The 70,612-nt window shown below is 49.6% G+C and overlaps 1 protein-coding gene across 4 annotated transcripts; it reads left to right on the plus strand.

Annotated features, from left to right (window-relative positions):
• Positions 1-879: 879 nt before the first annotated feature.
• On the plus strand, positions 880-43,962 carry SLC25A37 (solute carrier family 25 member 37). Of its 4 annotated transcripts, XM_070416599.1 has the most exons (4): positions 880-1,177; positions 32,591-32,819; positions 40,702-40,758; positions 42,784-43,962. In XM_070416599.1, the coding sequence occupies exons 1-4, from the start codon at positions 968-970 to the stop codon at positions 43,302-43,304; spliced, it is 1,017 nt and encodes a 338-aa protein (XP_070272700.1). In that variant the 5' UTR covers positions 880-967; the 3' UTR covers positions 43,305-43,962. The 4 variants fall into 4 exon arrangements, with proteins under 4 accessions (XP_070272700.1, XP_070272703.1, XP_070272701.1 ...); XM_070416602.1 differs by lacking the exon at positions 32,591-32,819 and having other exon boundaries at positions 1,097-1,177; XM_070416600.1 differs by lacking the exon at positions 880-1,177 and having other exon boundaries at positions 32,727-33,992.
• The last annotated feature ends 26,650 nt before the right edge of the window (positions 43,963-70,612 follow it).

Consider the following 70,612-nt stretch of genomic DNA (forward strand, 5'->3'; position numbering starts at 1 on the left):
AAGACAGGCAGGTAGATGCAAGGCTGCAAGATGTTACCCTCAGTCACTTTGCAGCCCTCCAATGGGAGCAAGCCTCTAACCACCTTCTAGGCAGGTCAGCTCCAGGGAAAATGGGCTGGGGGTGCCTGCCCAGAAGGGATCCATCTTGGTTACTCCTTATTGTCTTGGTTAGTCCAGGGCAGGATGGATTTAGCCTCTGTGTGAGAATAAGGGGAGGAATAAACTTAGTTCTATTATGATGTGTTTGCAGTGAGAGAAAACATTTAGAATAAATGGGTAATCTCCCCTACCAAGCAGCCTATCACAGGACCTTGAGTTTCAATTCAGTCCCCTCCGGTATATGCCCTTCTGTTGCACAAAAGTAGGTGTATCCCTGCTATGACGCAGCATGTCCTCAATTCTCCAACGCCACTCCCTTCCCCATCCAGCCACCATAATTGCTCCATAAGCGACATTTGCAGTCACCTCCAGGCCTGAGGAATGCCAAAGCTTGCTGAGCAGTACTGTTTGCAAAACCCTGGGCTCTGGGGGCCATTTCCCCTGAGCCTCTGTTCCTGTTCCCCCTGCAACCCTATGCATAGCGCCTCTGTGGCCAGGCGGACCCTCTCCAGGGACCGCCCCCACTGCCTGCCCCTAGGGAGGCAGCACCAGCCTTGAGGTGGTACAACTTCCCGGGACTCCCCAACGTCTCTTCTCGCCCCCCTCCGGTTGCTTGGAAATTTGCACTGGACAGTGACGTCACACAGGGAGGCGGGTCCTCACTGGCCCGCACACCAATGGCGCGGCCGCCGCGGGCCTCTTCTTTTCCAGTGATTGGTGTGTCGGGCCCCTCCGCTCCACCCCAGCCCGCCATGGCGTCAGGCGCCGTAGCACCCGGGAGGTGGTTCCCACTTTAAGAAGTGAAGTTTTCCCCCCCTCCCCCTCCCTGCCCACCTCCTGCAGCCTCCCGCGGCGGTGGAGCTGGCGGATGGAGCTGCGCTGCGGCGGCATGGGGAGCCAGGCTGTGGGGCGCAGGATGGATGGGGACTGCCGAGATGGCGGCGGCGGCAGCAAGGACGCCGGGTCGGAGGACTATGAGAACCTGCCGACCAGCGCCTCCTTATCCACCCACATGACAGCCGGAGCGATGGCCGGGATCATGGAGCACATGGTCATGTACCCGGTAGACTCAGTGAAGGTGAGGCGCGAGGAGACTTGAGGGACGAGCGAGCAGAGGAGAGCGCGCGCGTGCGTGCGGGGCCCCCAGAGGGAGGCGATCGGTGCAGCTTTGCACAGTCTCCACGCCTGCCCTGCCCACGCGACCCGAGGGTGTGAGAGTCCTGGCTCCTCGCGGCTCCCGCTGGCGCGCCGGGTGTCCGAGGCGCAGCGAGAGGAGCGCGCCGCCCGCGCTCGCCCGGGGCCGCCCACACGTGCGCCGTTTCCGAGGGAGCTGCCCGCCCGGGAGCGCTCACCACGCTCGCGCTGAGAAACGTGTCTCCCGACGGGCCGCGTGCCTTCCCGTCCCGGCGTGTGGACACCCGCCGTCTCCGGCGTGTGGTTTCTGCTCCCCCGGTGTTTTGGGGGTCTTGGGAGTGGCAGGGGTTCTCTTGGGTCTTGGCGGCTCTCTTGGGGGTGCCGGTTCGGCGGTGCCCTGTTGATCCCCTTCCCTAAGTGTTTCTGCTCCCTTTCCCCTGGAGTTTGGGCAGCGGAGCAGCAGGGAAGCAGTGAGACCTGCAGTGACATTTGCCTTCTCTTTTTGTATCAGGGAGGCCGGCAGGTGGGGAGAGGGTGTGCTACGCAGCCCTTGACTGTGGGTTGTGTAATAGGCGCTCAGTTTGCCCGACACTTCGCCAGGTAGTTTCTAATGCGTTCCTGTAAGGAGGCAGCTTTAGCCAGGCAGGTACTGTCTGTCTGACAGAGAGCTGCTGTCACTTTGTTCAGGACACTTCATGCCTAGGGGATAGATGAGTGCAGGGAAGTAATGCTACTACTGACACATTGCATTTGTGCAGGCATAACTCATCTAATTCATACAGCAACCCTGGCGATAAACAGATGGAGAAACCGAGGCACAGAGGTGAACTGATTGATTAACTTGCCCACTTTCATCCTCTGATTCCAGCCCCACTGTGCTTTGGAAGATTGGGGGCCTCTCTAGGTGGCAGTTACCTTGAATGGCAGGCCTACAGAGGTCCCCCACCCCCCCTTCCCGGTAGCTGTATCTTATTGCTGATGCTGGCCCCACGTGAGCCGTGTGAAGGCCAGACTGTCTAACTCAGAGGGTTTCCCTGCCCTGGGCGGCTCTCAGAGCTGGCAGTCCGTGGCTGGAGAGGCACAGGTCCAGTGAGAGATGGCATGGGTTTTCATGGTAAGGTGAGAGTCTGTGCCATTGGGCCTGAGCCATCACCCTTTCTGTCCCTTCAGTGTCCCCGCGGGGAATGAGAGGAATGGTCCTCGCCTGCCAGGGTTACTGAGCGGGTGGGGAAGGTCTTGTCTCTTAGGTTGACAGAGCTCCTCCAGCAAACACCCTGGACAGATACCAGGTGGCATTTGTATAGGAAAGAATCCCTCCCATGTAATAAAATTCCCCATATTTGAAGCTGTTGTCTCAAGTGCCTTGGACAGAGTGTAGGGAAAGTTAGGAGCAGGAGGATGTCATCTGAGCAGGCACCAGACCCACTGGGGCGGGGAGATGAATGTTGCCGCAAGGAACCGTACCACTTCGAGGCCTTGGCCTCTGTGCTCCGAGTTTGGTTCAGAGCATCATTTCAGCTTACCTTTAGGATCAGTGAAAATCAGTCATGCCTTTTGAGCTCCCTTGGACACTGTAAAGAGACATTTGTCTCATGTATTAAAATTGTGTGATCTGTGTTTAGTTTCCTCCCTGCCCCTCCTCCTGCCCCTTAGAGGCCGGTATTTTGTGTAACTTTCTGTGGCAGTTTTCACCAGTGGACGGGTTAATATAGTGTGTGAAGAAGGAACTGGTTTGGCTGTTACCTTATGGGGCTTGACTGTAAAATGAAGGCTTGGGTCAGCTAATGAGTAAGGTCTTCTGGGTCCTGGGATTCTAACTCTGACCCTGAATAAATGCCCCATAGGGGTTCTTCTGTCCTAAGCATGCAGGTTTGGTTTTAAAGCACCTCTCATTTTTTTACTACATTTTTGGAAGGGGTAGCAAGGCTTATTCTTCTCTGAGAAGAGGCACAGAGAGAGTTAAGTGTGTGAGCCCCTTGCAGGACCCCAGCGAGGCTGCGCAGAGCGCCAAGGTCTGCCAAGATCAGCTCGGTTGTCTGCGCCGACCATGAGTTATCAGGGCCTCTCCACGCTTCAGTCATGGCAGAGCTTCACTTGGAGAGACCTTGACTGTGTTTTTAAATATTTTGGATAATGGAGACTGTGAGTAATTGAGTCAGGAGCCCGGGGTTGGATTTCAAGCCCTGCCCCTAACTTGCTTCATGCCTTAGGCGCTGTTCTGTCTCTTAGTTTTGTCACTCGTAAATAAAATGGGGGCTGGGGACCAGTTCAGTATTTTTTCCCATTTTTAACCTTATCCCCCACACCCCTTTCTGTAAACACAGAACACCCATTGTCCTCTTTTATGTTACTTGAAATTTCAGATAACTATGTCGATTGAAGCCACATCAACGTAAATTGCATCTTGGAAGAAAAGTTTTGTTTTTTCGAAGGCATGTTCTTTGATTTTTCTCTTTAATGTTGTGAAGTTAAATGAGTGGTGGGTGGGCCTGCTTTTTTCAATGTTTCTGTCCTAGATAGTGTGGACTACAGAGCTTAAGCAAACTGTTTGGTTTTATGGTTATAGGTCCAGAAGTCTAGCCTCGCTGATGCTTACAATTGTAATATTCAATACTATTTCCCATCCCCGCACCCCCCCCCCCCCCCCGTGTTTTTTAAACTTTGGGAGGTGACCCATTAGCAGGATCAACATTTTAAAAATGACAGATGAGTGAGAACAGGGTATAAGCGTGCATGGCATGCAGTAAGGAAGTGTTGCTCCATGAAACTCTGTGTGTGTGTGTGTGTGTGTGTGTGTGTGTGTGTTCCTGAGTGGCTGTGTAAAGTGCTCTTTTGGCTGGGGGTTATGGCCAAAATATGAGTGACCCTGAACCCGATGATTGCTAATCCCTCGAGCTCCCACTGGCATCAGCCTGCGATTACTAAATGGGTGTCAGAAGACCTTCGGCAACTTTTCTGCCCCTTCCGTGTCCTCTCCTCGTTTCATGGTGGTGGGATGTGAGTGTTCACTAATCTGCGAAGGGCCAGGCTCCCGGGACTCTGGGCTGCCTGTTTTCTCCCTTCTCCAGTCAGCTCTGAGTCCCCACAGTGGCGGCACGAGGGAGAGAGCACGGCCACTCCACTCCCTCGGGCTTTGGGCTTCTCCAAATGGTTAGCAGCTACTTGCTCCTCCCCACCTGGGGTTTGCAGCAGGGTTTCCATGACCTTCTTCCTGGTGCTCCGAAGTGGCAAGTGCCAAAGTGCCAAGTAGTGGGGTGGCTTAGCCCAGCACTTGGGGTGGATGTGAGAACCCCTGGTCGGGAGTGCTCATGACTGTGGGGAGAATGCCAGGTGGGTGGAGGAGGAAATTCCAACCAGATTAGGCACACCACTTGTAGACCATGCTGCGTCCAGTGGTGGGGAAAGCAGGGGTGAGAGGAAACAGGAAAGATTTGAAGTGAGGGAACTTCCGCTGACCCTTTCACAGCCCTTCTCTTGCTTTGCTTGTCAGGGAAACTGCTTCCCTGAACTCTGCTAGGAAGAGCCTTCCTTCCAAGCCAGGGCGCGGATGGGTGGTTGACAGTGTTCTTTTCAGGGGCTGTGGGTGCTGAACCATTTGGAAGCCGTGGGTTGGCCTTGGGGGGTGGGGGGTGGGATGTTGGGGGGCGCGTGGAGGAGGGGCTGTAGCCGGCCCTTCTCAGCTCTGAGCAGCTCTGAGCCAGTCAGGTGCCAGGACAGCCCAGCATCCCTCAGCTTGAGGTCGGCTGGTAGGAAGGTGCTCAGGATGGTGAAGGCAGCTGCCAGAGTCCCTGCCCACCCATTTCATTGCTTTCCAAACAAAGTACAGTGTGGTGGATGCCCTTGAACTTCAAAAGGGTGTGAGATCCCAAATTGCTCTAGTTCTTGCAGTAAAATTATAGTGATTTTTCTGTCTCTCTTTCCCAGCCTTGTCTTCTTCAGATTCCTCCCCTCCCCTCCTGTCCTTCAGTGGGAGGTGCTTTTCTAAAAGGTGGATGTAGGAGGGGCAGGGAGTCAGGAAAGGAGTGTTCTTGAGCTTTTGTCTTAGTCTTTGTGTCATGAACTCCCAGGCGGCAGGCTGGGACCCAGTGTGGCACCTAAGCCCTAAGGCCGGCTGCTGAGGTCCTGGGGGTGGGGATCTTACCCAGTCCCAGCGTCAGCACTTGGCCCCAGGCGGCCCTTTCCTGCCTGCTGCTGGCTCCCTCTTCCTGGAAATGGGGGAGGGGGTGGCTGGGGCAGAGGGCTTGGAGGGAAGCCCCTAGCATTTCAGTGGGCAGCGAACGTGGTCTCCGGTGACTTCAGCTCATCTGTAGGGAGAGGCACTTGGGCTTAATGGGGGGGATTTAAGTGACTGCGACCAGGCAGGGGTGTGCATGTGGATGTTGGGGATCGTCACGTGGAAGGGAGTGTGGTGCTCTGTGCGTACACTTCCCATCCCTTTCCTGGTTTCCACTTGGCCACATTTTAGCCACCTGGAGCCCTCTCATCCACTCAGTGCTCTTTGGAGCAGTGACCGGTCTCAGGACTTCAGTCCCACTTCCCCTTTCGGACAGGCGGGGGCTCTTGGCCCCCTCCCTACTTTAGGAGGGCTGCCTTTCCCTGACCCACCCGGTGAAGGGCTTGCTTGTGCTGAATGAAGCCTGTGAACGTCTTTTGAGCCCTAGAATGTCCCGGGTCTTTTCCTAGTACCCAGCCTTTCCCTCTCAAAGAATTTTCTGTGTGTGTGTTCTGCATCTTCCGCCAGTTGTCTGGTCCCGTGGGTGCTGACCACAGACATGTTTGCTGGAGCACTCCAGGCGCCTGGGGAGCCCTGCTTCTCCCACAGCCTGCCTGCCCGCCCCTCACCACCTCCACCTTGAGTGCTCACTGGGGACATTTTTCATAGGAGGGGTGTGGCTAATCGCTTTCTCTTTGTTTAACTGTAATCCTTCCCTCTCGCCTTCGGAGCTGAGATTTCTCACCCTCAGAGAACTATCTTGGGCACCTCAGAACCCAGTCTTTGACTTCCTGGTCGGGCAGGACATTTAGCTTTGCTGAGATCTAATTCCCTTACCTGTGAAATGCAGGTACTCATTTTCTTCCTGCTTTCTCTCCCCGGATCCAAGGTTTCCTTGCTTCCTTCTTCCTTTGTTTTCCACTGTACCTGTGGGAGTTCTTGTAACCAACTCCCTCACCTCTACGCTGAGTGGTCCTTCCGTCTCCCTGTCCTGATAGAAATCCAAGTAAAGGTGGTTCCCATCAACTCAAACCCAGGTACCTTCGGGTCTCAGACAAGGTTGGGGGTGGGGTCACTTCCTTCTCTCCTATGCACCTCTCCTTCCCCTTTGAGGCTCCTGCCAGCCACTTTCACCAGCATCAGCCACTCTTCTCTCCCTTGTCATCTACTCCCCTGAGACTGCAGCCGGATTTCTCATGCTGAGGGGCAGGATAGTAGAATGATTAGAGCGTGGACCTGAGTCAGACTGCTTGGACCGGGGCCCCGTTCCCACTTAGGTTTCTTCACCTCTCTGTGCCCAGTTTTCCCATCTGTGAAAAGGGGAAAAGGTGGTACTGCTGTCCCAGGGTGGCTGTGAGGGTTACGTCCTTACAGCACTTAGAACAGGGCCTGCTGGTAGTGACTGCTCTCCAGGTGTCATCGTCATCTTCGTCATCCGCATTGTCATCTTCATCATCATCAGCGTGCAGTCACTCTTCCTCATTCTCTGCGCACTTTGGTGTTGGCTCACAGACTGCTTCTCCACAAATCCCGTCCTCACCCTGAGAACATGTCCTCTTGTTCCCCACCGTTCAAATCCCTCTGTTCTTGACACCCCTCAGGTTGATGGTCTTACCTCCTGGGGCCTGGCCCTAATTCAGAACCTTCTGCCTCTGGAATCCTAAACTGGGACATCTCATAGGCTGGCCACAGCTTTCTCACGGTCATGCTAGGTCTTCCCCTCCCATCCTGTCCTGTCTTCCTCATCTCGCCTGGACCCTGGCCCATCACGGCTGCCACTGGGCCTTCAGTTTCTTTGTCTCTGGTTCTTCTAACACTGGCCGGCCCAGACTGGCCGGTTCGGGACAGACTGTCTGGGTACAGGAGAAAGCCATGGCCACAAGTGACTCCCCGTGTGTCCATGCCTCTGGGCCCACAGCCTGTCCTTCCAAGTGTGTGGTCAGGCCACTTCCGTCCTCCCCGGCAGCTGCTTCAGACCAGGCTCTGCTCGGTAAGCGGCCCCCACCCCTCCACTTTTTCAGCCTCTGCGTGGCATCTTGCTTCCTAGTTCACAGAGGAACCAGGACCGCAATCAAAGTCATCTTCTGTCACTGCCTTCCAGCTCTCCCTCTGTCCCCTGCCCCTCCTCCGAAAGGTAAAGAGGGTCCTTTCTTCCTCTTGGTGACTCAGAGGGGGCAGGAAAGCGCGCTGTGTGGGAACCACCCTCACGCTGGAATTGAATCCTGGCCACACACCCGGGGCACACTGTGTGACCTCTCTAGGCTCAGTTTTCTTGTGTGCAGAGCGGGACATGAACACCAACACCTGCCTTCCGGGCTGTCAGAAGTTGCACGCGGCAGCATGCAGAGCTCTCGCTGCAGTGTCTGGAGCCTGCTTTCTCGGGGAAGGGCCACAGCTGTAGTTATTTTGGTCATCTCTCTCTTGAGTAACCCAGTTCCAGTATCTTTAGCTTCCCCCGCATTGGTTCCTTCTTGAAATCATTTATCCAGGTCCAGGCCTGTTCCTTGTAAAATTCACAAACCATAGACATCTTACCTTAAGCCCGTGGGCCCCAAGTACCAACCTCTTTCTTCCTGGAAACAGACAAACTCTTGTTGCTCTTTTTTTTTTCTCTCCTTAAAATAATAGATGTTATAAAAGGATCATTGATACTTGGTCTCTACTCCCTTACTTTGTCACCCCCTTCCAGGCCACTGGCTTTTGTGCCCCCCCCCCCCACCCCCCAACTCCACTGAAACCTCAGGAGGCTGCTAGCGATCCCCAGGATTGCTGCCAGCCCCTCCTGCAGCCATCTTTCCATGAGGGGTGGCTTGTGACCCTGTGACCCTGAGCTCTTGGTATCCCCTTTGGGTCTGTCTATTGCTGGCCCCTGTGCAGCCGCTGGCCTTCTGCAGAATGCTGCCCTCCACGCTCTTTTTTCCCCCCAGGACACGTCTCAGTTTTCGCCTGGGTCCTGATAACTTGCAGATCCGTGTCTGTGGTCCAGTGTCTCCAGGAGCTGGGTATCCAGTTGCCTCGCAGACATGTCCACTTGGCAGCCTCCTGGCCTCCTCGGCCTCGGTGTGTCCAGTGTGGACACCCTGACCGCCTCTCGGCCCAGGCCCGTCTCAGAAACTTGCTTCCTCTTCATTTTTTCTCTGCCCCGGCCCCCTCCCTTCTCCCCACCACATGCTTCCTAGACCTGGCCATCCCTGCATCCTGTAACACCTCTTCAGTTCGTTGTTGTCTCCCTGTCCCCACTGCTATGACCTTGGTTCAGGGGACACTGTGGTCTCCTTTTCATTGACAACTTCCCTGACCACCCGGGTCACAGCTGAGTCCACCTGCCCCTCACCCACACTTCCCTAGGGTCTGGCCCTGCTTTTATCTTCTCCACAGCATTTATTACCTTCTAAAATATGGTGCCATTTACTTATATTTATTATTTATATTGCTCATGTACTAGTATTTCGTTGATATTTATGTTATTTACATTATTTACATGTTTTATTTATATCTGTCATATTATTTGTATTGTTTATGGTCCGTCTCCCCTCATTCACATGTAAGCTCTCCGTGGGCAGGAATTTTGTGCTCTCTCGTTCTCATTGCCAGAAACAGGAGCGGGCACATAGTACGTTGCTCAGTGAAGTGTTTGTGTACTGAGTTACCGCAGATCCTCCGCAGCCAGCCCTGCTCACTCGCACCTCGCAGCCCTCCAGCTTCCCGGACCTGCAGTCTTCTCTTCTTAAATAGGGTAGAACAGTGATTTTCAATCGGTGCGCCGCAGGAATTTTTAAAACATGCGCTACCTGACTATTTAGTCAGGGGCACTGACCTCTTTTCCCTTAGATTGTCAGATTAAAAAAAACGACAACAGCCAACACAACAATAGCTGTCTGGTATGAATGAATCGAAATTATACCTATCATTTTGTCAGATTGGCAAGAAATATATTTTTTGATGTGCTGCAGAATTTCAGTAATTAGTTTATATGTGCCAGAGATGAAAAAGGTTAAAAATTTCTGGAGTAGATTAACAATGCCCCTCCTGCCCACTTACTGCATCTGGGAAAAAATGCAGCCTGGTTTGCAATGAACACACCTTTCTTCTGTTTGAAAAGTATAAAGGACTGGCCCGTGTGGCTCAGTGGTTGAGCGTCGACCTATGAACCGGGAGGTTACAGTTTGATTCCTCATCAGGGCACATGCCCGGGTTGTAGGCTCCATCCCCAGTAGAGGGCGTGCAGGAGGCGGCCGATCATTGATTCTTTCTCATCATTGATGTTTCCATCTCTCTCTCCTGCCTTCCTCGCTGAAATCAATAAAAATATATATTAAAAAAAAAGTATAAGGCTCTGTGTAGGTGCCAGTTCCATTGGTGTTTATTACCAAACTGGGATCCTGCTCAAGGAAAATCCAGGCCCTTCCTCAAGGGGTAGCAGAGGCTGGGACAGGGGGCCAAGGAGCAGCCCCATGTCTGCAGTTCACAGCAGGTGGGGTCCCCCCTAATATTCCCCTAGCTGTTCCTGTTGCTTTCATAATAAATCCTGAACTACCTCACGTGGCACTCACAGAGACCCAGACACACCCCTACACACACATACACAGCTTGTCCACCAGAGTGAGACACAGGTACCTGTGGGTGGTGGGTGAATGAGTGAAGACACTGTTGTTTTCAAGGGATGTGAAGAAGAGAGCTCTTAAAACTGCTACTAAACAAATGCTCCCTTTTATTTTGTGTTGTTTTTGTTGATTTCATTCATGTGTCTTGGCCACAAAGAGACTTTCTCTGCTCTTTCGTTTGTCCTGCAAGTCACAGTTACATCTCAGTGAGACTGTGGGTTCACCTGGCCACCCACTTCATTCATCCCCACGTGCCGGCCCCTCCCTGCAGGCTCTGTGCTGGACGCCAGGCAACAAAGATAAGCCCCTGTTCCCAGAGCGTGTTCCCTATAATTAGATCCTTTAAAGAGAAGATTGGCCCAACTTGATCTTAACTTTCAAATGGGCACAAGGTCTGGGGTGCCTGGACTTGGGGATGCTCAGGCTGCCTTCTTGGAGGCCTGGAGTCTGTCGGGAGCATCACTCCGGGCTTCTCTGCCGGCCACTCTTGAGCTGGCTCCTTGCCCTGTAACAAACAGTGGCCCTCAGTTGTACACCCTCCCTCCCCCCACCGTCCCTCACTCGTGAGGTTGTTAGTCATTCTGGAAGCCACAATTGGCTCATAGAAGACAGCTTTGAAAACATTTCCTATCCTACCAGTAACCCCAGACAAGTGGGGAGGGCCGCTGTCTGGTTACTGCAAGGTGTTATGGTCTCACATTCATGCTTTCTCTTCGAAGAGAAAATAGAATATGTTGAAATTTAGAGAAATCCCAGAAAATGGTTGCATAATAGGTTTAGGGAAAGTCTGGCCATCATGGGTCCATTTGGGGCTGCAGCTTCGTGTCACTGAGAGGACTTCCTCTGGGGCCGCCAACCTCTGGATCCATTGGACACATCCATTGGGAGACTCAGAAGCTGTGGTGCCCTGCGGTCTGGCTGGCTAAAGCCCCTGACCTGATCTCTCATTGTAGTCACAGCTTTTGTACCCTGGCATGGCCGCAGAGCTACATTGGAGATGCTTCGTGGGCAGGGGCAGGGTGTGTGAGTATCGGGCTGGTGCTGGTCTGGAGGTCTGTAGAAAGGGCTCCAAAGTGGGGGGACGGGGGGAAAGCCCATGAATTTAAGTCCAAGTTCCACCATTAACCGGTTTTGAATCCTTGGACGAGTTAGTTCTCTGGGCTGCTGTGTCCTAGAATAACATCATTTGTTTACCTACTTGTTGAGAAGCTCAGGTGGGTTCACATACATGGGTGGCTTCTGTAAACCTTAACATGCCCAGCTAATGACCCATCGAATCAGAGGCCTTATGCTTATCCTATATAATAAAAGCCTAATATGCTAAGTGTCCGGTCGGCCATTCAACCAATCAAAGCATAATATGCTAATGATATGCTAAGACCCCTCAACTGCTCGCTATGATGTGCACTGACCACCAGGGGGCAGACAGTCGACTGGTCAACCAGTTGCTATGACATGCACTGACTACCAAGGGGCAGATGCTCCGACCAGTAGGTTAGCTTGCTGCTGGGGTCTGGCCGATTGGGACTGAACGAGATGGGCCAGACATTCCTTGGAGTCCTCCTGCGGTCCCTCCCTGGCTGGCCAACATCCCGCGTCCCTCCCTGGTCCCTCCCTTGGCCTGGCCTGTGCCCTCTCGCAATCTGGGCTGAGAGACACCCCCTCCCCCAGTGCATGAATTCGTGCACCGGGCCTCTAGTCTATATATATAAAAGCCTAAGTGACTGACCGTTCGACTGGTAGCTATGATGTGCACTGACCACCAGGGGGCAGATGCTCAGCGCACAGGCATGGAAACATGATGAATCTCAGAGGGAAGGGGGTAGTGGGCAGGGTAAGAAGAGATTAACCAAAGATCTTATATGCATATTGGAGGCCTGGTGCACAAATTTGTGCATCGATGGGGTCCCTCAGCCTGGCCTGCGGGGATTGGGCCCAAACCGGCAGTCTGACATTCCCTGTGGGATCCTGGATTTCGAGAGGGCACAGGCCTGGCAGAGAGACCCCACCGGTGCACAAATCCATGTATCGGGCCTCTAATTAATTAGAAAAAGGACAGTTCAGGTTAGCAGTTCAGGTTAGCAGCCCCGCCACGTGTACTGGGGCCAGACTGCCTGGAGTGGCACCGGGTCAAGTTATGAAACCTCTCTGTGCCTTATTTTTCTCTTCTGTGAAATGGGGATAATAACACTACCCACCTGTTGCTATGGGAATTATTTATGACACTCCTAGGATGTTAAGAATAGTGTCAGTTACATGGTAAGCACTCAAATAATATTAGCTTCTATCATTTCTAAAAGTCATATTACTTGAATGCCTGGGTTTGCTTCTATGTTGCTGTTGCAATTGTATATTGCAATATTTTTGTATTGTTTCAACCTATACTGTCATTTGATCCTCTTAGTTCTCCTTTGCAGGTGGGAAAAGGCATGTACTGTGCCTCATTTCATAGGTGAGAAAACTGAGCTTCAGCATAATAACATGTGTTGGAATTCAGGCCTCTTTCTGCTATACCCGTGCTGAAGGGGGAGAATCGATCGAGGAAGGGAATTAGGTGGGAGCAAGCGAGTGAGGAGCTGGGGTGCCAAGTTAGATGTTAATGATGGTAGAGCCTTTGATCTGAGTTCTGAGAGAGAAGATAATGGGGCCCCCCAGCTGCATTTTTGAGAAGGAGGATCTGGAGTGGAGGGAGTGCCAGCAGGAAATTAGAGTTGGGCATGGAACTTGGGGCTCTCACATATAGGTAGGAGTTTCTTGGTCAAATACTCCACTATTGAGGTCAAAGGGATGGTGACAAACAGTTATTGCCACAGTTGTTTTTAAGTCTTGTCTGGCTTCTTTCCTATTGCACCTTCTCAATTTGTTAGGGGTCAAAATTGGACTCAATATAGTGATTTGAGTTTGGACTGGCCTGAGGATTCCTTTCCAGATCACAGCATAAAGATGACCTTTTGGGAAGAGCACTACTAAATCAAGTTCCTTGGACTGTTAGGGCTGCAATTTTCTCTTCTTAAATAGGGAAGAGTCACAGTGCCTGTCTTGCCCACCTTTCAGGTCCACTTACTGAATCCAGGAAGAAATTGCAACCAGGTTTGTGGTGAACACAGTTTAAAAATTATAAAGCTCCCTGTAGGTGCCAGGTCATGGTATTTATTATCAAAGTGGATCCTGTTAAAGGGGTGAGGTTAACTCATTGGAATGGAAAATACAGGCTCCCGCCCCAGGATTGCAGTAGGATTCACTGCAGCTGCGTGGCCTCGGGCACTTAACCTCTCTCCTTACACAGCGGCTCCCATCTGTTGGGTAAAGACCAGGGTGGCCGTCTGCTGCTGCCTCTTTAGCTGGGTAACGAGGGAGAGCCAATTATACTGCGGGCATGCTCAGAAATGCATTTAAAATTGATCATGTTGGCCTGGCGGTGGGAGGAGCTGCATACAGCCACCGCGATGAAGGCTAGTGAGGGACCAGGCTGCCCTCACGGAGGACAGCAGCGTGCCCAGGGCAGTTAGGGCCCAGTCATCTCCGTAGGGTTATGATCTCAGAGATGCACTTTTACTTTATAAAGGAGTCTGCCCTTTTGAGTACCAGGCAGATGAGGCTGGGGACGTTCCCACCAGGGTCCCTCCCATCTCTGTTTTCCTTGTTTGCTCATGATGCTGACACAGTGAAGTAAGAGGGGAAGGAGGAAGGACACAGATGCCTTTGTCTTGGGGTCCCTGGTCCCCTTTCCTTATGCTGCCCACATGGAGGGTTTTTTTGCTGGCCTCTGGCCTTGGCCCGGGCCTGGCAGCGGGCAGGGAAGGTGCAGGGTGGGTGTGGCAGCCTGCAGGGCCAGCCAGACTCACTGGGGCGGGGCACACACTGGCACTGCCTGTGACTCCCTCCCAGTGCTCCCTCCCCTGCAATAGAGGATGTCCCACGGGTGACCCGGGGCTGGCGAGAGCCGGATTCAAGGAGCCGTGGCTGTCTGATGATCAGATCTGAGAAGTCAGGCTGGAGAGGAGGGGAAGGTGCCCATGTTTGTGCAAGTGTGTGAGCAGGGAGGCGGGCTCAGGGTGCGTGACTCAAGAACCAAGACGGTCTTTCCTTAGCCACGGTCTCCACGGCTTGTTTGCTAGATCTTGGCTTGTGTTAGCCTGGTTCACAGACATGTCTCTACTGAGGCCGAGAGGAAAGGTATTTGCAAAAATGCAACCTGAGCCCTGGTCTCCATTGAATAACTCAGTTACTCAGGGAGTGGGGTTCAGTGGGGATGTGACCACGTGTACTGGGCATGAGGGAGCCAGGAGGTCGACGCCTCTGAGGTCTCGCCTGTCCGCAGGGAACTGAACCGCGTAGGAAGGCGTCCAGAAAGGGCCCACCCACTGTCCAGATCCAGACTGAAGGAGACGTCGATGTTCGTACAAAGCCGTATGACTCTCTCTATTCTCCAGAATGCCACAGCCTGTCCCCAAGGTGCCTGGCTGTCGTTAGGGTAACTGCACTGCCCCTGACAGTCTGAATTTTGGGGTTCTGCTGTGAGCCTCCTGACCACAGAGTCAGCTGAGAAAGATTTTGTGGTTTGGGGTCACCACATCGGGGCCTCCAGGTGGGACCTGCCCTCCTTTTCTGAAATTTCTTCTTCCACCTGTTCTGAAATCTTCATTTCCTGTTTGGCCACCAAACGACTATCTGGTGGCATCCAGGGAAGCCCGCCCCCTCCCTGGGTGGGAACTTTCACTGGCAGCCGAAGGCCAGAGGAGGGTGGGAGGAAAGCTGTGATGTCAGAGGCCTTTCTGCTCATAAATCATTCTTAATTAATGGGTGACATCAGTGGCACATGCCAGCTGGAGCAGCTGCCAGGTAAGTGGTTAAAAAAGTTAAATGCAGCCTCGTGATCTGTGGAGGGTTAGGTATTGCCTAGTGACCTTCACCAGCCCACGTCACAGGTTACAGGTTGAGGAGAGAGACTTGACGGGAAGTGTAGGTGACAAAGCTGGCTCTGGAGCCCACGGCACTGTTCTAGACACTCGGGTTTGTGTGTCATTCCTTGTCACCTTTTAAAGGAATGTGCACTGGAGTGGTTTCCCCGCCCTCTCTTTCCTTTCCCCCTCTCTCTCTGGTGGCGCCTCCTATAAGATGCAGAGCTTCAGGGCCCTTGGCTTGGCCATCAGTCTCCGCTGATTCTGATAAAGGCCTGAAACTGGGCCCTAAGATTTTTCTCCCGGTGTCTGTATCCATCCAGGTTTGGACAGATGCTCCTGGATCTTGCAGCTTCTGGGAGCTGAGTCCTGTTTCTCCAAACAGCCAGTCTGGTGACCTGGGCAAGAGCCGGTGACCCCAAGGCCAGCCCTCGGCTTCTGGTCGGTGGATTCCCTGGCACAGGCGGTCTTTGTTGCTAAGTCTGTTTGCTGGGTGTTTCCAGGAGGACATGTGTGGGCCTTTTTCAGTGTCTTAGACAATGCTGAGCTGTTACCCAGACAAAACAGAACACAAACAAAGATTTGATCTGGTTTAAGTTCCGCCACAGAAAACGCCCTGCAGCGGAGAGGGGCCCAGTGAAAGGGTGAAGAACCTAACGTGTATGTGAGACTAGTGAGCTCTCTTGTAGTGTAATTGCGTTTGCATTTTCACCCCCTTGTGTTTTGGCTTCTCAGTCACTGAATTAACTGTACATTATTTACTACACAGGCCAGGAAGGGTGACGCGTTAAATGAACTTACTTTGAAAATGACTGAAGATTTCTATTTAGCCATTAGAGCTTCGAGAATATCGGCTTCAGAAATGACTTTTTATTGTAAAAACAATATAATAACAACTGGGAATATATCGACAAGTTGAAATGACTCTTAGCTCCTTCTTTGCTTCCAAAAAAAACAAAAACAAAAAACTTTCAAGTTTTGAAAGAAGGCAGAGAAGCAGCTGACACGGCAGTTTGTCGTGATGGGGTACCGGTTGGCTCAGTTTTCGGTGGCCGCCGGCCCATTTATCCTGGAAATTAGTGTCCTTCCTGCCACGGCTTCTGAGAGCGGCTGGCCAGGTGCTTTCCCTGAGCCAGGGGCAGAGTTGTTTTAATAAGCTTCCTAGTATTCCTTCCGAGGGTCTTTCGTGTTTCCCGGTCATCCAGTTGTAAGAAGCTTCTGAAATTCTCCTGCAGATCCTAAAACCTCAGAGTTGCCACAGACCTGGGCCTTCATTACCAGAAGCTGCTTGAGACGAAGCAGACCTGTGCTCTCTGAGCAGCCGGAGTTTAGGGACGGAAGAAGCTTTGTCAGCCCAGAAATGGGTGTCCCGGGTGAGGGGAGGGCAGCGAGCGAAACTGGGAGAAGCAAGGCCAATGCAGGTCCTTTCTGTGTGTGCCCACACGTAACATTTATATTTGCATTTAAGGGCGAATTATAATTAGGTTAAGATAACCAGAGGCCTGCCAGCTGAGTGCCCCAGGAGACATGTCATTCGTCTGAGTCTCAGTTTCTTCATCTGTGGAATGGCAAGAGTGAATGGTCTCCTTGGAAGTTCCCAGTTCCAAAATTCCCACTCCTTATATTCCCACGGGTCAGTATGACCTTGGTTCAGGAGACATAATGGAGCCCTTCCAGACATAAGTATGATGACTTTGAATGTATAGTATATACTTACAAGCACGTGTTTTTTTTTTGTTGTTTTTTTTTGTTTGTTTTTTTTGAGGAGGAAGCTAGGAAGGTCCCTAGAATTCTGCCCAGGGCAGAGGAGCAGGGAGAGGACCCAGCTGCCGATACACCATCTGGGGACCCTACATCCTATGTGCCTGACTAGAAGTTACCGTGTGTTTAGTTTTTTGAAACCTCCAACTACAACACTTAAGGACTGCAAACCATTCATTCAGGCAATTCCAGAAATGCTGACTGGCCACAGCCCCGCCCTGGAATCGAGGGGAGCCGTGGAGCTGATGCTTCTAGAAGGCCGTTTATAGCTCCCTGACTCCTTCCTGACGGGACCTTTTATAAGTTCACTACCAGGAAGCTGAGTCATGGAGGGGGTTGGCGCATGGCTGAGGTCACCAGTGTTGCCAGCAGCACAGATGGGGTTAGCCCACAGGCCTGAGCGTTTTGGGGTGGTGTTGGTGGGAGTGGAAGGTGGGGAAGGCTTGCAGCAGCCTCTTCCCCATAGTGACAGGAATGCTACTGCTCCCCACGGTTTAGATTTCACAGTGAGAACCCTCCTGTTTCATCCGCCTCATTCCTTCCCTGCTTCCTTCTCCTCCATTCATGAACCCACGGCAGGAGGTCAGGACCAGGCAGATGGCACACAGCTCGAAGGACCAAAATGACCCTCCTGTGCCATGGTGTTCAGTGCTCAGCGTGGGCGCTCATCTCCTGATACTCAGCAGGCTGCCAGTGACGCCAGCCTTCTCAGGCCCTCTGTCCCGTCTCACCTGCCACTACCTGTGCCCTAGGCAGCCCTTTTCTCCGTGCTTCACCTGCCTGGCTTCCCCAGCTCGCAGGTCTCCATTCCAGAGTCACCCACCTCTCGGACCCCTCCCCAGATTTAACCGGTCTGGGTCCCCTGCCTTCGCTCCCATAACACCTTCACCTTCCACTTTGCTTCAGGACGCAAGTGTGTATTTATTTGTGTGATTTTTAGCTCACTCTTTCCACCCCCTGGTCTAGACACTCCTTGAAGGCAAGGACCCCATGCCTGCTCTGCTCATCTGACATTTATGGAGCAGGGAGAACGTTCTGGTAGCATGACCCTGTTGTGCCAACTTGAGGCTGCTGCAGCCCGGCCACTCACGCTCATCCCTGGCCTTCCTTCTGGAAACCCTTCCTCAGGCGGCCGCGCATTAAATCGTGCATCCGAGCTCTTGTTTCCAGGGTGAGGGTTTGAGTCAGCACGAAATCTCACCCAGGATTGAGGGTTCCTGCCATTCCTTTGGCATCCAGTAAAACTTAAAAGTGACTCCCCACAAAGCTCATGAAATAATTTGTACCTGCAAATATTTGTGCGGGCAAGTGGATTCCAGAGGCTGAAAGGTAAGTCTCCAAGGTGCTTTCTTTTGAGTCTTTCCTTCACAGACCCTGAGAACATCAGGCCTGGTGTTTCTGGTACTTTATCGTCTTTCTGGTTATTGTCTGGTATGAAAGGTGTGTGAGGAAAGTGGGAGAATGTCCCCTCCAGCTGTGACCTGGCCCCGCCTACATGTAAATTGTCCAGCACTATGGAGAGAAGTGAGTAGTTGTGTTTGTGGGAAGTCTGGCTTCGGTAATGTCTGGGAAATTTACCCCGACACCTACTTAGACCTCCAGTGTTCCCTGAACCCTGGAGCTGGCTTTGAGGGGACTTATGCCCTTGGCTGTACCCTGGGTGGTAGACCTGGAAAATGGGGAGGTGCATCAACTTTGGAACACAGATCTGCATCAGGTTGGTAGCTGTTTGGAGAAGGGACTTGAAGTGCTTGCTTTGTGTTGCCTGTGGGTGAAATCTAGTGCATGTCTTAGTCTTTGACAATTGGAGGGATTCCTGACTTAGTCAAGGCACAGTGCTGGGGCTCGGAGACCACAAATGGAGGCGGCTGTCCTTCCTTTGTGTGTCTCAGACTTTCATGGGAGACAGGCCTGCAGACACGTCACCTGATATAATTATAAGTAGAGGAATGAGCAATAGAAGGCTGGCGACAGGGCTGCTCTGAGAAGTCTTTTTTCCCTGTGGCTAATAGGCTAATAGTGGAGCATGCTTTAGAAGGTGCGGCTTCGGTGAAGGGCGTGGAAGCCGGTCTTGCAGAAGCTGCAGGACCACACTTGAGAACCAGTGGCGCTTAGGGCTTCTGAGGTGCCCAGCTCCCTGGGCCTGTCCAGGGCGGATGCCAGGGGTGCTGTCGTCCCTAGCACCCAGCTACTTGGCTCTGGCAGTAAAGTGGTACCTTGGAGCCACCGCATCAGCCCCAAGTCTCTCCCATTTGGCTGGTTTTCGGCAGCTACCTCCACGCCTGAGCAGCTGGAGTACTGATTCTGGGAAAATACCTTTTGGGGTGGTTCAGGCCAGTGTGTATCATTGGGGCCAGGGGTCAGTGTGTGGGAAAGGGCAAGGATTCAAAGTGCCTCTTAAGCGTTTCTGCTTTCCGTTAAAGCTCTGCCTTCCGACCAAGAGCCCCTGGGCTGACCTCCCAGGTGCTTCCTTCCGAGGAAGGCTCTGGAGCCAGGAATACTGCTGCGTCCGGGGTCACACTGCACATCTGGGGCCCCTGGCTGCCTTCACCAAAACAGACAAACAAAAGCCGAGGAGATAAGGAAACCTGAGGGAGTTATGCGATTGTGGCAGGATTTCAGACTATGCAATGCATGTGGAATAAGCTGTTGATTAGATTTAGGGTTAAAAAATTAGGATGAAATACACTGAACATAAATTTACTGTCTTAACCTTTTCTAAGCATACAGATCAGTAGTGTTAAGTACATTTATGTTGTCATGCAACCAATCTCCAGAACTTTTTTTATCTTCTCAAACTGAAACTCTGTGCCCATTAAACAATAATTCCCTATTGCCCCCTGCCCCCAGTCCCTGGCAACCATCATTCTAACTTGCTATGAATTTGACTGTGTATGTACCTTATGTAAGTGGAATCATACAATTCTTGGCTTTTGGGATAGCGTCTGCCTTATTACGTAATGTTCTTAAGGCTTATCCGTATTGTAGCATGTGTCAGAATTTCCCTCCTTTTTGAGGCTGAATAATAGTCCATTCTACATATATAACGCATTTTATCCACTCACCCATGGATGAACACTTGGGTTGCTTTCACCTTTGACTTTTGTGAATAATGCTGCTATGATCATGGGTGTACAAGTATCTCTTTGAGTCCTTACTTTCAATTCTTTTGGCTATATACCTAGCAGTGGGATTGCTGGATCATATACTAATTCTGTATTTAATTGTTTTAGGAACCTCCATACTGTTTTCCATAGCGTTGCACCATTTTACATTTCCTCCGTACAAGGGTTCCAATTTCTCCTGGAAGTTTTTTTTTATACAGGCGTTTTAAAATTGTAGTCATGTAGGCCTACCTCCCCCCAAATAAAACTGTTTTTCAAAGGATTCTTTTCCGGTTTCATAGGTTGAGAATGCTAGAGGTCAACTGAGACAGTCTATGAACTCCATTTATTTATTCGACAAGTATTTACCATTGTTGGAGTTGGGTAAACAAAACAGAAGTCCCTGCCCTCTTGGGTTTACCTGCTGGTGGGAATCGTGTTGATGCCCTGCCAGGTGATAGGCTTGCTCCAGGCTCCGTAGGGATCTGGAGGCAGAGCTGACGGGAGTTTGGGTCTTCTGACTCTTAGAACAGGGCTCTCTGTCTGTCATGCTCACATACATGTAGGTGCATGCTTGGGGGGATCGTCCTGTTGGGAAAGTGATGCACACTTGGCGGGAACATCTGTGTTGTGCAGGGCCACATGGACCTGCCGGGGTGACTGAAGCAAGGGGAGGGAGCAGAACGCACAGAGGGCTCCCCGTGCCTGGTCCTGTAGGTCAGCTTGGCCCCATCTGGCTGTTTTCTGCAGTTTAGAGGCCAGTGAGTCCTTGAACAGCGGGGAGGGCCTTCTACACGGCGGTGACCTCGTGGGAATGGGTGCCAGTCAGCAGTGTCAGGGAACCTTGGTATTTAAGGTCCCGGCTGCAGCCTCAGACTTAGCACCAGTTCAAGGTCCGCAGAGCTGCCCTTGGCGCTGAGCAGTCTGACCAGGTGAGCCAGCTTCTGTAGCCCGGTCGTCTTGGACGCTTTGTGCCTAGGTAAACTTGACACTGGTGGTTTCCCTACCTCTCTTGCTCTCTAAGTTACCTTGTTACATAACCAGGATTAGTGTAAGCACCGGGTCCTTTCATATGGAAATGGCGAGGGAAGAAAGGTGCCCTTGGGTGTGGGGGAGTGGGACAAAGTCCCTTCACAAATCCCCTCTCTTCTCTGGGCCTCGGTTTCTCTTCTGTCAAAGGGGGCAGCGAACTAAGGGGCTGCGCAGGCAGTCCTGACAGCGACTCAGGTGGCCAGTCTGTGAGCAATGATTGCTGGTGGGTTTGCTCCCAACCAGGGCTGATCCTCAGGGGAGGAGAGTTTTGTGAAGGAATTAGAGTAAATGTGACATCGTCCTAGGAATTCACTGTTTATTAAAAAAAAAAGCTTAAAGAAAAGCAACAGCAGCTGTATGCCAGCCCTCAGGCAAAGGGCCTTCCATTCATTATTGCCTTTAATCCTCACTGAGACTTGGGGAGATAGGTGCAATTATGGCCCAGAGAGATCGAATAACCTGGGTAAGGTGATGGTGGGAGGAGGAAGCAGCAGAGCTGGGTTGAAGCTGAAGGTGGGGCCCCAGGGCCTGTTCTCTGTCACTGTGAAGACTGGAGGCCTCCTGGCCTCTGAGGCCCAGCCTTGTTCTGGTCAGAGGGAGTGGGGGTTCGGTCTCATTCCTGTCCCTTCCTTGTGGGGTTATAGGAACTGCGGCCCGGGGTCCCAAACAGCAGCGGTCTGTGGCGGGTAGCTTCCTTCTGGAACCCTGGGGTCTGTTGTGTGGGTTGTGGCCTGTCCTCTTCTGTACTCTAACGATTCAGAGCAAATCTGACAGGAGATCCTTTGTGTCGAATGGCCATGTATCAGCAGGCAGGGGAGAGCACCCACACTTTCTAGGCAACATCAAGCTAGTTTCCATGGTGGTTCTTAAGATTTCACAGCCATTCGAGTTACATAGGTGGTGGTTTAGGGGACATACTCAGTCCACCTAGAAAGAATCACAATGATGACGAATGTGTATTGAGCACCTACTGTACTGCACTATGTGATTGATGTGCTTACGTTTTCTAATTCATCTATTGCAGTTGGCGTGTGAGGGAGGAGTTTTTACAGGTGAGGGAGCGGAAGTTCGGAGTTCAGTTACTTCCCCAAGTGCATCCAGTTAAAAAATATAATAGGATTTTTATTGTGAGGCGGTTGAGGACAGGGGCCATGTTTGTGTCCTCAGGTCCTAAACCGGCCTCGGGCATGGACCAGAAACTCAGTATGTAATTGTCGAGCAAATGGATGAACTGCAAAGCCCAGGGACTGTGTCAGCATTGGGTGGATGGGTGGTTGAATGTGGTTTCTTCGAGATTCCGTGATGGGGATTTTCAGCAAAATATGGTTGATGGTCAGATGAGCGGGGTCTGGGAGATGGAGTGCTCTAGGATCCTGGCTCTGTGACCAGCTCTGGGAGCTTGGACAAGTTACATAAAGGTTTCCTCACTAGCAGAGCCAAGTTGGGGTGAAGAGACTAGGAGGTGGCAGAACTCTGAGATCGAACAAAAGCCCGTAGGGAGCCCTATCATGCAAGACAGATGGTGGCAGAGCTGCTGGTTGAAGTAGGGAGCAGGGACCATAGCTGTTGTGTAGAGAGTCTTGGAACATTCCTGGATTCTGTTTTGCATGCGGTAGGTTCCTGGTGCTCGGGGCTGCACATGCTTCTAGGGCACTTCTGGGTGGCTTCTTGTGTTAAAAGTTTGTTTTTCTATGTGGTGTTATGGTGCTTTAGCGAGTTTACCTATCTACCAGGAAAATAAACTGTTTTTGAGAATGAGTTGTTTCTTCAGGTCTGCCTCTGACATCTCGTGCTTACTGGTAGGTGAGGTGTTCATGAGCCAATGATATGGACAAGGGAGCCAAGCCAGGGGAGGCCCTGGGAGGCCAGGTGACTAGCAGTGAGTTAAAGCAGCTTGGCTGTTGAAATATTCCGTCTTGGCCTTTGAATACCGATGGAGTGCCAGGCTTTCATCGATGGGCAAAAGGTTTCCGTCTGGGTGGGCCAATGGCTCAAGCACCTTTGAAGGAGAGAGAATGGGTTTGTGTTGAACCAGCCAGTTCCATTTGGGGCCAATGGCCAGGCCCAGGACCGGGATTGGGAAACAGTGAAGCTGAGTGTCCTCCATGGGACTGTGCTTGTGACTGCCTGTGAGTACACCTGTTTGCAGGGTGCACACAGACAGACCCCGCCGGAAGCTGCACACACTGCACCGGTGAGGATGGGTGACTGACACAGTCAGGCCTACTCCCTCTTCCACCAGGGAGTGGGGTATACATGCCTTGGTGGCTTAGAGGAAGTTCCAGTTCACCTTGAGCCCTTCCAGTCCACCCTGTGGTGAGAGGTTGTTGCCTTGTGGTTAAGGGCATGCCCCTGGAGCCAGCCGCCTGGCTTCCAGTTCTGTCTGCATCTGTGACCTGGGGGGCAATTCGCTCAGTGCCTCTGTGCTTCAGTTTCCTAGTTTGTAAATGGGGATAGTTAGCTGCTAACATGGCTGTTTTCATTCGAACTGTTTTGTGAATAGAGGCATTGGGTCTCCGAAAAGCAAGTTGGTTTGCCTAGGACAGTGATGGCGAACCTATGACACCTCTGACACGCGAACTCATTTTTTTGGTTGATTTTTCTTTGTTAAATGTCATTTAAATATATAAAATAAATATCAAAAATATAAGTCTTTGTTTTACTATGGTTGCAAATATCAAAAAATTTCTATATCTGACACGGCACCAGAGTTAAGTTAGGGCAGTGAGTCCCAAAGTGGGCGCTACCGCCCCCTGGTGGGCGTGCAGCGATGGGGGGGGGGGGGGCGGTGATGGCCACAGGTGCATTTGTTTTAACTTTTTTTGTATTACCTTTCTATTCTGAGTTCAATAAATAGTTTCATAATTTCAAACTTCAATGTTTCTAATTTACACCTTTCTTTACTATATTTTATGAAAAAGGTAGAAACATTAATACATATATCTTTCTGTTTAATTGCTATTAAAATTTTAAAAAAATTAATTTCCAGGGGGCGCTGAGTAATATTTTTTCTGGAAAGGGGGCGGTAGGCCAAATAAATTTGGGAACCACTGAGTTAGGGTTTTTCAAAATGCTGACACGCCGAGCTCAAAAGGTTCGCCATCACTGGCCTAGGACCACACCATTTTGAGTTGCCAGATGAGGGGCTAGAACCTGGGACCCCAGCCCCTGCTCGTCTTGCTAGAGCCAGGCAAGGTGGGAAGGAGTGCCGGCCGCTGGTTCTGGCTTCCCCTCCAGCCCAGTCCTCTGCGTCCTCTGGCTCCCAGTGAGGTCACCAATCCCACCCATGAAACACGAGCCTGTTGCCTGGGATCTTGGGCATTTGCCCACCTGCAGAGCAGAAATAATTTAATCCTTTGGGCGGGCCGCAAACTGAGTGTGTCCTGGGTACATTGGGCCCGAGCCAGGCACAGATTCTTTTATCCTTCCTTCCTCCTGCTGTAGAATTTTTTAGAGAAGGGGAGAGTAGCAGGGTGGGGAGCTGCTGGTGTCCCCGGTGGGGATGCAGCCTGCAGTGGCCTGTACCGTTACCGTGGCCGTGCAGGCAGCCACGGCTTCGAAGAGAGTGGGCTGCCTGAAAGGAGACCCCTGGGGAGGGCTTCTGGTGCAGAGGCAGCTCCCTCCTCCCAGGTGCAGGGGAGCCCTTCAGTCTTGCTTCCTGTGCCGCTCTCTATGGCTCCCAATGTCCTTTGCAATACGTAATGTGGAAAACACTTGACTCTACAATAAATTCCAAACGCCCTAGCAAGTTATGCAGGGCCTCCCATAGTCCAGCCACAACCTGCCTTTCTCCTAGCAAATATGTATTGACCATCTCATGCTCAGCCACCGTCCTGAGTCTGGGGCTCCCTGTGCATCCGTACCTCACCTCTGCGTCCCGTGCACATCCCTCCCTCAACCCTGTCCCGTTTCCCAGGCCCCCAGCACCTTCACATCCCCCCTCAGCCAGTTGTTCTCTTCCTCTCCCTGCTCTCTCAGCCTTTTCTGGGCTCTAAAGTAACACATACACATAGTCCAAAAGTCCAGTAGTATTTGATGACAGCTCCGTTCCACATCTGTTGCTGTCTTCCCTCTGTAGGTGCAGCTCAAATGGCCCCTCTGCTGCCCGCCTCCTGGAATGGGGTCTGACTCCTCCCACTGTGGCCTGGTCCCAGGAGGAGTGGTGGTTGGTACTGCGCTGGGCTTCTTCCCTGGGGGGATCAAGGAACTTGGTTTTGGTTGTCTTGATGGAATTTGTATTTTTTACCAAATTTGTGACGAAGGCTCTTCACTTTGTCATTTTGTCCCTAGAGACAGCAGGGCCCCTAATGAGCCCTGAAGGTTTCAGGATTGTGCGTGGAGAGTGTTCATGACAGGTGTGACCCCTTGCAGTCCAGGCCCGCACCTCGGGGGCAGCAGGTGACAGGACGTTGGAGTGGCTGGTCTGCTCAGAGGGCGAATGTGACTTCTGACGTCGGGCCCCGTGGGACACAAGTGAAAAGGCTGCACAGCCTTGGTGGTTTGTTCTCACGTGTTGTGCCACTTCCTCCCACCCTCCCGACATCAGTGTGACGTGGAAACTGAGGGGTGTCTGGGATTCCTAGAGGAGACAGGAAACTTGGTGCTGATAGGATTTAGCTGCCACCTGTCATCTTTCTCTCTTCCGGTCTTCTGCCCAATTTTCTCAGGAGCTCGCCCATTGCTCGCTCTAAAATGATGGTTCTCAACAGGGGCTTTGGGAAGGGCTAGGCCTGGAACTCCGTGCACACCTGCCACCTGCTTCCGAAATGTAATCACTCCGCCCCCCTTTTATTGGGGGGGAGGCAAGGACTGCTTTCGAGGAGTCATTTTTTTCTCTCGCTGATTCCTGAACTTCAAGAGGATCAAGTTTTCATTTTGATTAAAGAAAAAAGACAAAGTATGTTTTCTTTGTGCACACTTTTGCCCGTTTGGGAGATGTAAAGAGACGTGATTGGAAATTTGAACTTGGGAATACACTTTGATGAGCCTCAGCGCGCTGTGAGGGCCCGGCTCCCTCAGAGGGTTCCGCATGGCTCTGTTGCTGGAGTGTGTGTGTGTGTGTGTGTGTGTGTGTGTGCGCGCGCGCGCGCGCGCGCGCGCGCGCGCGCGCGGTGGGGGGTGGGGGGGGTGATGCTGATGGTGTGCTGATGCCTCCTCGTTTTAGATGCTTCTGCATGTGTTTCCAAAGGGCTGGGCGTGAAGTCTCGCTGGCAGATTTGGACTCGGGGTGCTGAGAGTTTTACTGTGCCTGGTTCTCCCCGGTGTGGTCTGTGTGCCTCCAAGGCTTCTGGAATGTGAGACAAGGCTTTCCAAGCCCTCAGTGAGGTCTGTGGCTTTGTTCTGGAAGGCGGTCCTCTCCCCACAGATCACTGTGCCCCAGATGCTCTTCCTCCCAGCTAAGCTGTGATCCATGGTGGCATCTCGGCCAGTGAGGCCTGCGTGGGAATGGACTCTCAGGCCCAACACTCTCTGTCGGTGGTGGTTGTGGGTGGGAGCTGGGGTGTCATCAGCAGACCACAGAGCAGCGAGCACACAGTGCCATGGTGAACGGGCCACGGGAGAGCTGCCAGCCACGGAGTTATGGGTGAGGCCTGCGACCGTGGGAAGGAGGCTGGGGTTGGGCCTGCCCTTGGCTTAGACATTTTACTATGGTTCAACTTAGTGATAGTGCTACTTGGCGACAGCTGGCAGATGGGATAGACTTCAACTTAGCAATTTGATTTCTCATTCTGAAGCAGACACTGGGTGGCAGATGCTAACATTAGTTGGCGTTTCTCTAGCTCTTTCTAGGTACCTGAACTTGCATTCCTTTCTCTGGGAGAAAGTCTGGAACGGAAATTCCTGGCTGGCCTCTGGGGTGCAGCCCTGGTCCCTGGGTGGGAGCTGTGTCCCTCGCTGAGCTGTGATGTTTGTTCACTCGCTTGCACCAGGAACCGGGAGCCCCCACCCCTGCCTGTCTCCTCATTCACCTCCTCAGAGTAGGATCTCAGCAGGTGCTTTGGGATGGATCAGTGGGCAGATACTGTATTATCTTCTCCTGGCCCTTTAAGGGGCGCATGTACTTCTGACATGGGAAGTTTCTTATGTTATTACTTCTTTCTTATTTTCAGAGGTTGAGGAAGGAGGGGTGGGAATCCCCAGCCGTGTCCAGGTGAGGAGTGGGCAGTGGCCCGGGGAGGCTGCAGGGGCTGGGGTGGGCGGGGCTGTTCTCGGCCGGGATGCTCAGGGAGGTGAGGTCTCCCTGCCAGGCTCTGGTCCTGGCCCAGATCCCAGATGATCCCAAATCTGTGCCTCCTTGTTCATATGATCTTGGGCAGGGGCTTTCCCGCTCGGGTCCCAGTGTCGCATCTGAAAAGGCAGGTGCTGAGCTAGATGTACTCTGTGCCCAGGGCCCTCGCAGCTCCCGTCACCTGATCCTGCCAGCTCACCTGGGACAGCAGCGTATTTTCCACTCTCCCTGTTCCCTCACTCACCCGCCCCCCCACCCCCATCAGTGAGAGGACGGGCCAGCCAGGCAGGCTGGTCCTGTTTTGTCTTCTTGGGGGAGTTACTGAGCAAGGGGCCGACCACCCCTCACTCCGTGCTGGCCAGGTCAGTGCAGGTTCAGAGTTGGTATCATTCACGTGGCACCTCCTATCGCATCGCCTGAGGGGCTTGCTCAGGTCACACAGTGAGTGGCAGAACCAGGCCAGAGTCCCGGGTTTCCTGGTTTCCGGGCCAAGGCACTTTTCTCCACCTGCCCCTTTAGGGCAGACGGCAGTTAGCAGTGTGGGGGGTAGCGTGACAACACGCAGCAGAGGGCTCCTCCTGCTATTTCCACTACCTCCTCGGACCCTGTCCCCCAGGCTGCCCCGCTGTCCACGCTGCAGGGGCTGCCGGGGGTCCTCTGACACCTGCAGCTGGCTGTGCACTTCCTGCTTCCAGGGCCCGTTGGCTACAGCCGTGTGTTCTCAAGTGCGCTCTGCGGGCAGAGCTGGTTATTCAGAGAGCCAGGGCTTCCATCGCCAAAGACAGGCGTGCCTGGTGATACCGAGCTCAACAGGCGGCTTTCCTGAAGGGCTTCCAGGGCCTTGAATACACCGATGTGCATCCTGAGTTTTTAAAAAGGGAGAATTAAAATGCAGAGTGGGAGGTTATTATGAGGAAATGGAGAGCCATGTAGCAAGGCCTTGAACAGGAACTGAAACCCAGGACCGGAAAGGTGGATTGCGAAATTCTCTGTTTCCGTTGTTTTTGGTTTGTGATTGTGTTGTTGTTTTCTAAGCTCTGCCCTCCCTCCATGCATCCTACTTCATTCATTTTATTTTCCCTTTTTCTCACCTCCTCCCTGACTTTTTAAAAAATTGTGGTAAAGTGCACATAATAGCACAGGAACCATCTTAACCATTTTAAAGTGTGCAGTTCAGTGGCCCTAAATACATTCACATTGTTGGGCTACCGTCACCACGATCCATCTGTAGGACTCTACAAGTTGCAAAACCAAAACTCTGTTTCCTTTAAATTAAAAAAAAATTATTGATTGATTTTTAGAGAGAGAAAACAAGAAGCATCAATTTGTTGTTTCACTTACTTATACATTTATTGGTTGATTCTTGTATGTGCCCCGATCAGGGATCAAACTCACAACCTTGGTGTGTTGGGATGATGCTCTAAACAACTGAGACACCAGACCGGGCAACTGTGTCCCCTTTAAACACTAACTGCCCTCCCCTCCTCCCCTAAGCCCCTGGTAACCACCATTCTACTCTTTGTCCAGATGAATTTGACTATAGGTACCTCATAAGTGGAATCATACACCATTTGCATTTTGTTACTGGCTTATTTTACTTAGCATCATGTCCTCCAAGCTCACCCATGTTGTAGCAGGTGTCAGATTGGCCTTCCTTTTCCAGGCTGAGTAATAGTTAATGGTATGGATGGACCACATTTCGCTTATCCATTCGTCCATCCATTGATGAACACTTGGGTTGTCTCTAGCCACCGTGACTTTTTCTTCGTCTCTGGTCCACAGGTGTGTTTTTTTACTGGTCTCTGGTCTCCGTTGTGTGTTTTACTGGCAGAGTCATTGAACGGGAAAAAGAGAAACTAAACTGATGGTTGCCTTTCTGGCTCCTGCCTCTTCTGCCTCACTTCTTACCTGGCCACCTCCAGCTTCTCTCAGCCTCTCTGCTGAAAGGCACCGTGACTGTAAGGATGCAGCCTGGTCTCTCTGGGCTCCTTCTGGGCACCCTGAGCAGTCTGTGTCAGTCTCCCCTTATCACACACTTTGCTTGTTTCCCCCTTGACTTTTCCTCTGTGTCCTGGTGCCTGACCCAAGTGGGTGCTCCCTGCCGGCAGGTTGAAGAAACAAAGGTGCTGTAGGACTGAAGAGGCTCTGCCCCCAAACCATGGCTGTGATGGGCCCAGAGGGGCCTTGCCTGAGTCTCTCTCTGTCCTAGGCACGTGTCATTAAATGTGGCCTGTCCTTGAATGGACCACCCCTGAGGATGGAGAAGTCCACGGAGTGTGCAAAGATGCCCCGTTTTTTGTCTCTTTCCATAGGAGGACGGTGCGTTTTGTGTTCAGTAATATTTACTCCTCCCACTGCGTTACCCCTCGTTTTAAAAAGGGGAGGCGAGAACTTAATCAGAAATTTCCTCTGTAAGTTGATGTGAGCAGCTTTGTAAGGGAGAGTTCTTCACATTCCTGAAGGGGGGCAGGAGAGGTTTGGGCATTGTTGACTGCCCGTCTACAGCAGGTGTTTCCCAGGCTATCGCATGCCAGTGGCTCTCTGGGGTTACTTTATGCCCCCAAGTTAAGGAACCAGCCGAGTCCCAGAGCTAGAATTCGGATAGATGGCGTTGGCTCGGCTGGCTCTGGAGCCTTGGCACCAGGTGCCCCACTGCTTTCTGCCTCTGCCCCCTCCACACACACTGCCCTCCCCAGGCACCCCTCGCCACTCCTCCTCACATAAGCAGAGGTGACTCTCTTATTGCACAGGCCTGATGGAGGTCATTACCAGAAAGTGCTAGGTCTGGGAGCGGTCTTTCTTTAGTGGTTCTCAAACCAAGTGATGATGGAGGCTGGCAGGTCCAAACTCTGCAGGGTAGGTTGGCCGGAGACCCAGGGAAGGGTTGATGTTGCAGCTCAAGTTCAAGGACTGTCTGGAGGCAGCATTCTTTCTTCCTTGGGGAGGACATCAATATTTTTCTCTTCAGGCCTTTGAAGGATTAGATGAGGCCCACCCACACTATGGAGTTTTTCTCAAAGTCTACTGATGTACATGTGAAGCTCATCTAAAAAGTACCGTCACAGCAACACCTAGCCAAGCGTATGACCATATCTGGTGCCAGTGTGGGTAACATGGCCTCACCAGGTTGACGGATGAGATTAACCATCGGGTGCCTGGGGAGCATGACAGCACCAACAGAGATGGGAGAGCCCATCTCTGCCTCCAGGAGTCCAGACTACATGTTAAAAATTGAGGAACAACACCATGTGTATGTAGGTGCTATCTTATAAGGATGAAATGTAAAAGGTATTTAGTGGAAATGGGGGGGTTCTAGGTATTTTCACTATAAACATTTTTGCCATAAGGCAATTTCACTGTAAAAGATAAAAATGACTAGTTGATAGTTTGGCTTACACTTTGGCAGACATCGTGTGTTTAACCTAGTTGTGAGTTTGGTTTCATTTCTCCATTGACAAAGTTCTCACAGTTACTCCCCTTTGTGTATTACATAATCTCAGTTTTCGTAATGGTCTGTACAGTGACGAGCAGTCGTGGTGGCCTTAAAATAGTGAATGATAATAAGTATGTAGAAAGCAGATTACAAAACTACCTGGGAAGCCAGATTTCATCCTATTGTTGAAAATGGTCACGCGTCAGTTTACAAATCCTTTGGGGACCACGGTCAGCCCTCACACCCATCAACACCAAAAGTTTATCAAGCTTTGCAAATACCAGAGCGGTGGCTACTGATTCACAACACAACCGCCTCGAGAGCATTACCGGTTCTTTAGCTGGAAACAGACTTGAAGGAAGAAATTGTTGCGGAAAAAGAAAAAGTGTGATGTCATACGAGGAGACGAATCAACAAGCAAATAAACTTGGAAGACGTGGAAGATGATGTATTTTCATTTTGTGCAATAAAGTCCTTTTAATTTTTCATGTTTCATTGTGTCCCTTCTTATGCCCCTCTTTAATTTTTTATTATTTTTTACAGCAAAATTGCCTTGTGGCCAATTAGTTGTGCTGCAAAAATGATTGTGGCAAAGATGCTTACAGCAAAATGCTTATGGCAGAAATGCCAGACGGGCTCTAGAATCCGGGGAGATTTCATGGTAGGGATTGAACAGGAGCTTTCAGAACGTGGAGGTCTCAGATAAGTGAGGACACAGAAGTCGAGAACCGGAGTGGGAACAACAGCATAATAATAATAATAATAATGATACTTAGTTTCTTTAAAAACTTGTTTTTATTGATTTTAGATAGAGGGGAAGAGAGAGAAGAAAAACATAGATTGGCTGCCTCCCATACGCCTCTACTGGGGATCGAGCCCACAACCCAGGCATGTGCTCTGACCAGGAATCGAACCAATGACCTTTCGGTGACCAGGAATCGAACCAATGACCTTTCGGTGCCTGGGAGAATGCCCGTCTGAGCCCCGCCTGCCAGGGCAATACCCAGTTCTCATGTTTCCCTAGGTCTCCGAGTTTATTGAAGATTTTCACATGTATTGTTTCACTTACGGTCATGAAAACCATGTTTTGTTTTTGATTTATCAATTGCATTTGACATTCAATATGGTATTAGTTTCAGGTATACAGGGTAGTGATTAGAGATTTATATAATTTATGAATTGTTCTCCCTGATAATTCTAGTACCCACCTGGCACCTTACGTAGTTATTACAATATTATTATTTAAGCATATATTTTTATTGATTTCAGAAAAGAGAAGGAGAGAGGAAGAGAGGGATAGAAACATCAGTGATGAGAGAGAAACGGCGTTGATCAGTTGCCTCCTGCGCGACCCCTACTGGGATCGAACCCACGACCCCAGCATGTGCCAGACCAGGAATTGAACCATGACCTCCTGGTTCGTAGGTTGATGCTCAACCACTGAGCCACTCCGGCTGGGCTGTTACAATATTATTGACTCTATTCCCTATGCTGTACTTTATATTCCCATGACTATTTTAAAAATATATATATATTTTATTTATTTTAGAGAGAGAGGAAGGGAAAGGCAGAGAGAAACATTGATGAGAGAGAAACATCGATCGGCTGCCTTCTACACATTCCCTATTGGGGATCGAGCTGGCAGCAACCCTGGCATGTGCCCTGATGGGAAATTGACCCAGTGACCTCTCGGTGCATGGGATGACGCTCAACCAACTGAGCCACACCGGCCAGGGCTATTTTTTTTTTTTTAATAAAGGATTCCCAAGGCCCAGAAAGGTTAAGGGACGTGTCAGAGGTCACATAGCTTGCTAGTGGCAGGGCAGGTCTTCCTAGTCTAACTCCTATCTCTCATCCTTACCCCCTTGGCCGGGTGTAATGGAATCCATGTGAATGTGTAGGTGTCTGGGAGGGAGGAGAGATGAGCAGTGAGCAATCCAGGAAGGAGAGAACCCGTGTTTTCTTCACCAAGAGATTCTGTGAAACGATGAAAATGGACTGTTTTCTCTCACTCTCTCTGGGTCCCTCTCGACCGCCCTCACTAATGCCCCTCTTTTCTTGTTTTGTTGCCCTCCCCCAGACACGAATGCAGAGTTTGAATCCAGATCCCAAAGCCCAGTACACAAGCATCTACGGAGCCCTCAAGAAAATCGTACGGACTGAAGGCTTCTGGAGGCCCTTGCGAGGGCTCAACGTGATGGTCATGGGCGCAGGGCCGGCCCATGCCATGTATTTTGGCTGCTATGAGAAAATGAAAAGGACTTTAAATGCCGTTTTCCACCACCACGGAAACAGCCACATAGCCAATGGTATTTGAAAGCGTTTGTCTGCAGTTAGAAAGTTCTGTCCTCAACAGACCCTTCCCCAGGGTTCTTCTCCCTGTGACCCAGCAGCCTGAGGCCTCGTCTCCGCCACGCTTGCTTGTGAATAAAGAACTCTAGCGCCGTGTGTGCGCGCACACCCCCAAGCACACGCACACGCGCACACATGCTTTTTCCCGTTCCCCTTCTTCGCTTTCTGAAGGCTGGGGAGATTGGTGACAGAGGTGTTTCCGTTTTCATTGTTGTGTGGGTTTTTCACTTTTTTGTTTTGTTTTTGTTTTTGACACATTCAAAAGCCATTCATGATCAGATCTAGGAAACACACCCCGAATAGACACAAAACTTTTGAATGCTGGATTCCAAAAAAAAAAAAGTTGTCTGGACAGCTTCTTTGAGACTATTTAAAAACTGGTTCAACAGGTCTCTGCAACGTCAAGATGTAACTAAGCTTTAAAAGGTCAAGAAGTTTTATGGCTGACAAAGGATTTGCTCCAGGCAGACGGCCTTTCCCACCTTAAGCTTCTGGGGGTTTGGGAATTTCACCCCCACTCTCTTCTGTTTGTTTGAGTTGCATCTCTCTGCGATCAAGGGCTGGAATAGTTCTCTTTTGTTGTTTGGGAGTTGGGTGGGGGCTTGGGTTTGGAGGGCAGCTCTTACCTAGACATGTCTTACCGGGCCCACTGAGTGGTGGTTTTGCTTCTCCTGTGGGGTTTGGCTCATTTGGTTTCTGTGTGGGTATGGAATGGGACTGTGGATGGCAGTGCACGATGCTCTTATTTTAACAAAATTAATTGTTCAACAATGGAGAGGTCGATGTGACCAGCAACAATTTCCCTTCTCTTTTCTGTGCAGAACCCAAAGTGTCCTTCCCATCAGCCAGCCTTGGTAATAATAACTGTGTCTGGCTGGTGTATAGACATTCGTTTTGCTTTTTAAAAATTGGGCATGAGGTGTGTTTATTGAGATGGTCACTAAGAGCCTCCTCTGAGGCCATCCCTGAGTTCAAGGCTCTCCTTTTGCTGAAACTGCCTATGTGATGGTGTAGCTCCTCAGTCACTGGACCCCTTGACTGCGGTTTGATGGTGCCCAGTTTATGCCAAGTTATGCCAAACGGTGCCCAGTTTATGCCAGGACCTGCCCAGCTGTGCCTGCTTCACTGTGGTGTGTGCTCTGGTTGATTGCACTTTGACCTTTCTGGGGAGAGTCATCAGTGTGTGTGGAGGGAGAGGGTGGGTATATATTTCTGAAGCCTTATCCTGGGGCCCCGTTCCTTTCACCTTCCAGCAGTCATCTTAATCACTGGGCATGTGACCCACAGAGGGAGGAAGCCCAAATCCAAAAGCAAAGTCCCAGGCCTGAACCAGGATTTTGAAACTCCTGGTTTTTGAAGCCAGATGATTGGCCCTCTCTGAGACAAGTCATATCTTTGCAAATTAACCCTGAAAATCCACCAGGTGCAGGTCTTCCTGACGTCCTCTTCCCATGCCCTATTGCCTAGGTCCGTGGTCGGCAAACTGCGGCTCAAGAACCACATGCGGCTCTTTGGCCCCTTGAGTGTGGCTCTTCCTAAGCCTTAGGAGTACCCTAATTAAGTTAATAACAATGTACCTACCTATATAGTTTAAGTTTAAAAAATTTGGCTCTCAAAAGAAATTCCAATCGTTGTACTGTTGATATTTGGCTCTGTTGACTAAGGAGTTTGCCGACCACTGGCCTAGGTCTTATTAAGGCATTAAAGATTTCTTTCCTGGTGTTTCCTGCCTCTCAGCTGTGTGCATGGTGTCGTTCCCTCTGATTGCCCCAGCTTATGTGCAGAGGGAGTTCATGGGTAGACGAGGCGAGGGACAAGCTAGCATTAAAACCTAGATGGTGGGTGTTAGGTTAGGTGGCTCAGGAGGCGGCGCAAGAAATAGAGTTCAGTGAATCAGAAAAGAAAGGAAAGGAAAGTTTATTCTGCGTCCCCGGGAGACCCACGTACCCCCAAAGACAGGGCACGTGGATTCACACCAACATGGAGGGGGGCGCTTTTTTTATACTGCGGTTGGGTGAGGGGTTGGGTGAGGGGCGGGGACATGAGCTGAGGTATTCAGTTGAGGAAGCTTCAGCTGCAGGGGAGTATGTGGATTCAGGGAGAAGAAGCAGGTATCTGTGTCTGGCACGTTGACTTGTGAGAAATCCCAGATCTGTGAGAAATTCCAGGGGGAGTCCATTGTCTCATCCCATGTCTGTATGTATCTATGTATCTGATCCTGGGCTCTCTCCGACCTAACATCCCGGCCTTTTGGTGATAAGGGACGGCGACTCTCTGACTGCTTCCAGCTGAACAGGGACGACGAGGGGGGGTGGTGGTTAAAGGCCAGGGTTAGGCAGAGGCAGGTCGGAGGGGAGCCGAGTGTAGGGATGGAGCAGGAGCTGATTCACAGTCACATCTCCGCGATCCGGAAGCAGATGAACTTGAGGAGGCAGGGGGCTAAGAGAAAAAAGACACAGATGAGAATCAGGGGCCCTATCATGGGCAGGACCCAGGTAGCTAAGGGGCTTTGGAACCAGCTGAAAGGGGAGTTGTCCTGGAAGTGTCCTGCACGTAGTTCTTCACTCAGCTTAGTCAGGGTCTGTACATTTTGCTCCACTACTCCAGACTCATTGATGTAATAACAGCACTCTTCCTGAAGGAATATGCAGGTTCCTCCTCTTTCTGCAGTCAGAAGGTCTAAGGCGCGCTGGTTCTGTAGGGCTACTTGGGCTACTGATGTCACTTGCTGCTGTAGGGAGGCTAAAAGAGACAGTAGTAGACTCCAGGGCTAACTGGAGCTTGTCATTAAAGTACTGAGCAGTGACCAAACTGTTCCCGAGGGCCCCCCAGTGAGGCCTACTGAGGCAGTGATACTCACCCCTAACATGACAGGGAGGAAGGCAGCCCGGTGCGTCTGGGGGCGGGATGGAGGGAGCAGCCAGGGGAGCTCTGACTCTCCATATAAGGTTAGTTGGGGAACTACCATGACGATGAAGCAGGGCCCGGGGTCAGAGGAGTTTATGCAGTTACTTAAGGTGCCATTGCACCAAAAGAAGGTACCCGGACTGGCCTTGGTGAGGCTGGATGCAGTGTAGTTCTGGGTGCAGTTCCACGTGACTCGTCCCCCAGTTACCGGATTACTGGTCTGGTAGCATATCCGTGGGGGCAGGGTGGGCTCTGGAGTTTCAGGTTCCCAAAGGGGAATACCAGCCATGGGAGGCTGACATTCACCTTTCCCTTGGGTTCTTGGAGAAGTCATGAGTGGGACGGCAGCCAGCAAAGACCTGTCTGGGTTTCGCTGCCGGGTGACTTGTTTGCCGTTCTGGTAGTGGGTTTCAGGGACCTTGAACCTCCACACAAGAGGATGGGGGTGTGTGTAGGTTGCTCAGAGCCTGGAGGAGAAGGAGGAGGGGAGGGCGGTTAAGGCAGACGTTAGTGGGGCCCAATACATCACATTTATAGAAGTCATGCTGCTCCGGGGTCCTCTTGAGCCTGGAGAGGTGGTGCCACGATGGGTCGCCAAGCAGCTTGGCCGCAGTGGGGGCTGTGAGGATTACAGTGTGAAGTCCCGTCCACCTAGGCTCCAAGGCTTGTGGATGTAGGTTCTTAAGGAGGACCGAGTCACCAGGGTGAAGGGCTGGTCCTGGGAGTCCTGGTCGGTTGGCTCTGGCTTGGGCAGAAACCTGTTCTCGTGTTCTCGGAGCAATTGCCTGATTAAAGACAGATATGGGAGATACGTACCCAGGGGAGGGGGATCAATAAGGAGACGGTGGTTGAGCAAGAAGGGTCAAAAGGGCTCAGGAAGATGGGGCTCCTTGGTGTAGCCCGGACTTCTGGTTGAGGCCATGGGCAGGAGGTCCGGTCCAGGAGCTGCTAATTTCTAGAGAGAGTTTAGTTAGATGGTCCAATAGGTTGGAATTGAGTGGCTATGATGAGGGTACGAGCCAGCGACAGACAAATCCAGAAGAATGTAGAGAAGGGATTGATGTTAGAGAGTAGATGGAAAGTTGTGTTGATGAGTGTGGGCATAGGAGTAGGTCCAGGGTTTGTAAATAGAGAGCAACACTAGAGGATTTCCCATCCCAGACAGTAGAATTGATGACTCCCTCATCATTCCGTATCTGTTTCCCCTGAAAATATGAAAAACCTGAGCAAAACTGGAGGGTCGCTTGCCAGGTAAGAGCCTGTGAGGAATGATGGGTCATCCGGTCCTGGATGGTGTCGGAGAATCTTCTTCGGGGATGGTGGGAGGCACTCGGTGAGCCTGAGAGAGGTAGGCATTGCAGTGAAAGTGGGAGGAAATGTTAGAATACGCTGTTATCCAAGGGAAAATGGAAGGAGCAGTGGAAGCCAGGGACCTGGAGGCTGGAGAAAAGGCTGGGAGGGAGGGAGCAGGTCGCGCAGCCTGTTCCCAGGCCTCTAGCCGCTTGGATTTTAAAACTGCCGCATTTTTTCCTTTGGGAAGGGTGGCGGGGGGATGGGTGGAGATTAGAGCAGTTTTCAGTTCAAAGGAGGAGACAGTGTGGAGGAGATAAAGAGATAAGGCATTCACGGCGGAGACAGAGACTGAGCTAGGCGGAGACTGAGCTAGGCGACTATGGTCTGGGACAACTGGGCCCCATGACAGGACGCATGGCAGTGGAGGATCGGTGTCCCTGTAAAGGGAGGGGGCCAGGAGTGGAAGGAGCAGGGAGGCTGAAGGGCAGAGTGGCCGCTAGGATGGTGAGGATATCTCGTCCTAACAGGGGCACGGGGCATGAAGGCATGACTAAGAACGAGTGGGTTATAGGGCTATGATGGAGGCCAGGAAGGGGTCCGGTGGCCAGAGGGCAGGTGGATTTGCCGTCAATACCCATGTCCGAGATTTTGGAAGGATAAAGGGGCCCTAAAAAGGAGGGCAGGACAGAGAAGGCAGCCCCCGTATCGACCGGGAAGGTGACCCACTACCTTCATTGTGACCCGAGGCTCAGCGAGGGTGAGAGGGTGATCGGAGTGGACGAGTCCGGGCGTCTTCAGTCTTCAGCCAATCCTAGCATGGCCAGCGGTGCATCATGGCCCGGAAGGGCGACCCCACCACGTTGAGACGTGGAAGGCTCGCCACTTTTCCAGGAGCAGTCACTCTTCCAGTGACCATTTTGACCGCACGCCGGGCAGGGCTTGGTCGGAGCCCGGGGCTGGGGGCACTGCTTTGCCCAGTGGCCTTCATTGCCGCATTTGAAGCATTGTCCGGTGGCGGCTTTCCTTTCGTTGCACCCACACCGCTCACAGCCCCCTCGGGGCCATGGCGGCTGCCGTCAACCTCAGGGCCACTAAGGCGTGTCTGCAGGTCCACCTTCTGTGGAAGGCAGGCTTGCCATTCTGACTGTGCCAGCTCCTCACGGGCATTAAGAACTTTCAAGGCCATTTTTCACTTGATCTCGGACCTGGGTTTGAGGACCAATAAAGACCTTAAAGGTCGGGTTTAGAGAGTGGGGGCAGACTATGCCCTCAATCCCTGCTGCCTCCCTCAGGGGTAGAATGGGCGCAGGAATGGAAGAGGCTGTTCTGGAGCTAACGTTCTCAGGATTTGGGCTCTAGGGGAGAAGGAAGCTGCTTGTTAAAAGGGTCTGAAGAGAGCTGAGCTGCAATCTCTTGCAAAGGGAACTGGCCGGACAGTTGTGAATTTAAAGTGTTGGCAGGATGGGGAAGGAGATTCGGCAGAGCGCAGTGGAAGGCGGGCAGTTAGAACTCAGAGAGGGTACTGCGTGGGGTACAGGTTATTAAGGCAGGCCTGTAAGGGGAGGGGAGAGCGCAGGAGAGGTGGCCTGGGTGGGCGTGGGAGAGGCACTGGGAGTCTTTGATGCATACAGTGGGGTTGGCGGAGAAAGACACCAGGTGCTTTTCAATTGCAGTTTAAAGTCGCAACTTCCCAGAGGCGGGGCAGAACGAAGGCTCAGGGACAGAAGGAAGGTGGAGCCTGTGGACGCCTTTTGCCTACTGGGGAGGCAGGCAGGGGCGGGACGGAGTTTCCAGCAGCGGCTATGGCGTTAGCGGCTGCGGCAGTGCGCGGACGGACTGACTGCGCGGCGGCGGAGTGCAGGGGCATGGGGTTGTAAAAGGCGGTTTGAGTTTCCGGCTGCCGCGGGGCGGGCGGAAGAGGGGAGGCGGGATCCGGAGGCGGTGGAGAAGGCGTGGCTGGAGGAGAGTCCAGCAGGGAGGGAGGAGGGGAGAGTGTGGACGGACAGGGGCACAAGGCCGGCAGGAGAATGGGCGGCTTTTGCCGGGGGAAGTTCGCGGTGGTCTGGTGAAGGGGAATGGGAGAACACGGAGACAACGATGATGATGGTGACGGCGCCGGCGCCGCCACCCACACACAGCACATGAACCCACCCCACATACATACACCATACACACCGTGGGCTCGGTGGTGCACGGTGGGGGAAGCGCAGGGACAGCCCGGAGGGAGGAGGACGGACAGAGCGAGGAGAGATGGCGGAAGGACCTTTGGGGGAGGGACGGGGAACGCAGAGAGATGGAGAGAGGCTGAGAGAGAGAGACTGAGAGAGAGAGATGTGGTCACATTTCCCAGTTTGCTGGCAGAAATTACTGAGATCGGTGCGACAGTAAAGTCAGGGTCCCGTTTTCAGACTGAGGCCATGCTACATTACAGAAAAAGGACGCAGGTCCGGGACAGGCCCCGTGTTTAGCCAGATTGGCGAGCAGACACCCTAGAGGTGTGCTCAGGTCAGATTTGGAATTTGGATTCCCCGTGCTCGATACCCGTGGCCTGTAGCGGGGCTAAAGGCTGGCGTCCCAGCGGTTTAACCCACGCTACGGACGGACGGATGGACCGTGGGTGGGGTAGAGGCGTCCCTCTACCTTCCCAGGTCTGAAGGAGCCTTCCTGGAAGGTTCCGGAGGCACTCCCTGACTCGGCCGAGTTTTACAGACAGAGATGCCGGCAGGCGGGCGGCCACGAGGAACGGGCACGGGGGCGAGGCGGGACTCACCGCTGATGCTGCCAAACTGGGAAAAGTTGCCGAGCTGAAGAGATGAGGTCCTGATGGGTCCAGAGCCAGGAGGAGGGAGAGGCGGGCACCCCGAGCCGCGGAGGGACGGCCAAATGGAGTGCTCGCGCCACCCGGGTTTCAAGGCACCAAATGTTAGGTTAGGTGGCTCAGGAGGCGGCGCAAGAAATAGAGTTCAGTGAATCAGAAAAGAAAGGAAAGGAAAGTTTATTCTGCGTCCCCGGGAGACCCACGTACCCCCAAAGACAGGGCACGTGGATTCACACCAACATGGAGGGGGGCGCTTTTTTTATACTGCGGTTGGGTGAGGGGTTGGGTGAGGGGCGGGGACATGAGCTGAGGTATTCAGTTGAGGAAGCTTCAGCTGCAGGGGAGTATGTGGATTCAGGGAGAAGAAGCAGGTATCTGTGTCTGGCACGTTGACTTGTGAGAAATCCCAGATCTGTGAGAAATTCCAGGGGGAGTCCATTGTCTCATCCCATGTCTGTATGTATCTATGTATCTGATCCTGGGCTCTCTCCGACCTAACAGTGGGAAAAGCCACGAGGTGTGTTTTCTGGGTACCATCCAGTGTTAGCAGGTCTAACCTTTGCCCAGGATTGACTGTCAGAGAGAAAATGAGTTTCTACAGGATGAAAACCTGGGTACCTGTGCCTCTTACCTTCCCCATTGTTCTCTAGTATTTTCATGATTACGTTAAGGCTTTAAGAGTGAGCACGCACCTGGGTGGAGTTGGTAGTGAATTTTGCTTCTTAGAAAGCTGTGCCCAGGGTTCCGTCTGATTTTAGGTTCCAGGAACTTTCTCAGAGCGCCTGGTCCCAGAGGGTAATTTTCTGGAGTTTGTTTTGCAGGGATAGCTGGGAGTATGGCCACCCTGCTCCACGATGCAGTAATGAACCCGGCAGAAGGTAATGTCTCCTGGTCCCGGGGAGTGGCAGTGGGATGTCAGAGGGGCAGGAAAAATGGTGGCGGGGGTGGGGGCAGAAGGTCAGGCAAGGGGACTCCTGGCCCCCGGCAGAATAAGAACATACTTTTTTTTTTTTTTTTAATCACATTTTATTAAAGGCCTCAAGAAGGGGCACTAGTTTTTGAGCTTCTGGTATTCCTGTTCTCTGAAACAGAGCTACTCAGGGTTGTGATCTGGGGACTAGCAGCCATCAGCATCTCCTGGGAGCGTATTAGAAATGCAAATTTTTAGATCCCACCGGAATCTACTCTATCAGAACCTGGGGGTAGGAGCAGGGAATTTGTTTTAACAAGCCCTCCTGGTGGGTCTTTTGCACTAGTCTGAAATCTTTGTACACACACACACACACACACACGCCCTCTGGCCCTTGTCAACCTTTCTCAACGTCAGACACGTTTTGGGGGTGGGGGGGCGGCGGGCGGCGGGGAGGGCTGTCAAAGGCCCTTCATGGAGGCTTATGTTCAATTTGCTTTTTAAAAGGAAGTTGAAATCATCATGGAACATTTCAAACATGAGTACATGAGTATATGAGTAGAGATGAGAGTATTCTGAATCCCATGTATGCATCACTCGAGTTCATAAACGAACATCTGGCCGTTTTGTTTTAGCTTAGCTATCTCCTCCCACATTACCTCTTTTTCCTTTTGAATTTTGGGAGCATTGAGCAACAGCTCTCAGCTGTGCAGAATCGAGTCAGTTTTTTCTGTGTTCCAGTGGCCCTAGCCGACTGGTCGGAGTAACAAGGAGCTTTGGGACCTGGTGCTGGGCCTGCTTCCTGCTGGGTTAGGCTCCGCGAGAGGAGGGGCTCTCTCCACCTCCCCCCCCCCCCCCCCCCCATAAAACCACCCCTTTCCAGAAGGGAGAAATGTCAACATTTTAAATCTTGCCTTACAAGTTTGTTTTTTAAGGTTAAAATTTCTTACTTGTAGTCAGCTGCCTCCCCGGACCTAGCAGACAGGGACTTGTTCTGTCCTTCAGGGATGTGACAGGTCCGCCTGGGAGGTGGGTTTCTCTGTGTGAGTTTAAGGCGATTCATGTGGGGGCCTGGTCAGTGACCAGCTAGCGCATGCCAACCAGGCGACAATTGTTTGCTTCTCAAAGGAGCAGAAAACCAGTGTCAACCCCCACTCTTCTCCTTGACATCCTGTTGATTGACGGACTTTATTCCTTTAACAATAAAGAAAAGCACACTGTGTTCATTTGGGCAATGAGTGGGGATGACTACAACTCCAAGCCTAAGGGACCACGGTGGGCCCTCATTTGCCTCTTCAAAACTGTAGTTTGTGGCCTTTGACCCCCAGTTACTTTTGTATGAACCAAGCAGGGGCCTTCACTGGAGGTAGTCAGTGAAGTGGGCTGGCATAATTCTAGAGCAGTGATGGCGAACCTATGACACGCATGTCAGAGGTGACACGCGAACTCATTTTTTTGGTTGGTTTTTCTTTGTTAAATGGCATTTAACTATATAAAATAAATATAAAAAACATAAGTCTTTGTTTTACTATGGTTGCAAAGATCAAAAAATTTCTATATGTGACATGGCACCAGAGTTAAGTTAGGGTTTTTCAAAATGCTGACACGCCCAGCTCAAAAGGTTCGCCATCACTGATCTAGAGTCTTCCCAGAGCACTGTGACACAGAAGCTAATGACACTGTCAGACAGACCACGAAAGGAGAGACGGGACACGTGTCCAGGAGGTGAAGACAGGAGGGCAGGAGGGCCGGAGAGCCGGAGGGCCAGGGGCAGAGTTCAGGTTTGGGGTGGGAGCGCGGCCCGCCTGCAGCTGGCCCTCTGTGGTCTCCGGCTGGGGCTGTGTGTGCGCGCTCTGACCTGTTACCAGCGTGTCTAAACTTGCTTGTTTTTCTTTATGGCTTGGCTTCCCATTGCACTCTGACCCGGGGTGCGGCCAAACCAACCCACTGCCCCCTGCCTGCCTGTCCACCACACCCTGCGGCCCAACTACAGTTGTGAAACAGCGCATGCAGATGTACAACTCGCCACACCGGTCGGCCCTCGGCTGCATCCGGACGGTTTGGAGGACCGAGGGCCTGCGGGCCTTCTACCGGAGCTATACCACGCAGCTGACCATGAACATTCCCTTCCAGTCCATCCACTTCATCACCTACGAGTTCCTGCAGGAGCAGGTCAACCCCCACCGGGGCTACAACCCACAGTCCCACATCCTCTCCGGCGGGCTGGCCGGGGCCCTGGCCGCGGCCGCCACCACCCCCCTGGACGTCTGTAAGACCCTTCTCAACACTCAGGAGAACATGGCCCTCAGCCTGGCCAACATCAGCGGCCGGCTCACGGGCATGGCCAACGCCTTCCGGACGGTGTACCAGCTCAATGGCCTGCCCGGCTACTTCAAGGGCATGCAGGCCCGCATCATCTACCAGATGCCCTCCACTGCCATCTCCTGGTCCGTCTACGAATTCTTCAAGTACTTCCTCACCAAGCACAAGCTGGAGAATCGAACTCCGTACTAAAGCAACAGGCTGTGGGCAGCGATTCCAGAATCTTGTATTTTTAAGAGGTTTTCCCTGCCTGCTTCCCTTCCGGTGCCCTCACAGCGGGATTATTTTTGCAGGGTGTTCTCAGGGGGGGCCTTCCGTTCCCTGACGCCTTGGAGAGAGGAGAGGATGGGACAGCCGCCTACCAGAGGCCGTCCGCAGGGACATCTGAGGTGGTAGTAGGGGGGGAAAGACTTTGGAAGGAAAGCGAGGAATTGCTTTCTATTTCCTCCCCTACGAGGAATGTAGCTTTCCTGCTTCACTGTGGCAGGCCCCGCCCCTCGAATCATAGGTCACACAGTGGGGAAGAGAGTGTGCATGCCTGAAAACCATGAACGCAGGAAGAGCACATTATGTATATAAAAGTTCTAGTACACAGTATAAAATGGATGGATAATGTTTATTCTTTATTTTTCTACATAGAGGTTTTGGGATTTGTGTGTGTGTGTGTGCCTGTGTGTGTATGGATAAGTGTGACAGCTAGGAATACAAAGCTGATTTTAAAAAATGGAGGGTGGAATTCTTCCATTGGGTTAGATAAAAAGGCACCAAAGTAATAAATTGCGAAATGTGGCCTAGAGTTGTGTTGAGTTTCACTTGAATGTAAAATAATAAATATGTTTATATTTTTGAATTTCTCTTTTTATGGGGGTTGGGGGAAGGTACATTGAAAAAACACACAAATAATATGTATCTTTCAGCTATTTTTTTTCCCTTTCATTCATTCATTACCTTCATGTGCCTTTAGCCTTTGTCTTTCCTTAAAATCCCAGGACCAGAGACCGGGCCCTGGGACATTCTCTCTTGCTGTGGGCGCACACATGTGCTGGTGACAGGATCACTTGAAGGACAGTGGTCCCAGCAGAATTAGAATGACTAGGCTCCTTCCCGGGGACGGAACGTGCGCCTCCCTGGGCCAGCGCTTGGAAGCCCGTGAAACGCCAGCGTCTGGCTACCAGCTGGGATTAGTCCCACCATTTCCTAGGACTTCTTTCCACATCCCCCTTTGTAACCCAGGCGCCTCAGGTGTTCTTGTTTGTGCTTTGACTAAATCTCCTGATCTGTTTCCCTGTGCAGATTTAGGGATTTGAAAACACATAGCAAGTATATGGCATTTGCCTCTCACCGCAGTGACAGGCGGCAGGCCCTCCAGCCGGCCCGGCCGCTGAAGCAAGGCCCAGACCCTCAGGCACAAGTCCGGGTGCCTCTGGAGCCTCCTTCAGCCCTCATAGGTCCTCATCAGTGGAGAACACGAGGCCTAACTACCTTGTTCTCTGCGATGGTGAGTCTGAGCCAGATTATTACGGAGAGAGGGCGGGCCTGTTCCTCTGGCCACGGCTCTCCATTGGTTGCCAGACTTGCAAGGGATAAGCTGATGGCCTCCTTTCAGAGCCCGGCTTTTTTAAAGGGAGCAGAGCACAAGTGTGCTTCATTCCTGCGGGCCTGGTCCAGCCTTCGCCCTTGGCCCTTGGCCCCAGGCAGTCAGTGCTGAGCCGCTCACTGAGGCGCAGACCCGGCTCCTATAACTTCCTGGGAAGAACCCAGGTGGCGCTGGGACAGTTTTCATCTTGGGACACTCGTGCTGTGAGTCTCAGATGAGGGACAGGAGAGGGCGCTGGCAGGTCCCATGTGTGCCTGTGAGCTGGGCCATCCTCCTGGGTGGGGTCAGCTGCTGGCCTGTCCCAGCTCAGGGTTAACCAGCATCTGCCCCACTGGGGTGCAAAAGCCCATGGAGAGCTTGTTGCTGTGGCAAGTGTTTACGACTCTAAACATGTCCAGTGTTCTGCTAAATTCTGTGAATGGAAAAAACAGATCGAATTCTAAAATAATTACCCAACCACCCCTTTTGTCCCCTTATACTCTCCGCATTGTTGCACAATGTTTCTTATTCCTTACAGGATTTTGTTTTTGCTGTTATTCAGAGAAGAAGCTGTTTACTTCTCTGGGAAAACCCCTTAGGGTGGGAGAGGCAAGGAGCAGACGGAGGGAGAGTTCAGAGCTCTGGGCTCCGGTGGGAGGTCTGATCCCCACTGTGTAGTGGATTGCATAGAAGTGGGGGTGATGCCACCTGTCCTGCCTTCCCCACCGGGTCTCCCTGGGGCTGCATGAGCACTACACATATACAAGTGATGGCTTATTTTGTGGGAATTAATTCCCCGGCTCGTCCTGAGCTCCGAAGTTTGTGCTGTTGCCTTGTGCTGACAGCAGTCCACTTGTTGATCGTGACTTTGTGGTTGTGAAGTGCTAACTAGGAAAGTGCCCTCCCCGCCCCCATGACGGCCACTCAGCATAACTGGCCTGCACTTGGTTGGTAGTGTCTTTGATTGACACCTGCAGGCAGCCAATGCCTCTTGGTACAATGCACAGCTCTGAGCGAGTGTGCGCATGTGTGTGTCAGACCTTGATTGGAGATTCACTCACTTGTTCATCAGTTTTATTTTTGAATAAAACATGGATTTTTTTTCAAATGGGATAACAATCCAGTCCATGACTATATTTTTAAAATTTTGGATGAAATCTAGGTATTTACTGGCCTACATCCTTTTGTATGGTTTCTTTTTCTTTCTTTCTTTAATGCTGATGTCTTATTCCCAGCCCTGTGCCCTGAAGGCTGCATCTCCAACACTTTGTTATGCCAGTAACTTTATTTAAGGACGATTGTGCCTGTTAAAGGCGAAGGTACTGCTGCTTCCTACCGGCTAGACACAATGAATGTTATAAGGGTGTTTACTGTAGTAAATATCGTAGTTCCTGCCTCAATTGTTGCCCGCTGTTTGAAGGGGAAAAATGTGTGTTCATGTTTGGGGGTTCTGATGTGCTCCTACAGTTGTAACACTGGAGCTAGAGACAAATAAAGCCTTGGTCTTTGAAGTGTTGTGGGCTCAGTGTGGGAGTCCCGGAGTGTGAGGAAAGTGGGTGGAGAGCAGAAATGAATCTATGGGGTGTGCCCATGCCAGTCTCCTGCACTAAGGACCAGGGTCTGTGGTGCTGACAGAACGGTCCCTTTCCACCCTTTTATCTAGATGGAAGCCGAGTGCCCTGGTGGCCAGCCAGAGGTCACGCCAGCCAGAGGTCATGTTATTGCGTCCTGGCGGTGCTCACCCTGCACGGAGTGTGGCAGCTGTTCTCCCTAGTGTGGGAGCGTGAGGGTGACAGGCCCTGTGCACGGAATGCTCATGCCTGTTTCTCTCACATGCACACTGAAGACCCCTCTGTGGAGGGTCAGAGTCCCTCTGAGTGGAAGGCAGGGGGGTGGCCAGGATCCACACATGCTTCCTAAAGGTCACCGCGTACACCAGAGAACCGACCCTTTTCTGGGGAGGGAGTGGGGCACGGGCTGGGGTGTCTCAGACCCCTCGGGGAAGCCAGGACAACTCTTGATTCTTCACGTAGCACCTACTTCACTGAGGGCCTGGGCACCCATGGCAAGGTGCCAGGAGGTGGGAAGGGGGCCGATCAGAGGGTGAGGAAGGCTGGAGATACACTTCCCGCTTGGCAATTTACCAAAGACAAATCTTGTGCTTCTCAAAGCAGACTTGTGGCTTGTAGTTGCTTCCACGTGGGGGGTGGGGGCAGGTGTGGGAGGCCCGCCTGCTCCCAGGGAATGTGCATGCATTCAGCAGATGGTCCCCTGCCTGCCCCACGAAGTCAGTCTGCCACCAAACCTGGTTCCTCCCGTGAGCCGAGCGCTGTGCCTGTGTTGTGGGGAAAGAGGCAAGTGTAAGTGGGGTTCTCACCCTTCCAGGCCTGCAGCTGGACACAAGGCCACCCGGGAAGACCAGACTTCCTTGAGGCAATCAAATCTCGCCCACCAAGATGTAGCGGAGGCTGCCATGGAAGTGTCAGCTGAAAGTTGGTGTTGACTAGGTGTTTCCTCACCAAGAGGCTTTATTTGGTGAAAAGCAAGGGTTGCAACCCAGTGCATGCAGACATGGCAAGCCACGGCACACTCCGGATTACAGGCCACAATGGAGGGGTGCTCAGCCACGAGAAGAGGAAGTTAAGAGAAGGGAAGTTAGAACCAGAGAGCCCCATGTGGGCATAGAGCTCCTGGAGGGTTCTCGCGGTTGTTACAGGACTTCCATAAGCCCAGCCCTTCCCATAGACCAGTGGTTCTCAACCTTCCTAATGCCGCGACCCTTTAAGACAGTTCCTCATGTTGTGGTGACCCCCAACCATAAAATTATTTTCGTTCCTACTTCATAACTGTAATTTTGCTACTGTTATGAATCGTCATGTAAATATCTGATATGCAGGATGTATTTTCATTGTTACAAGTTGAACATAATTAAAGCATAGTGATTAATCACAAAAACAATATGTAATTATATATGTGTTTTCCGATGGCCTTAGGCGACCCCTGTGAAAGGGCCGTTTGACCCCCAAAGGGGTCGCGACCCACAGGTTGAGAACCGCGGCCATAGACCCTCCGAGCTGATTGTGTTTTCTTAAGTTCCAGTTAGTCTATCAGAAGTGGAACAGTAACTGATACCATTGCCAAGCTGGCCCATCCGTTCCTGGCTCTGTCCCCACCAGTGGTGGGCTGGAGCTGCGCCCGCACAGCCCCTGGAGCGGATGGTCTGCATCCCTTCCCAGCTTCGCATTCAGTAACGTGCTGCTGGCTGGAAATCAGCAAACGTAGGAATCTATACCCAGAAATAGACAAGTGCTAGCCTCAGGGCTCTTTCGAAGCCCAGTGTTGCACAAGAGAGAGACGACCACTGGGTGGCAGTAGAGCCGGGCTAGTACTGCTCCCAGGAACATGAAGACTTGTCTCCGTGATGGTGACAAGCTGTAGATAAGAGCTTGGCTGCCATCACAAGGAGTCTGACCTTTAATAGGCAACTGGGAGCCATTGGGGGCTTCCTGCAGAGGACATCGTGACCGGGCTCAGCTTCGGGAAGAGTCATGTAGCAGCAGCAGAAGGGGTGGAGTGGAGAAGGGACGCAGAGGAGGCCAGGTATTTGGTGTCACAGCAGGATTGTCCAGAAGAAGGATGACTAAGGGAAAGGCAAGGGACACTGGAACAGAATAAGTGTAACCGATGAGTGCAGAGGTGGAATCAACATGGATCGGCGGGGGCCTGGTGGAAGGGCAGGATGACAGCAGGCTGGCTGGGAGGTGTGGCAGGTAGTGCCTTGTCTGCAGACCCCTGGCCTCCCTGTAGTCCTCACTCTCCCTGGGCAGGTGCAGCTCCCTCTCTTGCTCCCTTTCTTGGCTTCCATTTCTCTGCCCTTCAGGCCGCCCGTGGGGACTCCTTTGGCTCCCCCCACCAGCTGCACTTCCTTCCTGGTCACTGCAGGGTGGCTGCTCAGGAAGGTCCCACCTGTGCACCTGCTGTCATCCCCACCTCTTGGTGCTGATCTGTCCTCGCAGCTTCAGCTGAAAAGGTGACTCCTAGATGTGGAGGTAGCACCCCATCTTCCCTCCTGGGCTCCAGATCTAAATGTCCCGGCGCCTGCTGGAGATCACCCAGATCTCCACTCCCCCCTCACCCCCAGCTCCGGACTCCTGCCCGTGCTTCAGGGGCTTACCATGTTGTTCACTGGCTCAAACCTTTAAGGGCTGCTCATTATTCATCAAATGTAGGAATAGGCTCCCCTACCTATGCCAGTGCCCAATTTAGGTCCACCCACGAGTGAAGGAATAAAAGAGCAACAGTATGAGACAGCATCATGGATACATAAGACCCTTAAATGCTGCCTTACTTCAGAAGTAAGGACACACAGACTGAAAGTGAAGGGAGGAAAAGATCTTATGCAAATGCAAATGAAAAGAAGGCTGGTGCAGTTATACTCATATTAGAAAAAATAGACTTTAAAACAGACTGTGATAAAAGATGAAGAAAGGCGGTACATAATGGTAAAGGTTTCAGTCACGAAAGATGATGTAATGTTTATAAATACTTATGCACCTAACATAGGAACACCAAAATACAAATATTAACGAATCTGAAGGGAGAAATTGACAGCGATACAATGGTGCGGGAACAATTGGACGTCCACATGGCAAATACTCTAGATCAGGGGTGGGCAAACTTTTTGACTCGAGGGCCACAATGGGTTCTTAAACTGGACCGGAGGGCCGGAACAAAAGCATGGATGGAGTGTTTGTGTGAACTAATATAAATTCAAAGTAAACATCATTACATAAAAGGGTACAGTCTTTTTTTTTTTTTTTTTAGTTTTATTCATTTCAAAAGGGCCGGATCTGGCCCGCGGCCGTAGTTTGCCCACGGCTGCTCTAGACACTAACCTTACCCCCTTCACCAAAATAAACTCTAAATGGATCACAGGCCTAAATGTAAAATGCAAAACTATAAAACTAGAAGACAACAACGGATGAAATCTAGATGGCCAGCCTTGGTCTTGGCGATGAATGACTTTTTAGGGAAGAAATCATTGGTAAGCTGGACTTCATTAAAATAAACAATTTCTGCTCTACAAAGGACACTGTCATGAGAATGAAAAGATAAGCCACAGACCGGGCATATATATATATGCAAAAAGCCCTGTCAGATACAGGACTATTATTCAAAATATACAAAGAACCATTAAAATCCTGCAAGAAGAAAATAATCTGACTTTAAGATAGGCCAAAGGCCTTAGCAGATGCCTCTCCAAGAAGATACACAGATGGCAGATATGTGCATGAAAAGATGCTCCACATCATATGTCACCAGGATAATGCAAATTAAAAACATGAGATATCGCTCCACACTTACTAGAATGGTCCAAACCCAGAGCATTAACACCACAAGCGCTGGCGAGGACGTGGAGCGGCAGGAGCTCGCTCTCATGACCGGTGGAATGGAAATGGTGCAGCCGCTCTGGAAGACAATGTGACAGCTTCTTACAACACCGGCATGTTCTTATCATATGATCCAGAGAGCATATGCCTTTCAACCCAGAGGAGTTGAAAACTATGTTTATAGAAGCTTTACTCATAGTTGCCAAAATTGGAAGTGACCAAGATGTCCTTCATAGGCAAGTGGGTACATAAACTGTGGGACATCCAGCCAGAGGAATATATTTCAGCACTAAGAGGAAATGAGCTAGCAAGCCATGAGAAGACACAGGGGAACTTTAAATGCATATTACTACGTGAAAGAAGCCAATCTAATAGGTTCCATACTGTATGATTCCGACTGTGTGGCATTCCAGAAAAGTCAGAACTATGGAGAGAGCAAATCGAACCAGGGTTGCCAGGAGTTAGAGGGAGGGATGAATAGATATAGACACATAGGTGCAATAGATACAATCAGGGAAAGCACGGAGGGTTTGGGGGCCAATGAAATTGCCCTGCATGATGCTGTGATGCTGGACACAGGTCACTACGCATAATAAAATGTATTACGCAAAGAGTGAACCCTGATGTAAACTATGGACTCCAGGGGATAACGGTGTGTTACTGTAGGTTCATACAAGTGTGCACTCTGGTGGGGGATGTTGATAAAGGGGGAGCCTATGCATGGGGCGGTGGGTGGAAACTCTCTGTACCTTCCTCTCAATGTTACTGTGAACCAAGAACTGTTCTAAAAAATAAGGCATTTATGTAGTTTAGACACAGACTCTTCTATTAAAAGGGCCACAGAAAAGCCACACGTGTGCACCATGAAAGTAAGGACCTTGCTGCCATCACACCTCCCAGCTGCAGGCACTCAGTCTGACCAGTTTTCTTTCAGACACTGTGCTGGGCCCAGGTCAACAGGTCTCACTCCGAATTTATTTATTTATTTTTATTTTTAAAAAAATATTTTATTGATTTTTTTACAGAGAGGAAAGGAAAGGGATAGAGAGCTAGAAACATCGATGAGAGAGAAACATCGATCAGCTGCCTCCTGCACACCCCCTACTGGGGATGTGCCCACAACCAAGATACATGCCCTTGACCGGAATCGAACCTGGGACCCTTGAGTCCACAGGCTGACGCTCTATCCACTGAGCCAAACGGGTTAGGGCTCACTCCGAATTTAGGCAGAGAGATGTAGCAACTACAAACCATATCCATCATTTTCCTCTACCAACCTCCTGGAGTTTTATATTTTACTAGAGGCCCAGTGCACGAATTCATGCACCAGTGGGGTCCCTTGGCCTGGCCTGCGGGTTTGGGCCGAAACTCGCTCTCTGATATCCCCTGAGGGGTCCTGGATTGCGAAAGGGCACAGGCCAGGCCAAGGGACCCTACCGATCAGCCCCCTGGTGGGGGCTGCCCCCTGGTGGTCAGTGTACATCATAGTGAGTGGTTGAGTGGCCTTAGCATATTATTAGCATATTACACTTTGATTGGTTGAACGGCCTACTGGCTGACCGGACACTTAGCATATTAGGCTTTTATTATACAGGATTTGTAGAGTAGTTTAGGAAGTGAGGAGTAAAGCACAATGAGTGATTCTTTGTGGCGGGCAGGCTGAAAGGCTGTGAAGATTCTCTCCCTAACCTCATGTTCAAAGCATGTAAGCTACCTTCGTGACTGACTTAGAGACTGGATAGGACATTATCATGGGTGTTCCAGCTGGAGGGACTAGCACAGGCCCTCTGGCCCAACCCTTTCGTTTTACAGATGAGGAAACCATAGACCAGAGAGATGAAAAGATATCCCCAAGACCATTCAGGATCACCCAACCAGCTGGTGGCCTGCAGGGCTAGTGCTCCGGCCTCTGGGCATGTTGACTTATCCACTGTGTGCTCAGTGCATAAAATGGACCAGAGGAAAATTACCATTAAACCAACAACAAAAAGCTGATCCTTGTGTTGGTATTCATAGAAGGTATGCTTTGCAAACTGGCCTTTCAGAAACTGGCTGATCTTAAAAGAGTTGCTATAGATGCCAAGGTGAAAATTCAAGATAGCATCAATAAACAGATTGTTATTTATCTAAGTCAATGTCAAAATAATCTCTTCAACATAGAAAGTTGGAATAGACCCATTTTGACAGTAAGAAAGGAAGAACATTTACAAATGAATCCGTGCTTTTGGTCACCTTCCATTGGACACCATGGGCCTTACAACCTCATGTTCTGTTTTGTGTGAAGGAATTTTTTCGTCCATAACGAATAATAGGCTCAGGATTTGGTCCAGTCTTTCCATTCAGAACATTATTTTTTAAAATATATTTTTTATTGATTTCAGAAAGAGGGAGAGAGAGGGAGAGGGAGAGAGAGATAGAAACATCAATGATGACAGAGAATCATTGATCAGTGGCCTCCTGCACATCCCCAACTGGGGATCGAGCCCACAACCTGGGCATGTGGCCTGACTGGGAATTGAATCATGGCCTCCTTGTTCATAGATGGGTGCTCAACCACTGAGCCACACCGGCCGGGCCAGATAGTTTTTTTTTCCTGGCTGCTCCTCCCAGTAGCATTGCCTACTCAGTACCATTAAAGGACCCCCTTAATGTGTAATTTACCCAGGTTTTACTTATATCATGAGCTTGAGCCGACACCTGAGAGGGAGTCATACAGGACAATTGTCCCTCAGACCCTGTACCCTGCCTAAAGATTGTGAACTGACCAGAGTTTCATTATTATGCTCACAAACTAAACTATGGATGAGATGACTAGATGTGCTACTGTGGGTCGAGACCTCTGAAAATACATCCTGCATATCAGATATTTACATTAAGATTCATAACAGTAGCAACATTACAGTTATGAAGTAGCAAGGAAAATAATTTTATGGTTGGGGGTCACCACAACATGAGGAACTGTCTTAAAGGGTCGTGGCATTAGGAAGGTTGAGAACCACTGTGCTAGAGTATAAGAAAGACCCGCAGGAAGCTGCCAGCCCTTGGGTCTTCAGCTACCAGGCTGCTGCTGGTGCTTTCAGTCTTGGACCCAGGCTGTTGAAATTTGGACCTTGCCCCGAGTCCTCAGAAAATGCTCACCACAAAGCTGTGTCCATGCCCTGGCTGGTTTGGCTCAGTGGATAGAGTGTCGGCCTGGGGACTGAAGGGTCCCAGGTTCGATACCGGTCAAGGGCATGTACCTTGGTTGCGGGCACGTTCCCGTGGGGCGGGGGCGGGGGGGGAGGGGATGTGCAGGAGGCAGCTGATCGATGTTTCTCTCTCATTGATGTTTCTAACTCTCTGTCCCTCTACCTTCCTCTCTGTAAAAAAAAAATCAATAAAATATATATTTTTTTAAAAAGCTGTGCCCATTAGAACCTTGAGAAGCCTAGTGCCGCATGAACATTTTCACATTATTTTATTCCACATTTCACACAGATGCAATCAGGGAGGGGAGAGGATTCGCTGCCACGTTGGCTCACCTGGTTGCATTCAGCTGAAAGCATGAATCTTGGGATGTATATTTGTCACCTGTCAATCCAAATAGATAATATCTGCAGGAAGGCATTATTATGTTTCTATTAACCTTTTCTGTTGAATAAGTCTCAGTCTGAGGGAAATTCTGAACTTTCCAGTACTCTCAAAATTAATTATTACTTTTATGAAATGTAAACAGCTTTAAAACATTGTAAAATAGAAATGTTTAATTTATAGGCTCTCACAAAATATAAATATTACAAATTATAAAAGATTTTTAAATTATTTCATATAGACAACTTTTAGCATTTGCTTGTCTCTGAAAATTTCTTTGCTTCTGCAAAGATATTGTGTTTCACCTAATACCCTTGAAAATATCTGTGATGCCATATTCACTCTTCAGAGATCAAAATGTTTCTGAGAGTGCCATGGCTGGTGTGGCTCAGTAGTGAGAGCATTGGCCCATGCACTGAAGGGTCATGGGTTCAATTCCTGGTCCAGGGTATGTGCCTGAGTTGCAGGTTCAATCCCTGGCCCTGGTCAGGAGGCAACCAAGTGATGTATCTCTCATATCAATATTTCTCTCTCTTTCTCTCTCCTCCCTCTCTCCCTTCTATCCACTCTAAAAATCAATGGAAAAATACCATCGGGTGAGGATTAACAAAAAGTTATTTTTTTCTGAGAGTTTTTCAGAGGTTAATAATCAACACTGGATTTAGGGTGAGGCGATAGCTAATCCTATGAATTAGAGAAGGCAGGCTTTAGGAGGCTTGTAAGTGGCATGTGTGTGAATCAAGGATTATGTCTGCAAAGACATCATAGGTTAGAGAAAAGAAGTGTCTTGAGGGTAAATGTGGAAATGCACTGTCCCCACTGGGATGGAGCATGGTTTTCGTGGAATGTAATTCTGTAAGTGATTCCCAGAGCAATGAATTCTTTTGCCTAGCGAAATTCCTGCAGTTCTACGTCTGGCCACAAGGTGGCATCTGATTTTCATGAATACACAAGTCACACACCTCATCTCTCACCCTTCAAACTGGAAACCCACGTCCGCCTCAGCTTCTGGACCCTTATTGTACCAGATTGTTTTTCCTCAAATGGAAATGTTTCCAGAATAATGTGCATGAACTTGTGTTTGTCTAGGAGCCTTGAACTAAACCTCTTGTACCTGTCAGTCGTCAAGGTGCATATGATCGTGCATTTTTAATTTTTAAGTTGATCATTTTGTTGAATATCCTTCATAGTTTTGGAACTTTCCTCACGTATTTTTTCGTCCTGCAGCCAAGAGTGGAGGCGCACACTATTTTGACATAAGCTTATTACATGCCACGTGTTATTTTGCTCCTGAGTTGGCGGGTGCAAAGAGCCTCACTCAAAGGGTTAGCTTTCGAGCTGCGTCTGGCCAGGTGTGTGGGTGAAATAAAGGGAAAACTCACATGGCAAATTGTCTCCATTCCAGACCATTATTTCCAGGGAGACCCTAGTTCTCTGAGGGAGGGGATCAGCTCCGGTAGGTTCACCACTGTGCCCCCTGCACCGTGCACAGTGCTGGCCGGCACTAGCAGACACCGAGGACCAGCGCCGCTTATGGAATGCCTGCGGAAAGGGGCCTGTGAAGGGTTTCATAGGAGAGTGGAGTGGAGCTGACCCTAAGTGATGGTGCGAGTTAGATGGAGAAAGTCAAATTGGGAGTGTGTTCCAACTGGGGGGACAGCACTCAGGGTGCGGGGAGCAGTGTGAGCAGGCCAGGGGGGCTGAGAGGGAGAGGTCAATGCGGGTAGAGCCAGGTCTCAACCATGCCAGGCCCTGAGTGCCGAGCCCAGGAACCTGTGCTTTCTCCAGGGAAACGTGAGAACAACCTCGGTGAACTGTAACAATGCGAAGTGCAAGGCGCTGTAGCCAGTGGGGGGCAGCAGAAAAGACACATGGTGTCTATGTACCAGTAAATAATAATACAGGACAATATGGGACACGTGCCCTTAGAGGTGTAAAACCTAAGCTGAATTTTAGAGAAGGGAAGGATCTGTCTGGCTGCGCACACCAGGGAGGCCGCCGTAGCCAGGCCGGCTGTAATCATGGCTGGTGTCTGAATAGCTGTTTACTGTTTACCAAGCATCTTTTCAAACACCAGCATGTTTGTGGTGTCAGCACAGTTACTATCTCTGCTTTCTAGATTGGGGAGTCGGGGCTCAGAGAGGGTACCCTCGGGTCTGGCCCTGCTTGTTGAAGGGCGTAATGGACAAAAGGAAGATTTCCCCCCTAACACTTCTGTCTATTATTGCAGCCCAGAGGTGTGACAGGCACAGCTGCTGCCCCAGTGAGCAAAGGAAGACAGTTGTTCTTCGTGTGTCATTTCCTCATCTGATGTTTTTTCCATGTAAATGGTCTGAGGGTTTTAGTTTTCAGCGAGAGCATCGGGGGAAGGGGTTGATAAAATGCCATCAAGTTAAAACAACACCGGGCAGGGGATCTCAAGGTTTTAGTCAAAATCATGCTAAACTACAATGAAAACCATTCGCACTGTTCTTTTTCTTCTTTTGTCATCTTTGCACTGAAGGAGCTTAGAGTCTATTTGCACAGAGAAAGCACACAGGTGCTCACAGCCCAGGCCTTGCGATTCGTGTGTGTTTCATCAAAGCAACAGCCCTTGCTTCGTCAGGGCTTTCTCCGAAGCTGAAGGAGGTCACTGGGCTGTGTCAGGTGTGACCTAAAAGTACCTGAAAGTAAAGCCCTCCCCCCCCCCTCTTTCCCCGCAACCCTAACCCATGGGGCAGGACTGTGTGTCCTGATGCCCAGCCGCTGGTTCAGGTAGGGCACTGCCCAGGAGTGTTCCTGGTGGGTTTGAGACCCACTCCCTGGCTCTTGCCCAGGGGAGGAGGGGACACTGAGGGGTGATGCTGGAGAAGGACCTCAGTGTGGGAGGTTCCTGGCCCTTTGGGGAGGCTCATCCTCCCATGGCCCCACCCTGGCCTCGTTGGTCAGCTCCAGAGCGTGTTCTGCCTGCGGAAGGGCAGCCCGCGGTTCTGAGCAGTAGGCCTAATGGATGTGGGTAAATTGAACGTTTTTTATTTGATGCGGGAGGAGGGCGTAGGGACTCGGACCTGTACAGTTGTTAAGCAGTTCTGCCTCTGTGGCTGGTGCCTTTGTGGAGTCCTCGAGGCTGAGCTGCTGGGCCTGCCAGATGGAGCAGGTCTGGGCTAGTTATCATCAGTCCACTGGCCTGCGGCTCCTCCTGCAGGCAGGGCAGGCAGCCCAGGGAGAGCTCCGGGGAGAAGGAGGGAGTGACTGAGCCCAGTGCCTGGGCTCTTCCTTATTAGTGACACTCTTTGGCTGGTCAGCAATAACAGTTAACAATTTCAGTTTGACTTACATTTGGCTTTGAACTTTTAGCAGTATTAATAGATCCCTTCCAGTTGAAGTGAGAACCCAGAGGAAAGGTGTATTTGGGCAATATGAGAGGACATTCATATCGCAATCTAACTATTTCTTCTGATTTACTAAATGCATGCTTTTCCAAGTCTATGCCCCTCGTGTGGAATTATGGCACCGCCCTCTTCTGTGCGGCTGCTGGGCGGAGCTGCAGTAAGAGCAGAGGCAGCTGTGCCACAGAAAGAAGAGGACATTCCCTGCCAGGAGCACGGAGCTCCCAGAAGTGGTTTTGCTATCCAGCACCTAAGTTCCAGTCGTGCCTCCTGGAATCCCTGCAGTACAGCCCAGGCGATTGCAGGAACCAGGAGAGTGACCCCTGCACTGCTCCCCAGCAAAACCCACCGTGTTCAGTGAGGAGCCAGTAGCTGGAAAAACTGGCAAATTCCTGTGTGTGTGTGTGTGTGTGTGTGTGTGTGTGTGTGTGTGATGAGGTGGGAGGATTAGTGCCTTTACAAAAGGAGACTTCAGTTTGTCGAAGGGGCTTGCTTTATAGGGAAGTCCCCTAGGCATTTATTATGCTCCGTGACTGATAACAATGAGATTTCGCACCCATTGTGTTTTCAGGAAGCCACTGAGCAAAGGAGGAACACCTCGCTAGGAGGGGCAAAAGCAGAGCTGTCTAATTTTGTTGAAAGACTACTGACCCTGAAACACAGCTTGGGAAAGCTGTGGAGAGGTGACCAGGTTGTGCAAACTGGCGGGCAGAGCACCTGAGCTAACCGTGCAGCCAGACAGCAGCCAGAACAAGGCACACGGCGTTCACCCGGTTTGTTGAACAGGTGTCATCTCTGACATGCATCACTGAGCACGAGGCTGAGACAAAGGCCACTTCCTCCTTCTCGTGGTGCTGCTATTTGCCGTGACATCAGGGAGTTCTGGGGCTGGCAGGGTGAGAGGAGGCATGTGGCCAGGGGCTCCACAGGGCTGGGGCCCCAGTGACCTTTAGCTGCCTGCACAGCCTCACCAAGGGCACGTCCTTGTGCACTCGGTGGCCGCAGCCCCGCCTCCCGGTGTCCTCTTCTCTCCGAATCAGGGAGCTTTCTCCATCGGCAGGTTCTGGGCCCTCAAACTGCCCAGGAATTTCTGACTCTTTGTCTTCCAGTCATGGCACTGGGAAAGGTTGTGGGAATAACTTACCCTACCTACTCTTGGTCAGAGCTGTCAACAAACAAACAAAAAACCAAAAAAGAATATCCTGAAAAATCATCAGAGTTGCATATTTACTTTACCTTAGACAGATGGAATTCAAAACTCCAGGTTACATGGACAATAGCAAGTGTCAGCTGCACTAACCAAGTTTACTTTGCAAAAGAATTCACAGTACGATTCTTTTTAAAAGCAAGCTCCCTTGGTGAATTTTTAAATATTTAAATTTAAGAGAGTCCAACTTGCATTCAGCTTTTAGAAATATGTACAGTGACTTAAGGGAGGGACATGTTAAATTGAGAAAATGAACAGATGGCTAAATTTAAAAGATCTTATTTATAAATTTACCTAGAGAATAATGAGCTTTTTTGGTGTTTAGTTCTGAGTTTGGAGAAACGCTAGTCATGTAATCACCACCATGAATATACATCCCTCCCCCAAATGTCCTTGTGTTGCCTTTTTGTAGTCTTTCCACCCTTAATCCTTGACAAATTGTTCTCTATAGTTTTTCCCTTTTCAGAATGTCATATAACTTGTAGATGATGGTCTTTTGTATGGATGTACCACAGTTTGTTTATCCATTCATCAATTGAAGGGCATTTAGGTTGCTTTTACCTTTTGATGATTATGAATAAAGCTTCTTTAAACTTCTGCATACAAGTTTTGTGTAAACTTAAGTTTTCATTTATCTAGGGATATATGTCTAGAAATGGGATTGCTGGGTTATATGGTAAGTATATGTTTAACTTTATAAGAACCCGCCAAATAGTTTTCTAAAATGGCTGTCATTCTGCATTCCCACCAGCAATGTATGATAATTCCAGTTGCACTAACCAATATAAAATACTTTCTGCTCTCAGTGATCATACATATTTTAAAGAACCTGAGACAAGAAAAGTGATCTATTAATTTAATCCAGATTTTTTATTTTCTATTACTCATCATCTTTCTTTATTCTGAAGTCCTAGGTTTCCCTTTGCTGTCATTTTCCTTCAGCTTAAAGAACTTCCTTTAAAATTTCCTTTAGAGCAGATCCTCTGGTGAAAAATCATTAGTGTTTCTTAATCTGAAAATGTCTCTATTTTGCTGTGACTATATTCAAAGGATATAAAGCTTGGGGTGAAAATGCTCTTTCAGCATCTTAGAGGTTCTGTCCATTGTCTTCTGGCCTCCATGGTTCCTGATGAGAAGTCTGCCGTCACTTGACTAGTGTCTCATATATGTCATGTGCCATTTTTCTCTAGATGTTTTCAAGATTTTTGTCATTTTGATTATGATTTGTTGAGTTTTTCTTGCCTGGGGCTCACCAATATTTTTAAGTTTGTAAATCTATGTCTTTCATAAAATTTGGAAGTTTTTCACCTTTATTTCTTCAAATGTTGTTTCCATACCAATCTCCTATCAATCAGGGACTTCAATGACATGAATGTTAGAACTTTTGATATCATCCCAGAAGTCCCTAAAACTTAATTTATTTGTTCTTTTTCTCTCTGTTTTTTCAGATTGGAAAATTACTATTGATCTACCTTCAGGTTCACTCACTTTTTTTCTTTTTGTCATTGTCATTCTTCTTTTGAACACATCCAGTGAATCTTTATTTCAGATATCATATTTTTTTTAGTTCTATATTTCTCACCTTTTATAAAATCATTTTTCTCTTATGAGAATGTCTATCTTTACATTCTTGTCAAAAATGTATACCTATATCTCATGGAGTTTGGTTATATTTTAAAGTCTTTGTCTAATCATTTCAACATCTAGGTTATCACAGGGTTGGCATCTTTTAAATGTCTATTTTTAAAGATTTGGCTACATTTGCCCAACTGGTATTGCTCAGTGGTTAAGCATCAACCCATGAACCAGGAGGTCACGGTTCCATTCCCCATCAGGGCATATACCAGTAGGGGGCATGCAGGAGACAGCCAATTGATGGTTCTCTCTCCTCATTGATGTTTCTATCTCTCCCTCCTTTGCTCTCTCTGAAATCAATAAAAACATAAAAAAAAAGAATTGGCCACATTTTCCTAGTTGTTGGAATGTTGAGTAATTTTAGTTTGTATCCTGAACACTTTGAATATTATGTTGTGAGAATCTGAGTCCTATTAAAATCCACTGGACAAAGTATATTTATTTATTTATTTTTGTTTTAGCAGGCAAGCAACCTGATTATGTTCAGCTTGCAAGTTCTATTTCACCTACTATGGGTGGGCTGGTCCAATGGCAGTTTGGTGTCCAAAGCCTTGGCTATGCTGTGTAAATGGGCCCCACACAGGGTGTAGCCTGGGACTTGGTCAGTAGTTTATATCATAGTTCTGTTCTCACAGACTTTACTGGACTTCTTTGGGTCTGTTCCACACTCATGGGGTTTAATGGTGATCGTGGGATCTGTGTTGGTTCATACACAAAATTATTGTGGCCACTTCTCCTGGTCTCTGCTCTTCAGAATTACCCACCCCTCACTCTCTGATGCCATGGGCTTCTGGGTCTTCTTCCTCTGCCAAGAAATATAGGTTTCTCAGAGAGTTTTGGTACCTACCCACTCCTGTGCGTCAAGTGATTGGACCGCCCTAGGGGCAAACCGACAGGAGAAAAGACAAAAAAATACTTGGGATTATTCTCACTTTCTTTTTGCTCTGACCTTAGGATCACAGCAGCTTCTTTCTTCAATTTTCTGTGTCTGTACCTCTGCTGTCACTGCAGTGGTGGGAAAAAGAGAAAACCATGAGGATTTCTTCCACTCTTTCCGGCTCACAGAACATGGCATTTTACCTGGTCTTGTGGCCAGAAAGAAGGGGTTTTCTCTCAGTTTTTGCTAATGGGACCTGCTATGCAGTTCGGCCACTCAGGCCACCCTCAGGCCAAAACCAGGGGTTAAAGGAAGAAAACAAAAACTAAGAAACACATTGTAATACTAGTCATTTAGGTCTGGACTTCCCTCCCAATCTACCTGCTACCCTTTAGTTCTCAGAGCCCTTGGGTATTTGATTTTTCTATTTTGTCTAGAACTTGGGCTGTGATCAGCAGCAGAGACAGGCTGTAGTGAGCCCACCCATTGGCCAGCACTGGACGCCCTGGCACGGCTGAGCTTGACCATGTGCTGAGGGGTCCATTTGTCTACTCTCCTGGATTAGGACCCTCTCAGAAGGACAATCAATTCTCACTGTGGCAACCTCTCAGCTCCACACTTGCCTGTGTCATGGGATGCTGACACCCCTCCTTTCAGGAGCTTTGTACCAACAAAGTCATCCTCAAAGCTCGGGCATCCTCAGCCAGGCCCCAGGTGGACGCTTCACTGACCACTTATCCCCTCCAATGCTCTCCTGCCCACAATGCTCAGAGCCTTCTCTCCATGACCTAAACTTCTCCGGCTCCCTTTGCTCCGGATAACGAGGAGCTACCTATGGTCCCTGCGTTCTGGTGGCCTTGTCACGCCTTCCTTGTGTGCTCCAACAGGTGAGTGCAAGTGTAGAAAGTGCCTTTTCCTTTACAACCTTGAGCTGCGATGACTGCAAAGCTCTGTGCTCGGTGTGAGCACTAAGATCCCGCAATCCAAGGCCTCCAGTGTCAACCATGAGAGACTGGTCAAGAGAAAACTCCCAACGTGGGCCTTGCTGTATTTAAAATGAAAATTACCCCCCGCCCCCCCAGTACCAGCCATTTCCCCAGACAGTGCTGTGGTCCTTGCCTCACCTGCCCCTGACCTGATGGTTTCCATTTGCTCTCCAGGTGGGTGAAGGAGAAGCTTTTGTTATAGAAAAGTTAAGAGTCTTGGTCCTGAGGGTCAGGAGTCAGACTCAGGAGTCATTGATCAGCTTCCCACAGGTGTTTGGACATGACTCTGTGTCTCCAGTAAACACACACACACACACACACACACACTGCAACAGCTGTACACTTATGGAACTTGCAAATATGCAAATAGCTTCAAATAGCATTTAGATACAATAATGGGTCACACCACTAACATCTAGAACATCTTTCTTTTCCCTCTCCTAACTGCTTATCTCTGCATTTAGGGCTGAACTGAGACATATGGGAACCCAGGCAGGTCAATAAACTGACAGTCCTTTAAACCATTTTTCTTTAAATGTTTACCATTTATTTAGGGGAGTGGCTGATGGCTCCGTGGGATAAGATCAGAGAAGAGGGATGGTAGTAGCCCCCAACCTCTTTAACATCTTTGACAGGTCAGCGCTCACCCCAAACCCTCGTCCTCCAGTCCTGCCTCCTCAGAAGGAAGTTAAGTGGCCATGTGTTATCATTTGAGCACGCACCTTTTGGGTTTTCTCCTCACAGTTCAGCAGAGTTCTATTTCCATTCATGTCTCATACTATCCTGGAGAGAAGTATGCACACATACAATCGGACAATTATACATTTGGTTACTAATTTCTGGTGATATTTTGGTGCCTCTTTAAATGGGCAATTTAGATAGCTGCTCAGATTTCCTGTTTCTTAATCTGGTCTTTATTTGTTGTGTTCTCTCTCTTATATATTGGACTTTGTCTCCCTGGTTTATGTCAATACCTTAATTACATGGCACTCTCTTAGCAAAGCCTTTCCTAGGAACCCAAGCCCACAGCATCCTGTGCTCCTCTGTATGCACACCCCTTCTCAGGTGTGATAATTATGGCATTCATTTGCCATCCAGCCACCTGTGTGTCCATTCAACAAACAGTTAATTGGACCATGATTGCTGGTGGGTATTGAAGATACTCAAATGAATGAGACATTGGGTCTACCTTCAAGAGTCTTATAAATTACTAGAGGCCTAGTGCATGAAATTTGTGCTTGGGTAGGGTCCCTAGGCCTGGCCAGCGATCAGGGTTGATCTGTGGGGCAACTGGCAGGGTGGGGTGATGCAGGGGGCTGGCGGGGGTGAGGGGGGGGACCCACCTGGAGCCTGCGGGCTGGGGGAAGCTCCTGCATTGAGCGTCTGCCCCCTCGTGGTCAGTGCACGTCATAGCAGTTTGATCGATTTGCATATTAGACTTTTATTATATAGGATAATATGTCTTATACTGTTATTATTTATTTCTGTGAATATATTTTATTGTTTTAGTTAAATTGTGTCTTGAAATCATGAATCTTGACCAGTGTTGCAAGTTGGGTTCCCTGGAAGCAGATGCTGAAGTTAGTGTGTAGGAGGTTTACTAGGTGGTATTTTGGGAGTAGGAAGCACACCTAGGGTAGTATATTTTTTTGCAATGGAATCTCTTAGTATTATCCCTAATATCACTGTAATAATCTTTAAAATGTCTCTACTCTCGCCCTAGTTGGTTTGGCTCAGTGGATACAGCGTCAGCCTATGGACTGAAGGGTCCTGGGTTCGATTCTGGTCAAGACACATGCCCGGGTTGTGGGCTAGATCCCTAGTGGGAGGCATGTAGGAGGCAGCAGATCAATGATTCTCTCTCATCATTGATCTTCTATCTCTCTCTCCCTCTCCCTTCCTCTCTGAAATCAATAAAATATATTTTAAAAAATAAAATAAAATGTCTCTACTCTCTGCCTTTTAAATCATACTTATTCTTTGAGGCACAGTAAAGTTCACTTTAAACAAATATTACTGAGTATTTACTATGTATTAAGTACTGGCTGGGCCCTGGGGAATGGTAACTTTGAGAGAGGTGCCATTCCCAACCTCAAACCTCAGGACAGGGAGAGAGGGACATAAATAGCTACAGAAATAGTAGGAAGAAGAATTATATACATAATTTATTGTCCTAATTTAGAATTTTTTGAGGAAAAAGGAGGGAATCATTAAAAATAAGCAGGAATATCCAGCATAAACTTGGACTGTCCCAAGCAAACTGGAATGTGGGGATCATAATACTAATTATTAAAGTGCCACATGAACTTGAAAAACAGCATGAATTCAGTTTGAGAAGATGGAGAAAAGGCTAGCTAGACAATGTTGCTTTTGAGCTGAAATTTAAATAAATAGGCTCATGGTAGCAAGATTGGGCCTTCCCAGGAGAGGGCACACTGCAGGGCACACATGGAAACATGAATGTTCCAGAATGAATGTGCCACGGAGACCTGAATGCAAGGTATAAGGTGGCATACAGTGACAGGTGAGTTGGGGAAATTGGCTTGGGTCCTGATGGTGTAGTGTCTTAAATGTCTTACTAAAGTTTGGATTTAAAACTGCCAACAACAGGGAGAATGAGTAAACAAGGTTGGGTAAAAAATAAATTTGAGACGTTAAAGGCTGGAGTTAGAGAAGCCAGTTAGCATGTAGTTCAATAGTCTAATTAGGGTAAAGCCAGTGAAGGAGCATAGATTCTGACCTAGACTAGGAGTTGTGGCTCAGTCACATCATGGGAGGGACTGACGGAGAGGTCTATGGACCGGCCGAAAAGCTTAGCGCTGCCATGAGTTAAAGCAGTGAACTTTGGAGAAGCAAGTTGTTGAGGCTGGTGGAGAGTGAGCTAGTGAATTGTGGTAGGTGCTGGTGGGACAGAAGGTGACAAACAGCCCAGCTGTCACCATGCGGTTTGCATGGAGGCCCGCTGGGAGCTACCCTCTGGTGGCATACAAAGAGAGAGCAGTGCAACCCAGTCCCAGAGCTTCCAACGTGGTTCCAAGGAGCAGAGGCACGAGGATGAGGAGCACAGGACCATCGGGAGAAAGTTCTCGTTACTGGGAGCTGCTGCCAGCCCTTGGGCACTGCAGCTGACGACAGCTACACACAGGAGGTTGGAAGAACTACTGTGATGGGGCCACAGCTGACAGGCCTCCAGGGGAAGCAGCCACAGGGCCTGCTGAGGAAGCTCACTCTTGATCCACCCGTCCTGGGCTCCCTCTGTCACCAAGGACATCTCATTGAAGGCAGAAGTGGGTGGATTGCCCTCACGGTACATGCTGAGGAGCGAGAAGTCTGGTGGATTGGAGGCCTAGGCACCGTGGAGCCTGAGCCAGGCCTAACAGCCTAGGGCTGTCCTTCCTCCTCCTCAGAGAGTCTCTAAAGTGATCTAAAGTAAGACCATGGCTGTTATATCTGGGTTCCCGAGGACAGAGCAAAGGCCTGCCACTGAGTTAGCCTGAGAGTTAGCAGGCTGGCCAAGCTAACATAACCAGTATCTTTAGAGCAGTGGTTCTCAACCTTCCTAATGCCGCGACCCTTTAAGACAGTTCCTCATGTTGTGGTGACCCCCAACCATAAAATTATTTTCGTTGCTACTTCATAACTGTAATTTTGCTACTGTTATGAATCATAATGTAAATATCTGATATGCAGGATGTATTTTCATTGTTACAAATTGAACATAATTAAAGCATAGTGATTAATCACAAAAACAATATGTAATTATATATGTGTTTTCCGATGGTCTTAGGCGACCCCTGTGAAAGGGTCGTTCGACCCCCAAAGGGGTTGCGACCCACAGGTTGAGAACCGCTGCTCTAGAGCAAGGGCATAGCCCAGCAATGACGTAATGGATGCTCTGGCCTCTGAGATGCAGAGGTGGCCAGTCCCTGTCCTTCTGAGAGAAACAGGACATCTCCAGTCTGTCTGCCCCAGACGCTGATGTCTCCTTCATGTCTGCGTAAGAAGAAATTGTGGCCTACTGAAAACCTCCAATTAAGCACCAAAACCTGCTTTGAAGACCTGTGTCTTAGACAGCTCAGGCCGCCACAGCAAATACCACAGACTGGGTGGCTTAAATGGCAAACATTGATTTCTCACAGTTCTGGAGGCCAGCAAGTCTAAGATCAAGGAGCTGCCAGATTGCATTCCTGGTGATGGCCACCATCTCTCTGTGTCCTCACATGATGGGAAAGGGGGGAGGGAGGAGGAGGGGGAGAGAGTGAGAGGTACTGGTCATCTCTCTTCTTCTAAGGGTACTGGTTCCTTCTTGACCTCATCTAACCCTAGTCACTTGCCAAAGACACCGCCTCCAAATACCATCACACTGGCGGTTAGAGCTCCAACATATGAATTTGGGGGAGGTGGTGGTGGGGGGGGCGCTGGACACAAACATTCAGTTCACAGCACCTTGGAACCCCTTTTTGCCTTATTTTGTCACGTGCTGGAAGCAGCAAGGCAGCAGGGGTGCTGGGGAGTACGGTTTCCTCTGTGTACTCTCTCTTTAATAAAGAACCCCAAACAGAATAATCAAGATTAATCCCCATCTTAAGTGTGTCTCTTAATTGCACCAGAACACACTTTAAAATGGGCACGTCTTATCCCTGGAATGTACGTTTAGGATTACAATCAATTTTAGACATGTCATTTCTTTAGCTAAAGTGAAGGGAAAACAAATTTTATTTGATCTTCCGTAAGATCTTTCCTCAGTGTCTTTTACTTCTTCTCCTGCCATCAAATTCTTACCTTGACTGAAAAGCCATGTTGAGTGCAAGGCAAATTCCTTCCCTCTTTGCATAGAGATTAGCAATTCTGGTGATGGGAGAATGTGGCAGTTTAGTTCTGCCAGGATGAGGTGTGTGACCTTAGAAAATTGCTGCATTTTCTGGGCCTCAATCCTTCATTCCTACAATTACAGGTCATCTTCATTATTGAAAATCATAGTTACAAAACTTGCTTGAGCCCAGCTGGTGTGGCTCAGTGGTTGAGCATCGACCTATGAACCAGGAGGTCACAGTTCAATTCCTGGTCAGGGCACATGCCCAGGTTGTGGGCTCGATCCCCGTGTGGGGAGTGCAGTAGACAACCAATCAATGATTCTTCTTCATCATTGATGTTTTTATCTCTCTCTCCCTCTCTCTTCCTCTCTGAAATCAATAAAAAATAATAACAAACAAACAAAACAAAACAAAACAAAACATCCTGCTTGAAAATGGGAACAAAAGCCCAAATTAAAAAGTGGTAGGGGCTATATCTTGAAGAATCAAACTGAATCTCTTAAAAATAAGCTCATCTTATTTTGTGTATGGAATATATATTTAAAATAAAACTGTGTTTGTTTCTTAGAAGGAACAGAGAATGACACAAATATTTCTTCTCTTTAAGAGTGTGTGATTTTTTGTTTTTTCTGGCAAAAATATAAACTGGCATCATATAGTAGCCACCACTTTTTGTTTGAATTTCATTCTACAATTACAAAACGGATCCATTTTGGACAAATATTCAAGAACTTCATTGATTTGTTTTCAAGTTCTTCTCTCAATTTAAAGAAACTCAGACCATTCTTTTTGGAAAGAACTTTTATGCCACCATCCTTGTCATTTTCTTCCACTAGCCTTTTTATTTCCAGCAGCTTTTCCTTTAACAACAGTTTGAATGTGATTGAGCAGTTCTTCAACATCAATTTGACTGGCTTTATCAATTCTTTCAGTAAGATGTTCAACTTGATTTGCTACCAGTTCGAATTGTGCTGATGTTTAAAATGAAATGGCAAAGACTGACCAACAAAGAGGTAATACCAGCTGTGAAACTAAACACCAGCCCGGAGTGAGGAGGGCACTCGTTTTTAAGTGGAAATTCATTTAGTGAACATTTTCCTGAAAACTACTTTGCTTCCTTACGCAGCCTCACAGCTTGGCCCCCTGGATAGTTCATATTGAGATAAGGAGGATACCCTTTAGGTCTTAATATCTGGAGCACATTATGACCACCTCTGAAGTTGACTTGGTTGAGACAGACTTGGTTAAGTGAGAGTTGTGTGGGTAGCAAGTCTGGGGGTTTTTCTTAACAGACAAAAGCGTTAAATATTTTCCCAAGATCTCACTAGGAGTCATCGGCACCTACTTGAATGTGAAGTCACTGAGAAGTTTTTACATCTTGGTAAATCTAATGTCAAGGACATGCAAGTCCCTGACATAGGCAAGATCTTCAACAAATGTTAGCTGAGTGTCCATGAAGGTGGAAGCTTGTAGGAACTCTCCCACTAATTAGTTATATTATTTGTCAATCTCTTAATCTCTCAAAATCTCAGCTGTAAGTGAAGAAATGGGACTGAGTAATCTCCAAAGGCTGTACAGCTAGAAAATTCTATGATTCAGTTCTACCTTAGGTATTTAGAGAAATCACTTTTTACTGAAATTTCTAGAACCCTAGAGAAAGTGATAATCTTTGTGACTTGGAAAGAATCCTAGAGATATTAGTAGGCCAGTGAATTAGCAACATTAAGGTGGAAATTTATTAACTTGCCATTATTTTTTGGCCTTGATTTGAGTGATGAAAATAAAATTTAAGCTGCATGGAATTAGATTTTCAAAACTAGAAACTGCAGATATAAATGAAAAGATCCCAACTAATTGAAAATTCTTATGCCTGGGAAAAGCAGCCCCACACCACTTCACAAAGAGAGAACGGGCTCAGCACCGAGGCGGAAGCGCTTGGCATTGAAGGGGGCATTCGGTCCATAACTTGCACCGATAAAGTGCACATTTAAAGAATTTCCCAGCACAAATATGCATGGCTGCTTGCTTTTCTCAGGCTGTCGTTTGTTCTGGGAGAACGGTGAGGACTTAACGTGCTCAAGGTTGGTGTGTGTTTTAGTATCTGCGCAAATGTCCAGGCCTAGCTTTGAGTTTGTTTTGGCCTTGACTCTACAGAGGTGTCAAGCCATCTCTAAGCTGGGGTGTAATCAGAATACAGCTTTGCAACTTCGTGTAACCCAACTTGTTTGAAGGTTTGGTTGCATCACAGTTGATGGATTAAGAATCCTTATGTTCCACCTGGTCTGTGGGTGTCCCCGGAGCCAGGAACATTCCCTCACTGCTTGTCATTCAACTAGCAGGTCACTGAAAGAGAGAGTTTTGTTTTTTGGAGAGTTTTCTCAAATTTTGGGCATAGTATCTTGGAGCATTTTGGAGGCAAAGATTCTTGCCGAAACCGGTTTGGCTCAGTGGATAGAGCGTCGGCCTGCGGACTGAAAGGTCCCAGGTTCGATTCCGGTCAAGGGCATGTACCTGGGTTGCGGGCACATCCTCAGTAGATGTGCAGGAAGCAGCTGATTGATGTTTCTCTCTCATCGATGTTTCTGACTCTCTATCTCTCTCCCTTCCTCTCTGTAAAAAATCAATAAAATATATTAAAAAAAATGATTCTGTAGGCTCTATTATCTTCCCTTTGTAAATGCTCCATTTAGCACTTGGTTACACATGGTTTCACCCAACTTTGAAATGACTTCGACTGCGTGACTTTTGTCTCCTCTCACCGAGATTTCCTCCTGGCCAGGTACTGGGTTCTCTACATAGATTCTGCTCTCAAACAGCGCTTCCAAAGTCCAGACCAATAGTCTTGTCAGTTTGGTGGGAACATGGGTCATTTTTTTCTTTTTCTTTAATTTACAAGGTAAAGAACATGTTTTATTACCATAGTTATGCAAAGACAAACTTAATATATTAAATATTCTTGGTTTCTATTGTTTTGGCACCCTCTACCTCCAGAGCCGCGCATTAGCCATAGAAGAGGTACACAGCAGACTTCTTGACTTGTCCCAGAATTTTACAGAAGAATTAGTCACAAACTGATACTCTCCTTTTTCCATCCCAAAATACTTTGTTGTAGAAATGCATCCACTGAAAATATTCCTTTGGAAGTGCTTGAATCCTTAATTCCCTAATTCATATTTCTTACAGTATTTTTAAGCACCCTATTGCCTATAAGAAACTGTTAAAAAAATCATTACAAAATTATGTTCCACCAAGCCACTAAAAATATGTAATCAAAGACAACCATTTGTTTGTGTTTTTTTTTAAAATATATTTTATTGATTTTTTACAGAGAGGAAGGGAGAGAGATAGATAGTTAGAAACATCGATGGGAGAGAAACATCGACCAGCTGCCTCCTGCACATCTCCCACGGGGGATGTGCCCGAAACCCAGGTACATGCCCTTGACCGGAATCGAACCTGGGACTTTTCAGTCCGCAGGCCGACGCTCTATCCACTGAGCCAAACCGGTTTTGGCCAAAGACAACCATTTGATGAGAACATAGGAGAAAAGAGAAAATAAAATATAAATAATTAAACCCAACCTGTGACCTATTTATGTCAATATGAGAAATTCTGAGCATGGGGAGGAAGACTGTCTGAGAAGAGCACAGGGACGAAGACTATGGGAGCTTGGAATTCACTTTCCATGGGATTGAAGATAAGCCATCAGGCCTTTTTGGAAATCTGTGGACATTTCTAGGATTTCAGAAGTTAATTTAATTGTATAGGGAGGAGGCTTCGTAACTTTTGGGGCCAAAAACATGACAGTCCAAGCATGTAATGAAGCTTTGAAGAAGACACAGGGACCCTAAGTCAATAATTCAAGTGCTTTTTGAACTGCATGGGACACTAGCATCATTCACTCGACCAGCGTTAACTGAGCACCAGCTATGTGCCAGATTCTGTCTAGGCACTGGGGTCCTTTACCTAACTACAGTCACGTGATTAATTAACGACATTAATCTCATGATACAGAGGAAGATGGTTGCAGGGGAGGCACAGAGAAATATATGACCTGGCCTTCCCCTCACGGATGTA

Source organism: Myotis yumanensis, unplaced genomic scaffold (assembly GCF_028538775.1).
Source record: "Myotis yumanensis isolate MYYU_CA2020_CCGP unplaced genomic scaffold, mMyoYum1.0.hap1 SCAF_5, whole genome shotgun sequence".
NCBI classification, from domain to species: domain Eukaryota; kingdom Metazoa; phylum Chordata; class Mammalia; order Chiroptera; family Vespertilionidae; genus Myotis; species Myotis yumanensis.

What these genes read in the sequence shown, in the direction of transcription:
- SLC25A37 (XM_070416599.1), top strand. Translation starts at nt 968, where the DNA reads ATGGAGCTGCGCTGCGGCGGCATGGGGAGCCAGGCTGTGGGGCGCAGG. An exon ending in ACCCGGTAGACTCAGTGAAG is followed by an intron (nt 1,178 to 32,590) that starts GTGAGGCGCGAG and finishes GCCCTCCCCCAG; the next exon opens with ACACGAATGCAGAGTTTGAA. An exon ending in AGTAATGAACCCGGCAGAAG is followed by an intron (nt 40,759 to 42,783) that starts GTAATGTCTCCT and finishes GCCCAACTACAG; the next exon opens with TTGTGAAACAGCGCATGCAG.